The 72,089-nt window shown below is 43.6% G+C and overlaps 1 protein-coding gene across 1 annotated transcript; it reads right to left on the bottom strand.

Moving 5' to 3' along the window:
- Positions 1–48,882: 48,882 nt before the first annotated feature.
- Positions 48,883–54,110, bottom strand: LOC101430331 (zinc finger and SCAN domain-containing protein 5B). Its single transcript, XM_012530352.4, has 3 exons — positions 53,727–54,110; positions 51,066–51,272; positions 48,883–49,314 (listed from the first exon to the last, which is right to left on the bottom strand). Exons 1-3 carry the CDS (start codon positions 54,108–54,110, stop codon positions 48,889–48,891), a joined length of 1,017 nt encoding a protein of 338 aa, XP_012385806.2. The 3' UTR covers positions 48,883–48,888.
- Positions 54,111–72,089: the final 17,979 nt, after the last annotated feature.

The raw sequence follows: 72,089 nt of genomic DNA, 5'->3' as shown, positions 1-72,089 counted from the left end.
AAAGCATTTGACAAAATACAGCACCCTTTCTTGATAAAAACACTCCAAATGATTGGAATACAAGGAAATTTTTTGAACATGATAAAGAGTATATATGAAAAACCTAAAGCCAATATTGTTTACAATGGAGAAATCCTAGACTCCTTCCCTCTAAACTCAGGAACAAGACAAGGATGCCCACTGTCGCCGCTCCTATTTAACATTGTCTTAGAAGTACTTGCTCGAGCACTGAGGCAAGAACCAGAAATAAAAGGCATTCAAATTGGAAAGGAAGAAGTCAAAATTTCATTATTTGCAGATGACATGATCCTATACATAGAAAACCCTGAGAGATCTACAACGAAGATTCTAGAACTCATAAATGAGTTTAGTAAAGTCGCAGGTTATAAGATCAATGCGCAAAAATCAGTAGCATTTCTGTACACCAATAATGAGCAAGATCAGGAGGAAATCAAGAAACAAATACCATTCACAATAGTAAATAAAAAAATCAAATACTTAGGAATAAATTTAACTAAAGAGGTAAAGAACTTATACACTGAGAACTATACAAGATTGTTCAAGGAAATCAAAGAAGACCTAAATAAATGGAAGACTATTCCTTGTTCATGGATAGGAAGACTGAACATTATTAAGATGTCTATCCTACCAAAATTGATCTACACATTCAATGCAATCCCAATAAAAATCAATGCAGCCTTCTTTAAGGAACTAGAAAAACTAACTATGAAATTTATTTGGAAAGGAAAGAGACCCCGAATAGCCAAAGACATACTGAAAAAGAAAAACGAAATTGGAGGAATCACACTACCTGACTTCAAAACATACTATAAAGCTACGGTGGTGAAAACAGGATGGTATTGGCATAAAGAGAGACATATAGACCAATGGAATCGAATTGAAAGCTCTGATATAGAACCTCACATATACAACCACATAATATTCGATAAAGCCACCAAACCCTCTCAACTGGGAGAGAGTGGCCTATTCAACAAATGGTGTCTGGAGAACTGGATAGCCATATGTAGAAGAATGAAAGAGGATTACCATCTCACACCTTATACAAAGATCAACTCAAGATGGATCAAAGACCTAAATATAAGAGCCAAGACCATAAAAACCTTAGAAAGCAGTGTAGGGAAACATCTACAGGACCTTGTAATAGGTAATGGATTTATGAATATCTCACCAAAAGCACGAGCAGCAAAAGAACTAATAGATAAATGGGACTTCCTCAAAATTAAAGCCTTCTGCACCTCAAAGGAGTTTGTCAAGAAAGTAAAAAGGGAGCCCACACAGTGGGAGAAAATATTTGGCAATCATATATCTGATAAGAAACTTATAACTTGCATATATAAAGAACTCCTACATCTTGAAAATAAAAAGATAAACAATCCATTTAAAAAATGGGAAAAAGACTTAAACAGACACTTCTCCGAAGAAGAAATACAAATGGCAAGAAAGCACATGAAAAAATGCTCCAAATCTCTAGCTATCAGGGAAATGCAAATCAAAACCACAATGAGATACCATCTTACACCCATAAGATTGGCAGCTATGAAAAAAACAGAAGAATACAAGTGCTGGAGAGGATGTGAAGGAAGGGGAACACTCATCCACTGCTGGTGGGAATGCAGAAGGATCCAACCATTCTGGAGAACAGTATGGCGGTTTCTCAAAAAACTAGCCATAGATTTGCCATATGACCCAGCAATACCACTGCTGGGTATATACCCAGCAGAACTGAAAACAAGAACACAAACCAATATATGTACACCAATGTTCATAGCAGCATTGTTCACTATTGCCAAAAGTTGGAATCAACCCAAATGCCCATCAACAGACGAGTGGATCAATAAAATGTGGTATATACACACAATGGAATACTACTCGGCTGTAAGAACAAACACACTACAAACACATGTGATAACATGGATGAATCTTGAGAACCTTATGTTGAGTGAAGCAACCCAGACATTGAAGGACAAATACTACATGACCTCAATGATATGAAATAAACAAGCTGCCCTAGATAGCAAGAGACTGAACGATAGGCTTGCAGGAAATCGGAGGGTGGAGGAAGGATATGAGCCGATGTCTGCAGGGGTGGAATTTAAGACGAGATGGTGGTAAGTATGAACACAAAGAAGAGATAAAAGGGGGGCAAGGGGTTGCCTTTGCTTGGGGCTTTGCGGGTTTGAGGGTGGCTGGGGAGGGACGGGTGGGTAACGTTGCCCAAAAGTGGGGGGAGGGAGGGGTAGCATACGAACCAGGAGAGGGTCAGGTGTTGGTGGAGAGTAAAATGCCGAGAAAATAATATCAAAATATAATAAAGAGGGTTACCTGTTTAGAATGCTCGGAGGGGAGGGTCTGATGCAGGACGGGCTCCTGGGGAATGTCTAAATGCTCATTCTGCCAGAGTGGGTGACACCATGGGGTAGAAACCCAAGTAGTGAGAGTGGGGGTGGACCCACATCCTGGGGAGGACTAATGCCATCCAATAGAGGGAACTGTATCCCTCGAGAGAAAGGGTGGCTCCCAGGGCATTGGGGCAGTTGAGCAAGTTAGGCCCTGAACACTATTCCATCTGTCTCTGGAAGTGGCTCCTCAGGAAACGGAGGTTGGCTATCACTGAGGGCACCAAGGTGGAAGGGAAAATGGACGTTAAATGTGTGGAACCAAAGTAAATGGGGGGTAAGAGAGGAGTTTCCTGAGAGTACACAAGGATGGATATAAAACTTGTAATATTACACCATAACATATAGGAGATGACAGACTGATAATGTAAACCATAATGTAAAACATAGGATAACTAAAAATGTAAAGAACTGTGTATCCTAAAGTATGCACCATAATGTAAACACAGATGTCACCTTGTTAGAAAGCTAATGTCTCAGACTCTGTACATCACTTTAAGTAAATATGATATGAATAGGGCGTAAGAGTATCACTGTGGAAGGGAAAAGGTTTTCTGGTGGATGTGTGGGAGTGCTGTATATTATATATATACATTGCTGTGGTCTAGGACTCCTGTGAAGAAAAGCTGAATAATTAGGGGGGGGGGGGGAAAGAAAAAAAAAGAAAAAAATAGGATGTGGAATTTTTTCAAGTCAACATTCTTTATCTAAGTTCCTTATCTAACTTTATCCAAGTTCTTTATCCTTTAAACTCATCGCTATATGCCATTCCCTAGTAAGGGACCATGACATTATATTGGGCTTCAAATTTCGGGGAGTTCTGGATCACAGAGTGTTTCAACAATGGCAATGGAGGGATACTGGTATGGGATACCAATGACAGGTGATATATGACTGACAGGGAGCTGTACAGAACATATGTCCAGGGTGCATGGTAATGTTTGGATATACTCATAGTGGCAACAATTAAAAACCACAGTAGGGGGGGTACTGGGTTCCTGGCCAGTGGTGCTCTGTCGTGGTCCCTAGGGGAGCAGCGACAGTCTCCCAGGTACAGTGGTGGGGACCGGGAGGGAGTGAGGGTTCAACAGTGAGCCCCTGATACTAATGACTATGCTTGTGAGCTGATAAACCCAAAATAATAACAAGGCCTAGAGCAACTTTGTGCCTGGGAATTTCCTTCTGTCAGCCTTCATGTTACTCAAATGTGGCCAGTCTCGAAGCCAAACTCAGCATGTAAATGCAATGCCTTCCCCCCAGCGTGGGACATGACACCCGGGGATGAGCCTCCCTGGCAACGAGGGACCACTATCAACTACCAACTGATGATGCAACTGGAAAATGACCTTATACGGAAGGTTCAATGCGGATCAGCAGAATATCCATGTCTACATAAAATACCATGACTTTAAAATGCTGTTTGACCTAAAGTAAGGGGGAAATGGAAAGGAGAAATGAGTTTATATGGCTACGAGTTTCTAAAAAAGAGTCTGGAGGCTGGCAGAAGGTTTGCCCTCATGCACAACTGAGCAGAGTCAGAGAGACAGATAAAGCAGATACAACCCCCAGATATTGGTTCCTTTGAGGGCTAAAGAGACCCATGGGAGTTATGGTCATGGCCGATGGGGTTAACTACCAGGGCAGATGGCCCCTCTTTGGAAATGGTGTGTATGTGTGATGAATCTGGACTCAGATGGGATCTCCCTTCATAAGACTTTCATGCTAATGTGCTGGAGGTGCAGTTAATGTTGGGGTTTAAGATATATTTAGGGGATTTGAATCTCTGGACTGACAATGTGATAGCCAGATCCTGAGCCTCAACAGACTCCAGCACCTACAATCTGATTTATTGGACTTACCACACTCAGCTAAGATGGAGGTGAAGAAGGACAACCACCACACCATGGAGCCTAGAGTGATTACAACCGAAAATGGGAGGATTGCATCCAGCATCCAGGTGGAATCTGAGCCTCCTCTTGACATAAAGGTGCAATGGACACAACCAATCCAGTGTCCACATAGAAGAGGTGGCATTGGATTGGGAAAAGTGGACATAATGGACAAAGGGTATGGGGAAAGGCAGGAAGAGATGAGAGGTGGAGGCGTCTTCGGGACATGGAGCTGCCCTGGATGGTGCTTCACCGGACATTGTAAATCCTCACAGGGCCTACATGATGGAATAGAGGAGAGTATGGGCCATGATGTGAACCAATGTATATGAGGTGCAGAGGTGCCCAAAGATGTACTTACCAAATCCAATGGATGTGTCATGATGATGGGAACGAGTGTTGTTGGGGGGGGGAAGAGGGGGGGTGGGGGGGTGGGGTTGAATGGGACCTCACATATATATTTTTAATGTAATATTATTACAAAGTCAATAAAAAATAAAAAAATTAAAAAAAAAAAAAAAAAACAAAATAAGAAATGAGAAAGGCGATATCACCACTGACCCAACAGAAATAAAGACTATCATAAGAGGATATTTTGAAAAACTATATTCCAACAAAAATGACAATCTAGAGGAAATGGACAAATTCCTAGAAACACATAAGCAGCCCATATTGATGAAAGAAGAAATTGATGATCTTAACAAACCAATCACAAGCAGAGAGATAGAATCAGTTATCAAAAATCTCCCAACTAAGAAGAGCCCAGGGCCAGATGGCTTCACAGGTGAATTCTACAAAACATTCCGGAAAGAACTGACACCAATCCTGCTGAAACTATTCCAAAACATCGAAACGGAAAGAACATTACCCAACTCCTTCTATGATGCCAACATTACCCTAGTACCAAAGCCAAACAAAGACATCACAAGAAAGGAAAATTACAGACCAATTTCTCTGATGAACCTAGACGCAAAAATACTTAACAAAATACTTGCTAATCGTATTCAACAATACATTAAACGTATTATACACCACGACCAAGTGGGATTCATCCCAGGTATGCAAGGATGGTTCAACATAAGAAAATCAATCAACGTAATACACCATATAAACAGATTGAAGGAAAAAAATCACATGATTATATCTATTGATGCAGAAAAAGCATTTGAAAAAATACAGCACCCTTTCTTGATAAAAACACTCCAAATGATTGGAATACAAGGAAATTTTTTGAACATGATAAAGAGTATATATGAAAAACCTAAAGCCAATATTGTTTACAATGGAGAAATCCTAGACTCCTTCCCTCTAAACTCAGGAACAAGACAAGGATGCCCACTGTCTCCACTCCTATTTAACATTGTCTTAGAAGTACTTGCACGAGCACTGAGGCAAGAACCAGAAATAAAAGGCATTCAAATTGGAAAGGAAGAAATCAAAATTTCATTATTTTCAGATGACATGATCCTATACATAGAAAAGCCTGAGAGATCTACAACGAAGATTCTAGAACACATAAATGAGTTTAGTAAAGTCGCAGGTTATAAGATCAATGCACAAAAATCAGTAGCATTTCTGTACACCAATAATGAGCAAGATCAGGAGGAAATCAAGAAACAAATACCATTCACAATAGTAAATAAAAAAATCAAATACTTAGGAATAAATTTAACTAAAGAGGTAAAGAACTTATACAACGAGAATTATACAAGATTGTTCAAGGAAATCAAAGAAGACCTAAATAAATGGAAGACTATTCCTTGTTCATGGATAGGAAGACTGAACATTATTAAGATGTCTATCCTACCAGAACTGATCTACACATTCAATGCAATCCCAATAAAAATCAACGCAGCCTTCTTTAAGGAACTAGAAAAACTAACTATGAAATTTATTTGGAAAGGAAAGAGACCCCGAATAGCCAAAGACATACTGAAAAAGAAAAACGAAATTGGAGGAATCACACTACCTGACTTCAAAACATACTATAAAGCTACGGTGGTGAAAACAGCATGGTATTGGCATAAGGAAAGACACATAGACCAATGGAATCGAATTGAAAGCTCTGATATAGAACCTCACATATATAGCCACATAATATTTGATAAAGCCACCAAACCCTCTCAATTGGGAGACAGTGGCCTATTCAACAAATGGTGTCTGGAGAACTGGATAGCCATATGTAGAAAAATGAAAGAGGATTACCATCTCACATCTCACACCTTATACAAAGATCAACTCAAGATGGATCAAAGACCTAAATATAAGAGCCAAGACCATAAAAACCTTAGAAAGCAGTGTAGGGAAACATCTACAGGACCTTGTAATAGGAAATGGATTTATGAATATCTCACCAAAAGCACGAGCAGCAAAAGAACTAATAGATAAATGGGACTTCCTCAAAATTAAAGCCTTCTGCACCTCAAAGGAGTTTCTCAAGAAAGTAAAAAGGGAGCCCACACAGTGGGAGAAAATATTTGGCAATCATATATCTGATAAGAAACTTATAACTTGCATATATAAAGAACTCCTATATCTTGAAAATAAAAAGATAAACAACCCATTTAAAAAATGGGAAAAAGACTTAAACAGACACTTCTCCGAAGAAGAAATACAAATGGCAAGAAAGCACATGAAAAAATGTTCCAAATCTCTAGCTATCAGGGAAATGCAAATCAAAACTACAATGAGATACCATCTTACACCCATAAGATTGGCAGCTATGAAAAAAACAGAAGAATACAAGTGCTGGAGAGGATGTGAAGGAAGGGGAACACTCATCCACTGCTGGTGGGAATGCAGAAGGATCCAACCATTCTGGAGGACAGTATGGCGGTTTCTCAAAAAACTAGCCATAGATTTGCCATATGACTCAGCAATACCACTGCTGGGTATATACCCAGCAGAACTGAAAACAAGGACACAAACCGATATATGTACACCAATGTTCATAGCAGCATTGTTCACTATTGCCAAAAGTTGGAATCAACCCAAATGCCCATCAACAGATGAGTGGATCAATAAAATGTGGTATATACACACAATGGAATACTACTTGGTTGTAAGAACAAACACACTACAAACACATGTGATAACATGGATGAATCTTGAGAACCTTATGTTGAGTGAAGCAACCCAGACATTGAAGGACAAATACTACATGACCTCAATGATATGAAATAAACAAGCTGCCCTAGATAGCAAGAGACTGAACGATAGGCTTACAGGAAATCGGAGGGTGGAGGAAGGATATGAGCCGATGTCTGCAGGGGTGGAACTTAAGACGAGATGGTGGTAAGTATGAACACAAAGAAGAGATAAAATGGGGGCAAGGGGTTGCCTTTGGTTGGGGCTTTACGGGTTTGAGGGTGGCTGGGGAGGGACGGTTGGGTAATGTTGCCCAAAAGTGGGGGGAGGGAGGGGTAGCATACGAACACAGGAGAGGGTTAGGAGGTGGTGGAGAGTAAAATGCCGAGAAAATAATATCAAAATATAATAAAGAGGGTTACCTGTTTAGAATGCTCGGAGGGGAGGGTCTGATGCAGGACGGGCTCCTGGGGAATGTCTAAATGCTCATTCTGCCAGAGTGGGTGACACCATGGGGTAGAATTCCAAGTAGTGAGAGTGGGGGTGGACCCACATCCTGGGGAGGACTAATGCCACCAAATAGAGGGAACTCTATCCCTCGAGAGAAAGGGTGGCTCCCAGGGCATTGGGGCAGATGAGCAAGTTAGGCCCTAAACACTATTCCATCTATCTCTGGAAGTGGCTCCTCAGGAAACGGAGGTTGGCTGTCACTGTGGGCACCATAATGTAAGCACAGATATTACCATGTTAGAAAGCTAATATCTCAGACTCTGTACATCACCTTAAGTAAATATGATGTGAATAGGGTGTAAGAGTATCGCTGTGGAAGGAAAAAGGTGTTGTGGTGGATGTATGGGAGTGCTGTATATTATATATATGCATTGCTGTGGTCTAGGACTCCTATGAAGAAATGCTGAATAATTAGGGGGGGGGGGAAAAAAAAAGGATAGGATGTGGAATTTTTTCAAGTCAACATTCTTTATCTAAGTTCTTTATCTAACTTTATCCAAGTTCTTTATCTATCCTTTAAACCCATCGCTATATGCCATTCCCTAGTAAGGGACCATGACATTATATTGGGCTTCAAATTTCGGGGAGTTCTGGATCACAGAGTGTTTCAACAATGGCAATGGAGGGATACTGGTATGGGATACCAATGACAGGTGATATATGGCTGACAGGGAGCTGTACAGAACATATGTCCAGGGTGCATGGTAATGATTGGATATACTCATAGTGGCAACAATTAAAAACACAGCAGGGGGGGTACTGGGTTCCTGGCCAGTGGTGCTCTGTCGTGGTCCCTAGGGGAGCAGCGATAGTCTCCCAGGTACAGCGGCGGGGACCGGGAGGGAGTGAGGGTTCAACAGTGAGCCCCTGATGCTAATGACTATGCTTGTGAGCTGATAAACCTAAAATAAGAACAAGGCCTAGAGCAACATTGTGCCTGGGAATTTCCTCCTGTCAGTCTTCATGTTACTCAAATGTGGCCAGTCTCGAAGCCAAACTCAGCATGTAAATGCAATGCCTTCCCTCCAGCGTGGGACATGACACCCGGGGATGAGCCTCCCTGGCAACAAGGGACCACTATCAAATACCAACTGATGATGCAACTGGAAAAGGACCTTATATGGAAGGTTCAATGCGGATCAGCAGAATATCCATGTCTACATAAAATAACATGACTTTAAAATGCTGTTTGACCTAAAGTAAGGGGGAAATGGAAAGGAGAAATGAGTTTATATGGCTACGAGTTTCTAAAAAAGAGTCTGGAGGCTGGCAGAAGGATTGCCCTCATGCACAACTGAGCAGAGTCAGAGAGACAGATAAAGCAGATACAACCCCCAGATATTGGTTCCTATGAAGGCTAAAGAGACCCATGAGAGTTATGGTCATGGCCGATGGGGTTTACTACCAGGGCAGATGGCCCCTCTCTGGAAATGGTGTTTATGTGTGATGAATCTGGACTCAGATGGGATCTCCCTTCATAAGTCTTTCATACTAATCTGCTGGAGGTGCAGTTAACGTTGGGGTTTAAGATATAGTTAGGGGATTTGAATCTCTGGACTGATAATGTGATAGCCAGGTCCTGAGCCTCAACAGACTCCAGCACCTACAATCTGATTTATTGGACTTACCACACTCAGCTAAGATGGAGTTGAAGAAGGACAATCACCACACCATGGAGCCTAGAGTGATTACAACTGAAAATGGGAGGATGGCAGCCAGCATCCATGTGGAATCTGAGCCTCCTCTTGACATAGAGGTGCAATGGACACAACCAATCCAATGTCCACATAGAAGAGGTGGCATTGGATTGGGAAAAGTGGACATGGTGGACGATGGGTATGGGGAAGGGCAGGAAGAGATGAGAGGTGGGGGCGTATTTGGGACGTGGAGCTGCCCTGGATGGCGCCTCGGGGGTGATCACCGGACATCGTGGATCCTCACAGGGCCCACTGGATGGAATGGAGGAGAGTATGGCCCATGATGTGGACCATTGTCTATGAGGTGCAGAGGTGCCCAAAGATGTACTTACCAAATCCAATGGATGTGTCATGATGATGGGAACGAGTGTTGTTGGGGGGGGAGAGGGGGGGTGGGGGGTGGGGTTGAATGGGACCTCACATATATATTTTTAATGTAATATTATTACAAAGTCAATAAAAAATAAAATAAAATAAATAAAAAAATAAAAAAATAAAGAGGAAATAAAAATGGCTAAAAAAAAAAAAAAAAAAAAGAAAAGAAATTTATTTGGATAGGAAAGAGGCCCCAAAGAGCCAAAGACATATTGAAAAAGAAAAATGAAATTGGAGGAATTACAATACCTGACTGCAAAACATACTACAAAGCTACAGTAGTGAATTGTACATGGTACTGGCACATGGAGAGATACACAGACCAATGGAACTGAATTGAGAGTTCTAATATAGATCCTCATATATATAGTCATATAATATTCAATAAAGCCACCAAATGCTCTCAACTGGGAGAGAATGGCCTTTTCAACAAATGGTGCCTGGAGAACTGGATATCCATATGTAAAAGAATGAAAGAGGATTGCCATCTCACACCTTATACAAAAATCAACTCAATATGGATCAAAGACCTAAATAAAAGAGCCAAGACCATAAAGACTTTGGAAAGCAGTATAGGGAAGCATATACAAGACCTTGTAATAGAAAATGGCTTCATCAACTTCACACCAAAACCACGAGCGGCAAAGGAACAAATAGATATATAAACTTCCTCAAAATTAAAGCCTTCTGCTCCTCAAAGGAGTTTGTCAAGAAAGTGAAAAGAGAGCATACACAATGGGAGAACATATTTGGTAACCATATATCGGATAGGAGACTTATAACCTGCATATATAAAGAACTCCAATATCTTGAAAATAAAAAGATAACCCATTTAAAAAATGGGAAAAATATTTCAACAGACACTTCTCCAAAGAAGAAATACAAATGGCTTAAAAACTCATGAAAAAAATGCTCCAAATCTCTAGTTATCAGGGAAATGCAAATCAAAACTACAATGAGATATCATCTTACTCCCACAAGATTGGCAGCTATGAAAAAAACAAGACTACAAATGCTGGAGAGAATGTGGAGGAATGGGAACACTCATCCACTGCTGGTGGGAATGCAAAAGAATACAGCCATTCTGGAGGACAGTTTGGCAGTTTCTCAAAAACCTAGCCATAGATTTGCCATATGACCCAGCAATTCCACTGCTGGGTATTTAGCAAGTAGAACTGAAAACAAGGACACAAACTGATATATGCACACCAATGTTGATAGCAGCATTTTTCACTATTGCCAAAAGTTGTAATCAACCCAATGCCCATCAACAGATGAATGGATAAATAAAATGTGGTATATACATACAATGGAATACTACTCGGCTTTAAGAACAAATACACAACAAACACACGTGATAACGTGGATGAATCTTGAGAACCTTATGTTGAGTGAAGCAACCCAGGGATTGAAGGACAAATACTACATGACCTCAATGATATGAAATAAGTAAAACCAAGCTGCCTCAGAGTGGTAGAGACTGGATGATAGGCTTACAGGAAATTGGGGGATAGAGGAAGGATGTAAGCTGACACCTACATCGGTGAAATCTATGATAAGCTGGAGGTAAGTATTTGTACAAGGAAGGGATAAAATGGTGGCATAGGCTAACCTTTGGGTGGGGCTTTGTGGGCTTGAGGGGGGCTAGGGATGGGAGGATGGATAATATTGCCCAAGAAATTGGGGGGAGGGTGGGGCAACATACAAACATAGGAGATTCTCAGGTATTTGGTTGAGAGTATAATGCTGAGAATACTTTCAAAAATATAATGAGGAAGGTTACCTGTTTAAGATGCTTAAAGGGGATAATCTGATGCAGGACAGGCTCCTAGGGAATATGTGAATGCCCATTTTGCCAAAGTGGATTATATCATTGGGTAGAGACCCATATAATGAGAGTAAAGATATACCCACATCCTGGAGAGGACTAATGCCCTCAAATAGAGGGAATTGTATCTCTCAAGAGAAATGGTGTCTCCCAGTGCATTAGGGCAGTTGAGCATGTCAAGCTCTCAACATTGTTGCAAGTATCTCTGAACATGGCCATTTAAACAATGAAGATTGACTGTCACTGTGGGCCCTAAGGGGAGGGGGAAAGTGGTATTGAATAGATGGAACCAATGTAACTGTGTGGGCAATAGAAGTGTTCCACAAGAGTACGCAAGGATGGATATAAGACATGTTAAATTACACCAAAAATATATAGGGGCTGATAGGCTAAAATGTAAATCATAATGTAAAACATAAGATTACTAAAAATTTAGAAAATCGTATAGTCTAAAATATAAACCTCAATGTAAACACAAATGTTACCTTGTTTGAAATCTATTGTCTCAATATCTGTACATCAGTTTCAGTAAATATAGTATGAACATGTACAAAGATCATTGCTGTGGAAAGGAAAAGGTTTTAGGTTGTATATGTGGGAGTACTATATATTGTATATATGAACTACTGTGATCTAAAAGTCTTGTGAAGATAAGCTTAATAATTAGAAAAAAGAAAAGAAAAAGATAAGACGTAGACACTGAGGAAAAGATGCCTTACGAATTTGCATACAGGGCAACACTTATTGCAGTGATGGAAGGCAAAACATCAAAAACAAAGCTTTTGCATTTTTAAATTTTTTGATACCCCAATTGATTTTTACCTTAATTTTTCCAAATTAATATGTATTCTATAACCTTTAAACTCATCTCTACATTCCATTTTTCTATTAATGGAACCTGGCAATATATTGGGCCTCACTTTTCAGGAAGTTTTGGATCACAGAGAGGTTCAACAATGGCAGGGGAGGAATACTGGTGTGGAATGTTATTGACAGGGGACACATGGTTAGCAGGGAGTTCTACAGGGCATGTATCCAGGGTACATAAAAATGTTTGGATATTTTCATAGTGGATACAATTAAAAACAACAACTGAGGGAGTGCCAAGTTCCTAGCCAGGGGAGCTCTATCACAGTCCCTAAAGGAAGAGCCCCCAAGTGCAATGGCAAAGACCAGAAAAGAAGGAAGGTCCAACAATGAGCCCTTGAAACTAATGAATATGTTTTTGAGCCTGTGCACCTGAAAGAAGAACAAGGCCTACAGCTGCAGGGTGCCTAAGAGTTCCCTCCTGAGAGCCTCCGTGTTGCTCAAATGTGGCCAGTCTCAAAGCCAAACTCAGCATGTAAATGCATTGCCTTCCATGCAGCGTCGGACATGACTCCCCAGGATGAGACTCCCTGGCACTGAGTGATTACTACCAAGTACCAGCTGATGATGATGTAACTAGAAAATGACCTTGAATAAAAGGGTCAACTCGGACCAGCAGAGTATCTCAATCTACATATAATACCAGGAGTTAAAAATGCTTTTTGACCTGAATCAAGGGAGAAATGGAAAGGACAAATGAGTTTATATGGCTAAGAGTCTCCAAAAAGAGCCAGGAGGTTATCAGAGGGGTTGTCCTTATGCACACCTCAGCAGAATCCCAGAAACAGATAAAGTAGATACAACCCCAGGTATTGGTTCTTCTGAGGGCTACAGAGACCCACAGTTTCTATGGTCATGGTAGTTGAAGTTCAGTGCCATGTCAGTTGGCCCTACTTTGGAGTCTGTGTTTCTGTGTGATGGAGCTGGACTCAGATGTGATCTTTGTTCACAAGCCTCTCCTGTTACTTTTACCAGAACTGTAGTAGGTGCTGGGATTTAATATTTACCCAGGGGACCTGAATCTCTGGACTGACCATGTGATAGCCAGGCCCTGAGCCTCAACAGGCTTTCAGCTCCTACACTCTGGTTTATTGGACTTACCCCACTCAGCTAACATGGAGTTGAAGAGGGTCAACCACCACACCATGGAGCCAAGAGTGCCTACAACTGAAAGCAGGAGGATTGCATCCAGCATCCATGTGGAATCTAAGCCCCCTTTTGTTACAGATGTGGAGTGGACACAACCATTCCAAGGTCCACAGGATGGAGGAATAAAGTATGGATTAGAGTGGACTTACTGATAATATACTCATGAACTATTGTGATTAATAATAGAAGAAAATGTGGCATTGATGTGGAGAAAGTGGCCATGGTGGCTGCTGGGGGTAGGAAATGGGAGGAAGAGATGAGATGTGGAGACATTTTAAGGACTTGAAGTTGTCCTGGGTGATGCTGTAGGGACAGTTACCGGACATCATATGTCCTCCCATGGCCCACTGGATGGAACATGGGAGAGTGTGGGCTATGGTATGGACCATTGACCATGAGGTGCAGCAGTGCTCAGAGATGTATTCACCAAGTGCAATGAATGTCTCATGATGATGAAAGAGATTGTTGTTATGGGGGGGAAGAGAGTGGGGGGAGGAGGGTGGGGGTATATGGGGACCTCATTTTTTTTAATGTAATATTAAAAAAATAAAGACAAAAAAAAAACAGGGTTATAAAATTTACACCATGGAAATTGGCAATCGCTACAGATCAGGCCCCTTCCCCACACATCACCCTCTGTAACTTCAAGCATTTCGCAGCACACAACTCCATAGACTCTTCAGTGGAGTATCAGCTGCATTGGCTCTCACCCCCAGACCAATAAAGCAAAATGCCGTGGCCTGGGCCAACCGTCCCCAGAATTTTTAGCAGAGTTTCACCCCAGGGAGGTGATATGAATCTAATTTCAAGACTACAGACCCAGGACCATCACTGTACTTACACTCTTCTTCTGTCCTATCTGGAGGTGAGAACACAGCACCCAGGTCCCTGTGGATATGCAGAGTAGAGGGACCAACACCCCTGAGTCAGCTTCCCCTGCCAGGCGGGGAGCAGGTGGAGGAGATCCTGGAGACCAGGCAGCCCAGCTCGCTCAGGCTCAGTCAAAGACGCAGAATGAACTGTGGGCTGGTGTTTCTAACAAGTATTTAGGGGCATCTCCTTCATGCTGGGTCATGACAAGGTATCAAGGATACATTGGAAAGGAAATTGGCAAGGTCCTCTCGCCCAGGGAGCTTCCTGTCTGGTCTGAGGAGGAGGGCAACAAAGACGTCACAAATCAGGGGTCCAGTGGGATGAGTGTTTCTAGGTGTACCTGCAGGGTACAGGGAAACCTATAGGGGGTGATGGTTGCTGACCTTGTGTGGGTATGGGAGAAGGCATCCGGGAGGGAGTGGCACTGTGTCTGAGACCTGAAAGACAGGTGCAGTTAGCCAGGGGGAAATTTTGGAAAGGGAGGGTTAAAATATCCCAGGAAGAGAGGATAGGGTGGGCACAGGCTTGAGTGCAGGAATATGGGGCTTGGGAAGGACAGAAAGAGGCACAAAAGTAGCAGAGGAGGATGTGGCTTGAGATACAGCCCCAGAGCCAGACACAGGGCAGGACCAAGGAGCCATGCCAAAGGCCCTGGACTCCATCCTAAGAACATCACGAAAGACTTAGGCCTGTCCCATCTCCCAGCTCTGACATCCACTGGTTTTGTGGCCCTTGGCAAGTTCCTCCACCTCCTTGTGCCTCTGCTTCATCACCATGAAAGTACGACCCTAAAAGGGTGACCAGTCACCCCAGGAGTGGCACTTTCTGCGCTAAACTGTGAATGTTTTGGACAAACCAGGACAATTTGGGCCCTCACTTAAAATAGCAGCTACCCCCATTAGTAGTTATGAGGTTAAAGAAGTACTGCAAGTGAGGACCCGGAAACCCATCTGCACACTTATGGTGCCCATTGAATCTCCTTGTTTGTTCCACCTTGCATCTGACTCTCAGCTTCTCTCTGGGCCTCAGTGGCCCCATCTCTACTGGGTCCCATGCTCTCCCACCAGCCTGTGACCTTTCCTCATCCACCCTCAACTCGAAGATGCTGCTATACCTAACATCTGCTGTGTTAGAATGAACTTCCCAAGAGGTACGGGGATCAAACCCAGGACCTCATGTGTGGGAAGCAGGTTCTCAACCACTGAGCTACACCTGCTCCCCTAGACTGATCTTGTGCTTCATGGCAGGCACTTCACATGCAAAATGAGGATATTTTGCTTCTTGTAGATCAAGAAGCTTCCAGGAGAGAGGGCTGATATTCAGGGGATACAGGGCTTTCTGGGAGAGCTGAACTATTCCAGTTGTTAGAAGGAGAATTTGGAGCTCTCTGGCAGGATGGGAGGGAGGGAAAGAGAGCAGAGGAGGAGGAGGGGCTAGAGAGGCAGTGGGTGGAGAAACCCACTCCTCAAGGCTGTGGCCGCCCCCCCCCCACCCTCTGATCTTCACCAAAGCTCATTAATTGGAGGTACCAGGAGACTTCTTGTGGGAAACAGCAAAGAGGAGATGTTCCGCCTTGAGGTTGATGTGAAAGCAGAGAGAGTGCACAGCTGATCAGCAGCCAAGGTGGAGAGGACTGTGAAACTGTAAATTTAGAAGGAGCAAAACCAGGGGGAGGGTGTTGAATTTTGAAGGCCATTCAGTGGGGCTAGGAGGGACTGAACCAGCTTCAGCCAACTCCTGCGAGCAGGCACCTGCCTGATGTGTGCTGCTAACCCTGCTTTACTGGGAAGAAAACAGACCTGTCCTGGGACACAGACACTCGCAGACAATGGAGGTCAGATGGAACTCCAAGTATATCTGTTTCTGAAAGAAACAGTCTTCCTCGCTCTGCCAGGCAGCTCTGGAGGTGGAGTATGAAGCTTTGGTGATGGCTGAGATTTCAGATGGGCACAGGCTCAGCTTTAACTCCTAGAGTCACCAGGTGCCAAGGTTATTCCCTCTCCAATTCTCTTTCAAGCTAATAGAAAGCCTCCTGATGATGTCAATGTCCTGACAGTTGCTAATTTTCTTTTTTCCTAAGAGCAGTCATCAAAGACCCTCAGCAGAAAACAGTATCTAATTATAATTTCATGACATTTCCATTTCATTGTGTTTTTCACAGTTGCCTTATCTTTATGACAAGTGAAAAAGAGGCTTTCTGCTTACTCAAGTAATGTAAAGTTTCCTTTCCAAGTTAATCTATTTGAAAGAAAACTGATTTAAGTTGAAGAAACATATAAATAATGGTCATGATCATGTGTGGATTTGAGGAAAACCCTATTGGGGTTTGTGTCCATGTGTTCAAAAAAATGGGGTCTGGTTTTTTTTTTGTTTGTTTGTTTTCTCGTGATCACTTGCCAAAAATGGTAAAGACTGAAAATACTTTGTGTTGGTGAAGGTGAGGGAAATTAAGCCCTTGATAGCAGTTTAAGTTTGTTAAGCCTCTGTCAAAATTTAAAATGGACACAGCCTTTGACTCAGCCATTTTACTTTTAAGAATATATCTTATAGATATGTCTATTTGCAAAAACAAAAAAACAATGCTTTTACAAGGATGTTCATTGTAGCACTGTTTGTAATGGAAAAAACAAAAGGAAAATATATCAACAGGAGACTCACTAAATTACAGTATAGTAGGAATGTAATGTTATGCAGGTATTTAAAAGAAAGAGGTAAAGTTACTTGTGCTGAAAATCAAAATTGAGGATGTAATCCACATGCATGAATATTTCTTGAAAGAATACATAAGTGACTCTTTATAGTGGTTCCTGCTGAACAATAGAACAGGGGATGAGCTGATGAAGAAGATTTTGCCTTCCGTTTTATGCTTCCTCAAAATTTTGCCCTGAGTCTATACAACTTTTAGAATTTAAAACTCTATAGCTTAGGTAAACTTCCAGCTGTAATAATATACAGTAATAAAGATTTCCATTCTATTAAAACTCAAAGAAACAAACTTGGTATTGGATAACATCTGAAAAGTTCATCCAACTCTAAATAAAAGCAAAAATGACTCAAGAATAATTACCTTGGGAGAAGGGAAAAGAAACCCCAGACCAAAGGTACAATTGCTACACTTACTTTCTGGTGCCAGCCTGCTCAGCATTCCTTCAGGAGAGACACACCAAGCCATGCACAAATGCAACAAAAGAAATAGTCTTCATTAGTGGACTTCCTCAGGTCAACAGGCTCAACACGGTCCCTTCTTCAGAAAGCACATCCACACGCCCCAAGCAGGCTGTGGGCTTTCCTCAAAGCTCTCAGCCCCCTTCCCATGCTCCATCTTAGCAGGTGGTATTAGTCTTGACTTAGTTAATTTAATTTGTTTACTTTTCTTCCCCCCCCCCCCCCCAGACTCTAATGAGTGAGAAGATCTGCTCCACTTTTGGGTTTCCTTCACCTGCAAGAGTCCAGCCACATGTTAGATGCTCAGGAATCCTTGCTCAGAGTTGCCCACTCAAGTCCACCAAGTCCCAAGGCCACTGTGGTGCACTGTGATACTTACCTACGATCCCTGGTGGCAGCCCATCCAGAAGGAGAGTTGGCCTCATGGCCAACGTCATGGACGTGGTGCAGCACGGTGGGCCGGGCCAAGGAGATGAAAACATAATTAGAAAATCAAAAACAAGGTCGATGATGGGGCTGGGTGCAGGTTGGGAAGTAGAGTCCACAACGGGTGTGGAGAGCAGCTGGGGATTAAGATCGAGGTCCCTGACAGATTACTGAGGACCTTTCTGCAATTGACACAGGGGAGAGCTTAAATGCGATAGGAAACAGGCTGGGAGGGGAGCTGTGGTCCATCCTTTAGGCTCACCTGTAAAGATGTGCAGAAAAATAGAGAAAAGGAAGAAAAGGGGAAAAAATTAAAAAGGAAGAAAAACCCAGCAACAGCAACAAAAAGAAAGATGCGCAGAGGCTGTGCTTCTTTTTACTTCACACCTTCCCCCTGAGCTTAGTGTACTAACCCCATATTGGCAGTGAGGATATTAAGCTCCAAGAAATTATGTAATTTGCCAAGACTTATGTACCTGGTGGGTGAAAGAGCTAGAACTCAAGTTCATATCTCTGCAATGTCCTCTACAAACCTTCACTTTCTTATCCACAAAATGGGATCAGGGTGAGGCTTGCAACATTCTGAGAAACACTGCAAAGTTTGTCACTAGAAACTGCTGCACTTAGGCAGCTCACAAAACCACTCCCGATATCAGCAAAAGTCACAAGGTAGCAAATGCTCATCATTGCAGGAAACTCTAACACCTGCTACCCAAACCACACATTTTCACTAACTCACTCTCTTCGGCTAGTGACTGAACCTCCCTGTGCCTTTTAAAATTGAGGTATTATCTCCCATGTAGTAATGAAGTGAAACAATGTATACTGAGGTTAGCCTAGCTTCTAGCCCAAGGTAGACATTTGGTAAATGCTAGTAATCATAATATGGTGTAAATAGTGGTAGTAGTATGATGACAACAAAAATTGCTTTCTTCATAGGTGTGGACCTGGGGGGTGGAGAAGGGGGAGCCTACCAGGAGAGAGAGGTAAGGAAGAAGAGCTGTTGGACCCTGGCTTTACCAGGTAGAGTTAAAAAGTGTTTCACATCTGTCACTGCCTTTGACCCTGCCAAGCAAGCAGAAAGAGGTGAAATGACTTTTCCGAGTTTGTCCAACTAGCAAGGGGCAGGATGGACTCTGAAGACAGACATGTGCCCTTTACTACAGATCATCACCTCATCTCCTGATTCAGCCTCCTGCCTCTTCTTGCAAACTAAATTCTAAAGCAAAGGTCTCATTCCACTGAACTTGCTCCACATGGCCATCTATAGGGATTTTGGAACAGACAGTGCCAAAGGTGACTTTTCCTGCCTGGCTTCAAAAAGCAGAGAGGGATGTTAATGTGCCTGTCAACTACTGGATCTCAAGTAGGTCTGAAGTTAGCCATCTGATGTCATGGCTTTCCTCTATCCTTCAAAGGATCTTCTTGGCCCACCAAGAAGTGATGATTTTTAGACAATGGCTTCTGGGGTGGGGGGAGGTTTTTTGTTTCCATCAAGAGAGATTTTCTCATCCTCAATTTTTCTAGTTCCTAGACTAGAAGCTGGGTAGGCAGGGACAGTAGGAGGAGAAAGGTCGGTTGAAGACAGCAGAAGTTACCCCTGTAGGACAATCAGGACCAAACAGGAGAGCAGGAACAAGGACCTTACCTTTCAGTACTGTTGGCGTGCAGGCAGCAGGAAGGTGGGGATTGGTGGCGCCCGGCGGGGATCATTTTCCCATCAAGGTTCAGAAAAAACAGGAAACAAATGGAGTCATCTCTGTACCCCTTTGCATCCCATAGGCCTGGGATAGGCTAGGACCTGGATGAGAAGCTGTGACCCAGTCTAAGGGACCCTCTGGAGACACATTTTTTCCTGTAAGACTGAAACCCTAGGGGTGCCAGTTGTTTGGGGAAACCAAACCTCCCCCCTCCATCCAAGTTTGGGAATATTAGCAGAAGGAGGGTTTCCATAACAACTGATGGTCAACTCCAGTTCCCATATGGAGACCAGGACAGCTAACTTTTGGAAAAGATGACAGTTTATCCACTCTGCACCCTACTTTCCTCACCTAAAATCCACCCTCAAATCTACCAGCTCCAACCCAGGTGTGCATTCTGGAGCAGAGGTTCCTAACTCGTGTTGGGTCTCTGGTCTCGCTGAAAATCTGACCAAAGCACAGGACTCTGCATTCTCAGAAGAGCACACAAGGTCTCACTTTCTCTCTCCCCCACACCCCATTTTCCACGTGATCACAGTATTCATCGAATTCCTGAAGTCTATTTAGGAGTCTTCAAGTTTTAGTTAAAGAGTGAGTGTTTGAATTGAGTCTCTCTGACTCTCTCCCAGGTTAAACGTGGGGGTCAGGAGATTCGCTCTCCCTTTTGTCCCCTACCTCCTCTGGGTTGAAGTTCTCCCCATTTGTGAGTGAGAAGGAGATGCAACTTACATTTTACTGGAAGGGGCAGTCAGTGAGTCCACGAGGAAAACAAAATAAGGAAGAGAAGATTAGAATGAGCAGTATCCATCTCAGTTCATTTCCACATGTGTCTCTTTATTCCTTCATAGAGCATCTACCTGCCTACTGTGATACGGGGAGGGATTTCGTGAAAGAAAGGTTTTATGTGGTTTGTCACAAAGATCAAACCACTTGATTACAGTTATTGGCAAGGGTGTTGGGAACCCTTTAGCCTGGCAGTATTAGAAACAAATCCTACACATGCATATCTCCCATATGTGTGATATTATTGCATAAGATTGTTTTTTCTTTGAAGTATAGTTTAAAAGAGCAAAATCTTGGAAACAACCTGAATGCCCATCAATAAGTAACTAGTTAAATAAATTATGGATGTCCAGAGAGAGATAAAGGAAAAAAAATAAAAACAAGAAAAAATTATGGATGTCCACACAAGAAATATTATGCAGCCATTTTTTAAAAAATTATTAAGGACATTCTGTGTACTGACATGGAATTATCTTCAAAATGTACTATTAGGTGAAAATACCAAGGTGCATGAAGAACAGGATATACAACATGCTATCTTTGTACAAAAATGGAAAAAAGGAAGACTATGAATATATAAATACACATTTGCTTCTACCTGCATAAACTATTTCTGGAAAGGCTTATAAGAAACAGGTAATACTAGATGCCTTTGAGAAAGAGAGCTGGGTTAACAGATTGGGAAGGAAATTTTTTACTGGAAAATCTTGAGAATTTTTTGAATTCTGAACTTTGGAAATGGTATTTTAAATGAAAGCTAAATATTTAAATTAAAAGAATGTAGTATTTTAAATTGAATATTTAAATTTCATTTAAATATTTTTAAATTTTAATATAGTGTTTTAAGTGGTTAAACATCGTTAGTAAAACAACCATTTAAATTAAACCAAATAACATAATATTTTAAATTAAAGCAAAAAGTATAAATAATTTAAACTTATTTAAATTATTAAATAATTTATTTAACCTTCTATTTAGGCTTAGAATGTTCTGATTTGAATATAGGAAGAGGTTAGCACAGGTTAGCTTTCCAGGCATAAAGATTCCAAAGTCTTACTGAGGGCCTCATGACTTTCCAGGTCTGGAGTGGGGGCTAAACATTTACAAAGCTCCTCAGGTGATTCTGATGATGGTCTAGCGTGAGGATCTGGGCCTTGGCAACTCTAGACCCCACATGGTATGGTTCCTGTTTTGAGAATTGAATGGCAGAACGTATTTTTCAGTTCCCAAGACACGGTAGATACTTCATTAATATTGGCTCCTGTCTCTCTTTTCCATCTGAAATAATAACGTTAAACTATATTTGCAAGTGCTTTACATTTCACAAAGCCCTTCTGCTTTCTTTAGGCCTCTGCACACCAAAAGGTTTTTCCTGGGCTCTGGGAAGAAGCATCTGAATAAAATACAATCCCTGCCCTCTAGTCTCTTCCAGTACAGTAGAGCTGGGAAAGAGACACCCTTTCCCATCTCATGTGACCTGGAATAACGTTCCAGTGTTTGGATCCCTGAGGATCCCAGAGATCCTCTCAGGGGTCTGCGTACTCCTCCTTTGTCCAATTCCCTGTAAGATCAGGTTTCATTCTGCCCATCAACCAAACAGCAATCACAGCAGATTGATGCAGAAGCAGAAAGGAGAACCCAGCCATCTGCCGTTAAACCAAACATTTATGAAATTTGCAAAAATATAAAACAATACTTTTTTTAGTATGGAAAATGTAGTCATTCATTACAATATTATGTTTATGTTAATATGTAACATGTTTCTTGCTGTCATTTTTAAACAAATTAATATTTTATAACAGCCTTATTGAGATGTAATTTGCATGCCATATACTTCATTGATTTAAAGTGTACAATTCAATGGTTTTTAATATATTTGCAGAGTTACACAGCCATCACCAAAATCAATTTTAGAACATTTTCATCACCTCCAGAAGAAACCCCATACCCCTTAACCATCATCCCCCAAATCTCCCACCCACCCACCAGCCCTGGGCAACCTCTAGTCTATATTCCATGGATCTGCCAACTTTTGACATTTCATCCAAATGGAATCATATAATTTGTGGTCTTTTGTGACTGGCTTCTTTCACTCTGCATCATGTTTTCAAGGTTCACATTATTGTAGTGTAAATCAGTATTTCATTATTTTTCATTTCTAAATAATATATCATTGTATGGACATGCTCCATTTTATTTATCCACTCATCAGTTGATAGGCATTTGGGTTGTTTTCACATTTTGGCTAGTGTGAATGATGGTGCTGTGAACATTCCTATAAAAGTTTTTGTGAGGACATAAGTTTTTGCTTCTTTTGGGTATCTCATTATGACTTTGATTTGCATTTCCCTGATGGTTAATGACATTGAGCATCTTTTCATGTGCTTATTGGCCATTTGTATAAGTAAATATCCTTAAGTTTAATTTTTTAAAAATTCTAGGAAGATAAATATCAATAGAGATAACCCACATTAGAAAAAATAAAAATAAACAGAGAGTGGGTATAGCTCAGTGGCTGAGCACCTGTTTCCCATGTACAAGGTCCCAGGCTCAATCTCAGTAACTCCTTAAAGAAAAAAAAACACACACACAACTCTTTGAGATCCTCAATTTTAAGAGTGGTAAGAGTCCCTGAAAACATAAAGTTTGAGAACCGCAAGCCAGAGCGTGTGGGTCAGGGCGTCACTCTAGTGAAGATCTTCCCACTGTTCTTTCTTCCTCACAAGAGCCCTGCCCCTCTCCCAACAAAGGAGGGAAGTCCTTTTGGTTGTGAGTGTGAGCATACAACAAGGATGGTGGTGGGTTACTTGTCCTAGGCATGCCTTGTCCCCAGGCCACAGCCTGTGTGCCAGATCTGGCCCCCACCCTTCCCCAGAACTCCCAGATCCAAAGGGATCCAAGAGGAGCTAATTGTAGGAATTCAAATTTGGGGTGTCTGCAGCTCTTACTTTTTTCTTCAAGTGCAACTGGAGACATCAGCTGTCCAGGTCCCAACAGGAGCAGGGGGCAAGGAGAGAATCAGGGTTAGACTCAAGTCACCACAATTGCCAAGGAGACCAGAGCCAAACACCACCAAAGACCAGCTGCTCCACCCACTGATAAAGCCACTCAGGTCCATCCATCCGTCCATCTGTCCATCCATCCATCCATCCATCCATCCATCCTTCCAGTCAACATTCGCTTGGTCCACAAACTGGACACTGGCCTGTGCTTCATGTCGGAGGCACAGTCACTTCAAACATACCCCAAAAAGAATATGCAGTCATCACTCTCTTAACAAAAAATAATCTCTCAATAAAACAAAGATCTATGCATTCACAGTGATATAAATAATTGAATAAAGAAATTGGGAGAAAGATCAGGTCTTCCTTACAGAAAAGTTCCAATTAATACACGTAGAAGGAATAAAGGAAATGGGAAATCACCACTGGGCCAGCACTACCACAATACTTTCTGCAGTCAAGATCCACAGATAGATGCAGAAATTAGTGGTCAATTTTTTTAAAAAAGAAGCAGGGTATTTGCATAGTCTCAAAGTATCTCCTCTAGGATGTTTATTAATGACAGAGGGAAATATTAACTTTACAGTGGAGAGACCTGGCGAATATCACCTTAACTGAGTGATCAAGACAGTCATGGTGACAAATAAGACATATCGGTATTATGTAATCCCTGATACGATGGGCTGAGAAAGGCATGACACCAGTTCTGTGGGATTCTTGGCAAAATGCACGACCTCACACTCATCGTGAGAGAACATCAGACCAACCCAAATTGAGAAACCTGCAAAATAATTGACCAGTGCTCTTTATGCCAAATTCTTGAAGGTAAGGAAAGAATGGGCCTATAACAGATTGGAGAAGACAAAGACAGCTCAGTGAGATGTGGGGTCCCGGCTTGGAGTCTGGAATGCAAAATAACAGGGTAAACATGGGAAACTGAAATAAGTCTGTAGCTTAGCTCATTGTTTCATGCTGGTGTTACTGTGTTGGTTTTGATAGATAGTTATCTGGATATGTAAAAGGTTGATGTTCGAGGAAACTTAAGGCTATTTGGGAACTCTAAGTTTGCAACTTTCCTGTAAGTCTAAAAGTATTTTTTTTAAAGGTTTTAAAAAATCAATTGGGGAGCAGATGTGGCTCCGTGGTTGAGCGCCTGCTTCCTGTATACAAGGTCCTGGGTTCAGTCCCTGGTACCTCCTAAAAAAAAAAAAGGAAAATCAATTGCTCTACTAAGTTTTCCCATTTCAGTTAAGGTGACAGTTGCAATCAGCCAGGTGCTCAGATTTAAAACAAATGGGATTTTTTCTTCCTTTCTGTCTTTCCCCAACCACCCATCCATCTCTCAGTCCTGTCGACTCCTGCCCTAATGTCTCACACCATCCCATGTATCCCTTTCTCCCACTGCCACCCCCCTCCTCGATGGCTGTAAGTGTTTGCTCTCTGCCTCTTACCTAGTCATTCTTCACTGGAGGCAAGACTGAGTGTTCGACCACACACCCACACAACTCTAAAATGTCACGCCCTTGCTGAGAACCTTTAACTATTTCCTAGTTTCCTTTTACGCTATGATAACATCCAGAATTCTTAATGGCACCAACAAGGGGTGATCTCTTCCAGCTCCTGCTCTTCTCTGTTCTTACTCCTACAATCCCCACCTCCCATCCCCAGCACCCATCCACCACGGTCTGGACATGCTGGCTCCTCTCCTTGCAGAGACTCAGTGACTTTCAGCCCCAGGACCTTTGCACAAATGGTCTACTCTGCCTGGAACAGTTCCCCATCCTGACTCTTTACCTGGCTAACTCCTGCTCACCTCTGAAGGCTCTCCTCAAATGTCACTTATCCAGAAGGCCCTTCTCTGAACCCCCAAGCTAGGATGTGTGTGCTTGTTGTACATGAGAATTCCATGAAGAAGGGACAATGCCTGTCTTTTCCAACCCTGGATTCCCAGCATGAAGCACATGGGACAAACCGGGGACTCAGTAGGCCTTGTGGATTGCCTGTGGACTTAACAGGATACTCGTTCACGTGTTCTTTCCAGTATTCTTCCATGGTAAACATCCAAAACCCACCAGAACCCACTAATTATAACTATACTCTCTCTCTTGGCCACGACAGAGATGAAGCCTCACTGACAACACGGCAAATCCTTCAGCACTGGGATTCTTGCAATCCCCACAGTGCTGATGGGACAGTGAGGCTAACAGAGGCATTGTCAACCCCCAAATCAGAAAGTCTGTGACAAAACGAGGGTGGAGGCACCAGTCTGTCTCCAAGGGCAGAGGCCTCGGTCCCCAGGACTTATCCACCTTCACCCCCAAGGCAAAGGGAACTGGGAACCTCTGAACCTGGACCCAGGGGGTCTCCTTAGACTGCAGGAGGTCCCATCTGAAGCCAACCCACAGGTTCCTCCCCAAGAAAAGCAGGGAGAGCAGGGGATGGAGGTCTGTCTTCTCAGGGAATGCAGGCCTCTGCCAGGCCCAGGAAAAGCAGAATTAGTAGGGACATCTTCAGGAAAGGCTCTGGCTCCAGCATAGCAGGGCCGGGCTGGGGCAGGATGCTCTCCGTCAAGGACAAGCAGGACTCTGGTCTCCCACCATGCCCTACAGCCTCCCTGGGCTGGCAGGAGACCAGGCTGCACCCACGCCACCTGCCAATGGAGTGCTGCTTCCTTCCCACTGGCTCCTGCTTGTCGACTTTAAAGGAATATTCCAGAACAGTTCCACAACAAGCATGGTGCTTGTCATCCTAGATGAAGATTCACAGAGCTATGGCCCACCACCCAAACCCAACCTACCTCCTCTTTCTGAAGCGCTCGTGAGTTGAGTGGTCTCTGCATTTTAAAATGCTTGGGCAGGGTCGATGGGGGTGTAGAATCAAGAGAAGGATATGTTTTGATGAATGAAAATTATATGAAATTCAGATTCCAGGATCCACAAATTAAGTTTCCTGGTCAGAACACAGCCGTATCCTCTCATTTCTGTATGATCTGTAGTACCCTCACCCCACAGTGACAGAGTTGAGTGTTTGTACCAGAGGACACATGGCCCCAGACCAAAAACATTTTCTGTCTGGTCCATTGAAGAATTAATTTGCTGACCTTGTCCTAGACAATTAGGAAATTTCAGAAAAATGACAAAACAAACAAACAAACAATGAAAACACTCATACTTCTGTTCAGAGAAAACTATTGTTTTCACATTTTTTAGTGCATTCTCTTCCAAATATATTTATACTTGCCTCTGACACTTACTACCCATGTGCCTGAGCTAGTTAATCACTTTGTACCTCAGTTTCTTCATTTATAGGCTTGAGATAATGGTATGTCCAATCTCAAAGGGTTCTTAGAAGAACTAAATGTGTTCATATGTGTAAAGCACATAGAACAGTGCACATATTCTTCTCTCACTCTCCTCTCTAGAGAGATAGATAGATATAGAGATAAGTAGATATAGACACTGAGCTATAGATAGGTAGATAATAAATAGATGATACAATCTCAGGAAGTGATCATTTAGATCATTTAGATCACATCTGGAAAAGCTCAGAGAAGAGTAAACTCACCATCCCAACCAGCCAGGGGTAAGTGAAGCTATGATTGTGGACTATTTCCTTCTAGTCTCTCCTATATTTATAAATCCTATTATAAAATGTTTACAAAAAAGGGAGCATAGCAGAGATATTGTTTTATAATGTATAATTTTGCATATTGCAATTTATCTTAAATATTATTTCATGTCAGCAAATGTACTTCTACATTAGCATTTCTTTGTGGAAGACACAGTTCCAAGGGGTTCATCTTCAATTAGCTTTTTTCCTCACCTCGACCCCATCAGTCAACTGACGATGAAGAACTTGAGGCTCGCGGTGTCGCGGCAGCTTGTTCAAGCTTCCTTGGCTGTTAAGAGTTAGAGCTGGATTTACGGTGGCTCCTGAGCCTCTTCTAACCACCTGCTATATTCTACTTGGAGGCACCTGGCACTGCGTGCCTTAAGTCTGGCACCTTTCCTTGTGCCCACCATTTCCTGAGGGACTCCCTCATGGCTGACGCTGTTGGAGACTTTGTGTGCATCTTCTAATGGCACCTACTCAGAAAGCACAGCCCTCCCATTGCGCTGATGAAAGGGGGCAGGGACTCAGAGAAAAGACCTGGCAAAGGACAAGGGTCTGGAATTTTGATCCTGGAGCCCAGGAAGCAAACACATGGAGAAGCAGATACATGAGGAAGGAGAGAAGGTTCCATTAGACAGAGCAGGTCCCCTGAGAGTCTACAGCTGGCCTTGTGGAGAAAGCAGAGCAGCTGGGCCTGGAGAGAAGCAAGCCCCAGGAAGAGAGAACCCAGGAAGCCTGGACCCTGGCAGACGTCGGCAGCCATCTTGCCCCAAAACATGGCAACAGTCCTTGGTGAGGGAAGGAACTTACGCTTTATGGCCTGGTACCTGTAAGCTTCTACCCCAAATAAATACCCTTTATAAAAGCCAACAGATTTCTGATATTTGGCATCAGCACCCCTTTGGCTGACTAATACACTGACCGAGCACACCTCGGATGTCAGTTACAGACCAGGGATTCCAGCCAGCTCTGGTGGACACAACACTGCAGGGTTCTCCTCCAAATATCAACCCAAGAAAAGCAGACATCTTTGTGGGGAGACCACCCATCCCATTAGGGACCGAGCCGTGCCCCCCACAGATAAGCTCAGGTCCTACGCACGGCCCGTGTGTGGATGAGAACCCACTTGAAAACAGGGTCTTGAGGGTGTTTTCAGTTAAGGTGAGGCCAAGGTCAGTCTGGAGGGCCTTAATCCAGTGGGGCTGGAGTCCACATGGAGGAAGCGTGGCACGGCAGACCGAGGGAGACGGGCGGAGGCAGAGGGAGTTACAGATGCCAGCAAGCACGTGTGGGTCACTGCAGCGGGCAGGGAAAGCGTGGCCTCTGAACTTCCAGAACCACAAGATAAGACGTTTCTGCTGCTGTAGCAGCCCTGGCAGACTCAGACATGCTTTCACAGGACAACAATGAGTGCTGGATGGCCTGTTGTGAGAAAAGGTCACGCCTAGCGTCAGGAGGTGAAATAAGCCAGGCACAAAAATACTGCATCACCATGCTCATATGAAATACCAGGAAGAATCAGATTCTTAAAGCAGATGGTAGATTCCAGGCTACCAGGGCCAGGAGGTATGGGTAGAGGGAGCTGTTACTTAGGGGGTGCCGTTTTCAAAGCCAGCAAGGCCAGGTCCATCTTTCTCAAGCCACATCTCTGAATGGCCTTCTGCTCTGAAGGGCCCCCCAAATAACCCTGCTGGCCAGTGAAGCTGAGCGCCTTTCCGTGGGCTTATTGGCCGTTTGTGCATCTTGCTAGGAAAAATGGGTTCAAGTCCTTAGCCCATTTAATGTTACATTAAAAAAATAGGAGGTCCCCATACACCCCCACCCCCCTCACCCCACCCCCCCATAACGACAACCTCCTCCATCGTCATGGGACATTCATTGCACTTGGTGAATACGCCTCTGAGCACCGCTGCACCCCACTTTTAAATTATTTGTGTTTTGTTGTCGTTGAGCTGTAGCAGTTCTTTATATGTTTTGGATAGTAAACGTTATCAAATATATGGTTAGCAATTGTTTTTCTCAGGGGTTGAGGGGGATTATGGGGAATGAACTGCTTAATGGTATAGAGTTTCCTTTAGGATGAAAATGTTCTGGAATTAGATAGTAGTGAGGCTTGCACAGCTTTGTGGATATACTAAGTGCTCCTGAATCATATACCTTAAAATGGTGAACTTTATCTCAACTTAAAAAAATGTGTAAGTGTGCAAAAATACATAAAAAGTACTAAAATAATAAGATAGAATAATTTTCTTTTTTAACTTTATTTTGTACATTTAATAATTGAAAATATAAAACAACTAAAAAATAAAAAGAAAACACAGTTGAATAAACACATAGAATACTTTCCTTAAAAAAAATTTTTTTTTAAAGACGTCAAATAGAAAGTACCAGCACAGGGACTGCATGTATTAATCACAAAGGCGACAGGCTTTTATGAAATGGCCCCGAGGCATTGGGCTTACCCAGAAAGATCTGGTGCTCATCTTAAAAGGCAGTGAGCTTAAACGTAAAACTGACCAAATTTATTTATTTTTTCACTTATAATAATGTTTATTTATTTTTTAATGATACAGTCTCTTCCATTGCTAGAGTCACAATAGTTCTATAGTAGAATACCAGTAATTCCACTCTAATCCATATTTTATTCCTCCATCCTGTGGACCCAGGGATGGTGATGTCCCTCTACCTCTAAATTGAGAGGGGGCCTAGATCCCACATGGCTGAGGGATGCAATTCTCCTGCTTGCAGCTGTAGGCCCTCTCGGCTCCCTGGGGGGTGGTTGACCATCTTCACCTCCCTGCTAGTTGACCTGGGTAAGTCTAAAAAAGCGGGGAGAAGGAGTTGCAACTCTGCTGAGGCTCAGGGCCCAGCTGGCACATGGCCAGTCCAGAGAGTCAAGGCTCCTGAGCGTACACCAACCCCAAGCCACCTCAGCAACGTCCTAGCCTTCTAGGGAAACCGGTGAAAACAGCTCAGTGTCCCGGGCTGCTCCTGGGGCCGTCCAGAGCTGACTGTGGTGGGAGGCCTGAGCGCCCCCACCCTGCCACGGGCCACTACCCCACGTGGCAGCACCACAGAGACCCCAGGCCCCTGCGACCGACTCATCCACATCAGCCCTCTCTGACCTGGGCGTTGTGGCTCCTTCTCCCATCATCCAGCGACTCACAGGCTACCGGCCGAGCCCTGGTGCTGCTCGCCATGTCCTGGGCTCCAGCTGCCTGTCCTGGGTGGATGGTCCACAGGCGTCCCCTCCCCACCGAGAGGTCGAGGGAGGAGGGTTAGAGTCCCAGGGACTCCAGGGATGTGGTGGGAGTGGCAGGCTGTGCGGTCTGAGGGTGCAGGACCCTGCCGCTCCAGCCCCCCTCCTGGCTCTGGGTCCTTCCTGAGCCTCAGTTTCCTGCTGAGTTCCATGGAGATATTACAATAAAACCTAATGCTTTTTAAAAGGATCGCTTGATTTTTAATTACTTAAAAAGCGTGTTCATAGCACACTCCAAGAGGCCACATAGGCAGGGCTGGCTGCTCTGTCAGAGTACGCTGGAAAATCAGAAGAAACTGTGAAGAGCTAATTGTTTAAAAATTTAGTTCTCTGAAATTTCTGTAAAGCCAATAATCACCGATACTCCCGCTTTGTTTCAGAAGAGTACTAGTGCATTCAGAAATGTAATGAGTGTCCACACCAAACCATGCTTTTCTGAGATGAACTTAAAAGCTATACAACAGAAACAAAAATACATATTTTTCTAGAAGAACATGCTTGGCATTTAAATAACATTAGAGGAGATGCTTTCAAATGTAAATGATGTTCAGGTTTTTACTCTATTATGAGACAGAAAGGTTGGGTTTTAGTGGATCTGATCTGACTTCCGGGCTAGGAAGAATCATGACTTAGTTATGGAGCTTCAGTCCCAACAAAGCCGGGGGAAAAGGGCAGTGCGTGCTCTTTTCTTAGAAGTGGAGTGCAGTCAGTACTAAAAATGATTGAGTGAGGTCAGATAGTTGCAATTAGTTGGTTAATTTGGTACTCAAGTTGCTTCATATAGACTTTTCCTCCTTTGCCATATTTCTCTCAAAAATCAATAAGTATATAGTTTGAGTGAAATGTGAACTGAACTCTGTTTCTTTGATTTCACTAAAATATATCAAACATGGTTAAGTCTTAAATTCTGTTCCTCCAGAAAATTTACATTTTCATTATGAGCCTAACCATTTTACTTAAATGTAGAAAAGCTGAAAGTTAAGTTTAAAAATATATATTTAGATAGTTAAGAAGTTCTTATATATTTATCTCTTCCAGAAACCCATGATGCCTTTCCTTGCCCATGATGCCTTTCCTTGGAATTAAGTATGAGAAAAGTTAGAATTCGGCTCATTTTCATGATGTACCAATATAACACTGCTTAGGTCTATTTCCATCAACCATTCTGAAATCAAATTTCCATTTAGAACTCCCACTAAAAGAAAATAATTTTCTCTATGGAAAAGTAATTGAGAAGGGCTAAATTTAGGCTAACTAAATATTCAAGGAAAGATGCATCACAAAACAGAGAGGTGAAAAAAGCAAATATATTGTAATGAAACCCTCTCTTTATAAACATCTATGACCTTTCCTCTATATTTGGAAATGTTACAAAGGTTTAAAAATTCTCATCAAATATTTATAAGTCTTTTAAACTCAAGCTTATTTTAGCCAGAAAACTTTTGCTATTAGAATTATATTAGCCTAATGTGAGAGGTAGTGACATTTTCTTCTCTTAATACCAAGCTAACAATTCCACATCTGGCTCAGGAGTTACAAGTTAAAAAACGATACAGAAGCACCATGGTACAGTCATCATATTTCCTTTTTTGGTATTTCAAGTCATCCGTAACTTCACTTGCCATTGGCAGGTGACAGTCCCCAGTGTGTTGACATTTAAAGGCAGCGGTCCTGGTGTTTTCCATCATGTAGCACTGGTGGACCTCTGTCCCCTTTCAAAACTGAAGCCATAGCTAATACTTTTTATAGCATTTACTGAGTGCCAGGTGATCTTCTAAGTGCCTTTACATACAGTATCTCATCCAGCCCTTAGAGATAAACATTATCCGCACCACTTTATAGGTGAAGAAACTGAGACCCAGTTTCTTGCATGATGTCATGTAGCTAGCAATCGGCAAGATCAGGATTTGAGATCAAATACTGACACTGCAGCCCATGCCCTAAACCAGTAGAACCTTCTGGGAGATAGGAATGTTCTAGACCTGTGCTGCGCAATATGGCGCCCAGGGGCCACGTGCAGATACGGAGCACTTGAAATGAGGAATGGAAGTTATCCTTTTATTTGATGTTAGCCCATCCTAACTTAAGCTGAAGTAGCCCCACATGGCTGTGGCTGCCATATTGGACAGGGCTGCTCTAAGCTGCACACCAGGCCATCTCCATCACAGGTTGCCGCAAAGCTGAAGAGAGAACCTCCTATGCACAGCGTCCTCCAAGTGGTCCGGGTGCTGGGTGCCCTTCCTCCAGTGCTAAGGAGTTTATGTTCTCATGTGGAGAGATGAAGAGCAATATTATCAAAAAGTCGTGACTTTAGGTACTGGTGCATGCTGAGTGGGACACTGCTTTGTGGAGTAATCAGGAGAAGAACTCAGGGAACAAGTGACTGTTTGATTTAGATCTGAACAGTGAACTCTGGGGCAAGAGTCACTAAGACAGAGAACAACTCATGCAAAGGCCCTGAGGCAGAAAAGAGTAGGAAGACTGCAAAGGGCAGAAAGAAGATGGGGCATGCAGTGGAACTGAGTGAGCTCAGGGGAAGATGTGGGGGGCAAAGGTCTTCTCGTTTTGGCTCCTGAACCTTTTCAAATTTGAGATGGCAGCCCCTCTCTCTTACTTAACTTGTTCACGGAGCACATTGTGAAGTCAGCCAGCTCCCTGGATTTTATCTGGCAAGCTCAGTGTCTCTCACTCTCTGGTAATTCTCTTAACTGTCCAATACAAATTTTTAACACTGTACTTAAAACTCCTAGTAGCTCAAAGTCAGTCGTGAGCCTCATTGTATATTTTACAGAATGTCTTTCTATATCTCCTCAAAATTTATTTCTTCAAAGTGCTGATAACTGAACTGATAACCTGTCAATTGGATCCACAGTGATGATAAATGTTCTGTCCAAAATGAATTAACTAAAATAATTCCAGCGTGCTGCCAACAGAGATCACACAGAAAGGAAAAGCGGCACTTTCAATGCTATCTTCTGCAAGAATGGATGGGTCTTCAAAGCATGAGAGTTCAAACGGGGGTCTTTAAATAGGTAGATTATTGATGACTAATGTATTCAATGCAAGACCTATAGGTAAAGATATTCAGCGATTAAGCGGCCTACACACCTTACAGTTTTTTTCTGCAAATAGAAGAGGAAACCTATTTTAAAAGTCTCTTATATATATGAAAGTCTTTTTTTCTAAGATATTTTTTCTTTCTCTCCCCTTCCCCCTGCCCCCGTTGTCTGCTCCATGTGTCCATTCGCTGTGTGTTCCTCTGTGTCTACCTGATCCTTGTCAGCAGCACTGGGAATCTGTGACTCTTCTTGTTGTTGCGTCATCTTGCTGCATCAGCTCTCCATGTTGCCGTGCCACTCCTGGGCAGGCTGCACTCTTTTCAGGCAGGGCGGCTCTCCTTGAGGGGTTTGAACCATGGGCCTCCTATGTGGTAGGTGGACACTCTATCAGTTGAGCCAAATCTGCTTCCCATGAAAGTCTTTTAAAGGTCATTTTTAGCCACTCAAAAAATGAATTTTCAGCCACCAAAATATTGAGTATGCATCCATGCTCATACCTTCTTGGATTTCACCACTTCTCACAAACAGAAGGAGCAGAGAGGCCGGAAAGAGTAAATTTGAGGTGGGAGGTGAGGCCAGGTGTGTGATTCATTCCAGGGACTAATTCAAAAGGAGAATGTTGGCTGCATTCTTGGGCTTGAATCTTACAGGGAAATCCCAAGAGGGACAAGGTAAGTAGAGGCAGAGAGTGATATTGGATATGCAGGGGGTGCAGATTCAATGCTGCTCCCATTACCTATTGCTGCTAAACGTGGTGGCTTAAAACAACCTCATTTCACTCTCTTTCATGGTTTCTCTGGGTCAGGAATTTAGGGGAGGGCTCAGGTGGGTGGTTCTTCCTTGGGGTCTCACAGCAGGTGACGCATCTGGGGGCTGCCTGTCCTGTCCTCAGGGCCTCTCCCTGTGATGGGGAGTTGGGCTTCCTCCCAGCATGGCGGCCTCAGGGCACTTGTCAGCTCAGGGCAGTCCGGCCTCCACCTCAAGTGAGGGAAGGTTGGATTGCCCTTGCTGACCTGCCCTCAGAAGCCATGCAAGGTCACAGCTGCCACATTTCCTCAGAGACAGGTGAGCCGCAACTCTGTGACTTGGAAGGGAAAGGAAATGGACTCCACCTTTTGACGGTGAGATGGCAAGTGTGGAGTCTGTGTGATAAGAGTGCCTCGCGACCATCTTTGGAAAACACGGCAGGTGTCTGTGTGTCTGTCACTCCCATTCGACCGGGGAGGTGTCGAGAGCAGGGTTCAGGGGGCCCCTCTGTGCCCCCAAGCCCACACAGGGCTGGCACCTCTAGGCCACAGAAAGGTGGGCTGATGACCCTGAAACTGCTCCCGCAGCCCCTGGGGCAGCACCAAGGGCTGTGCAGCAAGCTTTCTGAAACCTTCCTGTGGCCTCCATGTCACTCGGGCCTGCATCCAGGAAGGTGAGGGGGGATGGGGGAGACAGGAGAGGAGGCGGCCAGCTCGCCAGGCAGCTGAGAACAGGGGCGCCTAGTTCCAGCACGTGCACGGCCTGTGTAGCCCTGGGGGCCCTGCAGGCCACAGCCCAGGGAGCAAGTGCTCGTGTCCTCCATGACGTCCTCTCCAAGAACACCGAGACCAGCCCTCGGGGGCACCCCCCGCCCCCTTTGCTCTCTTCCCAGCCTTGATCAGTCACCCGGTCCCAGGGATTCGACCTTCTGAACGTCACCTGAGCCTCTTCTTTCATCTCCACCCCCACGTCCCTGTCCTAAGAGGCCCCCCACAGTTCCACCTCCCCCTCTGTGTCCTCCCAGCCTCCACGAGCACCCCTGGGCCTCCCCCTGGAGCCCAGCTCTGCTCTCTGCACTGTCTTCAGCCCCTCCGTGCTAACCGACCCCTCTAGAGACGAGGGTGAGTCGGGAGGGCAAGCCCAGGGCCCTGACCTGGTACCCCACCTCCGGGACACCCCGTGAACACTTCCTCTTCACCCCCTTCTTCTCTCGGGCCTCCCTCTCGGTGATGTCCACCACCCTCCTAAAACCACCCGTTTGCTTTCCTTCACCTCCATCTGCAGCTATGATCCACCACGGCCCCTGCCCTTCCCGCTCTGAATCCTTCTCCACTCTTCTCTCCTCTCCATTGCCTGCGCCTCCCCGCTGCGGGCTGCAGACAGCAAGTGACCCATGTCTGTCTCCAAACTCGCCTCCAGGCCCTTTGGTTTGTTTTAAACGAAAATCTAATCATGTCTGTGTTTAAGTCTCTTCATGCCCCCCATCATTTCACATTTTAAAACATACATTTTTAAGTGGTTTTTAACAAACGTGTTTGAAAATATATTTATATTTATAAATCTACAAACTATAAACATTGATATTTATAGATGGATATAATCATTTTGATTTAGATTTAAATGGTATTTCTTGGTTTATTTGTTCACATTTACATAAGAAAACTATCAAAAGGACACACACTAAGTCCTAAGGCTGCTTGTCTTTACGCGGTGGGGTTACGGAGGACTTATATAGTCTCCATTATCCTTTATCTGGGTTTTCCAAATTTATCAAATAAACACATTATTTCTATGATGAGAAACCAGGGGTAATTAGTGTTTTTCAATAAGCTTTGAAGCACGAGGCCCCCGAGGCAGGCAACTGATAAACACTGTTTTCCAGATTCTCAGAGTAAACTTTCAGGTGACAATTTGGCATCTCAAGGGGCAGAAGCTGAGCTGTGCACTCTGGGGCTCATTAAAAATCTAAGGAGGAAAGTGGACTTGGCCCAGTGGTTAGGGCGTCCATCTACCACATGGGATGTCCGCAGTTCAAACCCTGGGCCTCCTTGACCCGTGTGCAGCTGATGCACGCAAGGAGTGCCCTGCCACGCAGGGATGTCCCCCGCGTAGGGGAGCCCCACACGCAAGGAGTGCGCCCCGTAAGGAGAGCCACCCAGCGCGAAAGAAAGTGCAGCCTGCCCAGGAATGGCGCCGCATACACAGAGAGCTGACACAACAAGATGACACAATGAAAAGAAACACAGATTCCCGTGCCGCTGACAACAACAGAAGCGGACAAAAAAGAAGACGCAGCAAATAGACACAGAGAATAGACAACCGGGACGGGGGAATGAGGGGGAAGGGGAGAAAAATAAATAAATAAATCTTTAAAAAAAAACTCTAAGGCCCCTCTCAGGGCCTCTGAAGCAGAGGACAAGCCGTGCTCTCGGTCTCTCCTGGCAGGCTGTGAGGAGGGACATTACCAGGCCCTCGGGGCAGGCGGGCAAAACAGCAGCTTCTCTGTGGGGAGAGAACACGCCAAAGCGGGAAACAGCCTTGGGCCATGGCGAGAGAGAAGGGCGGGAGTGAATGACTGGGAACACTTTAGGGGGACTGAGACTTTGAAAGGGGCTGTAAGAGCAGAGCAGCCCTGGGCCCCCGAGGCTGCTCGTTTTCTCCGTGGTGGTTTCTTCTGTGTCCACCTCCGGCTCCCACTCCCCTGTCCCCTATTCCTTTCTTAGGGACACCAGTCATAGGAACGAAGCCCCCGACTCACTATGGCTCGTGCTCCGACCCCGCTGACAAGGGCCTGGACTTGACCATGCCGTGTTGTGACTCCAGTGCCCGACACTGCCCCGAGCTGTGAGGACACTGCTCCACAGGGGGCCCTGGGCCCTTTAGGTCATGGCTTGGCCCGCTCGGGCCGGTGTCCAGCAGACCAGAGGTTCTGGTGCAGGAAGGAGCCGGGTGCTCGCTGTCAGCACCCACAGTGCTGAGGGGCCTTCACATCACCCCTGCTTTGAATCAGGCCTGGGGCCCAGCCTCACAGCTGTTTGCAGGAGGCCCAGAGAGGTTCTGAGCATGCCCAGGGCCACACAGCCGGTGAGAGGTGAGCTGGCCAGGCCCACCCAGGTGCCGCAGCTCTGGAGCCCCGCTGCTCTAGAGGCCCCGGAGAGCTCTGGATCTGTCCTGACGGCACATCCGGGGCAGGCTCATCTAGACCCATCGTCTGGAATCCCCTTGCTCTCACGTTTGTCCTGGTCTTGGCCCCAGGTACGTTGTTTCTCATGATGATACCCTGGGCGCTGACCCCACGTCTTGCCACCCCTTCCCCTATGGACCTTGGACCACGACCTCCCTCCTGAGCACTGACCCGCGTCCTCCCTGCCTGCTCACAGCTCATGGCTCCTGGTCCCGACTCTCCAGAACCCTCGGTAAGTCACTCGTCTACTTCCCACCTTCCCTGCCATCTAAAGCCAGGAAGCCAGGAAGGTTTCTCTGGAGAATGGGGGCCCCCTGATGACCCTGATCAGTGTCTGTTCCCACCACTCAGCCCTGGAAGGGATCATGGTACCAAATACGAAGCCCCAGTGCCCAGCCTTGCCGCTGACACCTGATCTCCTCCGGTTTCCTGTCCCTCCTGACCTAAGCTGAGATGTTGCTTTTTTTTCCTTCTTTTTTCTTTTTTTCTCCTCTAGGTATTGGGGGGATGTGTGTTTTAAATTATTTTATTTTTCTTTATATTTTCTAATTGCTCCATATGAGTGTTGCTTAAACAATCTTTAAAAAACCTTCCCTCTGACAATCTGACGTTTTCACTGCATAACTAGGACCTTCCGCTATTTCTGGGTCTGGTAGAAGAGGGGGAGGCAAGAGAAAGGAGGCAGAGAGAAGCCAGTGAGAAGGAAAATAAAGTCAGCGTGCCCCTCCATTCAGAGGACGAGGGGTCCTGAGAGGAAGGGGCCGTCGACCCCCGGCGGGGCTGCGGCTGAGGCAGGAGAGGCCTGGGAAGTGGCCTCGGCCAGCTGGAGTCCCCTCGACTGTTCAGAGCCGTCTTGGTTTGCTGAAGGCTGCCAGTGCGAACTTCCTGAAGGGGAGCCTGTTGTGACGGGGACTTATTCGGGTGAAAGCTTCCAGCTCTGAGGCTGTGGACGTCAAGGCGCCATCAGAGCCGCGGCCGCCTGGCTGCAGCCCCGCGGGGAGGCCCAGGGCTGCTCTCCTCGGCCTCCTCCAGGCCCCCTTCTCCCCAGCTCAGCCGCGGGCCCCAGGCACGGGCTCCTCTCTCCCTCTCTCTTCCCGCTGCTCCAGCTTTGGCTGTTCCGTGGATTCCAGCCCCTGCCCTCTCGCAGCCTCTGGGGTGTCTGTGTCTCTGCAGCTGTGGACACTGGAGTCCTCACACGGCAGGTGAAGCGGCAGCTCTTCCCTGTCTCCAGTGAGGGACCACGACCCACCTGGGTGCTGCAAGCTAATCAAAAGGAATGAGTTAATCAAAAGGCCCCTTAACTGAATCTAATCAAAAGGCCCCTTAACTGAATCTAATCAAAAGGCCCCTCCCTTTTAACTGAATCCAATCCAAAGGCTCCCTGAAGCCGGCAAGGCAATGGCTTCACTTTCAGAACAGGATTTCCTGGGGTCCACAAAAGGCTCAAACCAGGGCAGAGCCGTTTTAGGGGACAAGGGAGAAGAAAGCCTGAATAGAAACGTTGAGAAGAAAACTCCACACAGCATACGTGTGTTCTCTGCTCTCCTGTGCCCATTACATGTTTAAAAACACTCACCTTGGGCCACTCGCAGACATTTTAAAATGCTATTTCTTCATGCCTAATCATGTAATCCTAGGTATTTAGACAGAGAATTAATCTACCCCAAAGCAACTCTGGCTAATGTAATCATTTAAATCCTGGTTCTTAAAAAATTTTTGGAGTGTCAATGTAACCTAGTGGTTAAAAACACCTGTCCTCTTATATATGCTATATCACCCATATTTGATTTCCATGAGGGTTCACCATGTATACAGTCCCAAGTTCAATACTTTACCTTTCCTTCTAGTAATATACATGTCCTTAGACTTTTTTCAACCACTGTCATACCCATATAATAGCTCTGCTATTTACAAACACTATGATGTGCTTTCACCAGTTCTATTCATTTCCAAAGCTTTACAGCCTTATGTGTATATTGCATATCTAAGACTGCTTTTACAAAATATAAATACAAGTAAGCTAGAGAGACAGAAACAGAATAGCAACTTTGTACAATAGGAAAAGCATAAAGAGATGTAATGAGGGGCTTTTGGGGGTCTGTTTTTTGTTTATTATTATTGGAATAATGCAAATGCTCTAATAATGACTGAAGTGATGAATGCACCGCTATGTGATTATACTAAATACCATTGACTGTACACTTTGGATGGATTTATGTTTTATTATTACGTATCAATAAAATTGATTTTAAAAAAATAATAATAAAATAAAATAAGCCCATGCCCCCAGCCACAGAGCACTCTTGCTCCTTATCTCCTCTGTTACTTTTATTTTTTTAAAGATTTATTTATTTATTTATTTATTTCCCCTCCCCCCCACCACTGTTGTCTGTTCTCTGTGTCTTTTTGCTGCGTCTTCTTTGTCCACTTCTGTTGTTGTCAGCAGCATGGGAATCTCTGTTTCTTTTTGTTGCATCATCTTGTGTCAGCTCTCCGTGTGTGCCGCGCCATTCCTGGGCCGGCTGCACTTTCTTTCGCGCTGGGTAGCTCTCCTTACAAGGCACACTCCTGGGCAGGCTGCACTTTCTTTCATGCTGGGTGGCTCTCCTTACAGGGTGCACTCCTTGTGCGTGGGGCTCCCCTACGCAGAGGACACCCCTGCGTGGCAGGGCACTCCTTGCGCACATCAGCACTGTGCACAGACCAGCTCCACACGGGTCAAGGAGGCCCGGGGTTTGAACCGCGGACCTCCCATGTGGTAGGCGGGTGCCCTAACCAGTGGGCCAAGTCTGCCACCCTCCTCTGTTACTTTTAAAGACGACAAAAAGAACAGATCCTGGGCCATTGCTACCGATTGCCATGCAAGTGGATTTCTGCATGCAAAACTCCAGAATTAGAATTATGCAACAGGCAGTGCTGGACTGGGGCCTCGCAAGGTGCGGAGCAGAGCAGTCCTGGTGGTGCTGGGCAGCGGCTCCTAGGGAAAGGAGCTGCGCTTGAGCCTCTCCGCTCCAAACCCGCCCTTTGGGGAAGGAGCTTCAGACATTTGCCCCCCTCCCCCGGGCCCGCTTTGCCACCACCGCAGCCCGCAGGCCTCCTTCCAAGTGGGCGCACCACCGCGCGTGACCAGTGGGGGGCGCTGGGGGCGCTTCTGCTTCCGACTTGGCCAGCGCCCTTGGTGTCCCCTTGGCTGTCTGGGAAGAAGCAGAGGCTTCACCCTCTCCCAAGAGGACTGCACCCTCCCTGGGCGAAATAAAGACTCGGAATCATGTTATTTGATGTTGAGAGCTGACTTTAAAAAAAAAAAAACTGCAGGTGCCTTGTTAGTTTTTAAATTATAGCCTGACCCCAGCTCATGGCAGATTTTGAAACAGGTCAGTAGTAGACACAATAAAAACTGAAAATCTGCTACCCCTAAAAACACTTGTCTCTGGAAGAAGCATTATTAACGGGTTTCACCTGCTTTATAACATTTATTGAGCTCTAAACTTAAGGACTTTAGGTGAGGTAAGTCATTAATCCTCCCAAGAACAGAGAAGGAGGGTGCTAACTTATGCCTATCCTGCAGATGCAGAAACACTGAGGCACTGAATCTGGTATAATAACGTTTTAAAATTATTTTTAAAAATATTTTTAGAGCAGTTGCAGATTTATGGAAAAATCACGCAGCAATTAGATTTCCCAGGTGTGTGTCTGTCGCCCCAACGCACTCACGCAGTTTGGTAATAACTTTTTGAGGAAATTGTTTGCCAAAATAGCTGTGTCTGGGTGATAAAACTAAGATCTGAGAGCTCACACTGCTAATTGACTTGACCCAGGACAACGACTATCTTTTGAGCCCCCTCCCCGCTCTTCCCTGTCAGCCCAGGCTCTCGGTAAGGTGGTAGGGGCTGGGTGCTGGAGCGCCCTGCGCGGGGCCAGGAGGAAGTTCAAACAATGCAGGAACGCCTCCCTAAGTTCCACAAAAACGCCAAGCCAGCCACTGTTTGATGTCCACAAGCCATTTATGGGTCAGCTTGGGAAGCCTGCCCTGCTGTCCCCAGAATGCTTCATTGTGTGGGGGATAAATCCCTGGGAATAAAACCCTGTTAGTGAGTGTGGGTAAACCCTGTTGGTGAGTGTGGGGTAAACCCTGTTAGTGAGTGTGGGTAAACCCTGTTGGTGAGTGTGGGTAAACCCTGTTAGTGAGTGTGGGTAAACCCTGTTAGTGAGTGTGGGGTAAACCCTGTTGGTGAGTGTGGGTAAACCCTGTTAGTGAGTGTGGGTAAACCCTGTTAGTAAGTGTGGGTAAACCCTGTTAGTGAGTGTGAGGTAAACCCTGTTAGTGAGTGTGGGTAAACCCTGTTAGTGAGTGTGGGGTAAACCCTGTTGGTGAGTGTGGGTAAGCCCTGTTAGTGAGTGTGGGTAAGCCCTGTTGGTGAGTGTGGGTAAGCCCTGTTAGTGAGTGTGGGTAAACCCTGTTAGTGAGTGTGATATAAACCCTGTTAGTGAGTGTGGGTAAACCCTGTTAGTGAGTGTGGGGTAAACCCTGTTGGTGAGTGTGGATAAACCCTGTTAGTGAGTGTGGGATAAATTCTGTTAGTGAGTGTGGGTAAACCCTGTTAGTGAGTGTGGGTAAACCCTGTTAGTAAGTGTGGGTAAACCCTGTTAGTGAGTGTGAGGTAAACCCTGTTAGTGAGTGTGGGTAAACCCTGTTAGTGAGTGTGGGGTAAACCCTGTTGGTGAGTGTGGGTAAACCCTGTTAGTGAGTGTGGGTAAACCCTGTTAGTGAGTGTGGATAAACCCTGTTAGTGAGTGTGGGATAAATTCTGTTAGTGAGTGTGGGTAAACCCTGTTAGTGAGTGTGGGTAAACCCTGTTAGTAAGTGTGGGTAAACCCTGTTAGTGAGTGTGAGGTAAACCCTGTTAGTGAGTGTGGGTAAACCCTGTTAGTGAGTGTGGGGTAAACCCTGTTGGTGAGTGTGGGTAAACCCTGTTAGTGAGTGTGGGTAAACCCTGTTGGTGAGTGTGAGTAAGCCCTGTTAGTGAGTGTGGGGTAAACCCTGTTGGTGAGTGTGGGTAAACCCTGTTAGTGAGTGTGGGTAAACCCTGTTGGTGAGTGTGGGTAAGCCCTGTTAGTGAGTGTGGGTAAGCCCTGTTGGTGAGTGTGGGTAAGCCCTGTTAGTGAGTGTGGGTAAACCCTGTTAGTGACTGTGGGTAAACCCTGTTAGTGAGTGTGGGATAAACCCTGTTGGTGAGTGTGTGATATAAACCCTGTTAGTGAGTGTGAGGTAAACCCTATTAGTGAGTGTGGGTAAACCCTGTTGGTGACTGTGGGTAAACCCTGTTGGTGAGTGTGTGATATAAACCCTGTTAGTGAGTGTGGGGTAAACCCTGTTGGTGACTGTGGGTAAACCCTGTTGGTGAGTGTGTGATATAAACCCTGTTAGTGAGTGTGAGGTAAACCCTATTAGTGAGTGTGGGGTAAACCCTGTTGGTGACTGTGGATAACCCTGTTGGTGAGTGTGGATAAACCCTGTTGGTGAGTGTGGGTAAACCCTGTGAGTGAGTGTGGGTAAACCCTGTTAGTGAGTGTGAGGTAAACCCTGTTAGTGAGTGTGGGTAAACCCTGTTAGTGAGTGTGGGGTAAACCCTGTTGGTGAGTGTGGGTAAACCCTGTTAGTGAGTGTGGGTAAACCCTGTTGGTGAGTGTGGGTAAGCCCTGTTAGTGAGTGTGGGTAAGCCCTGTTGGTGAGTGTGGGTAAGCCCTGTTAGTGAGTGTGGGTAAACCCTGTTAGTGAGTGTGATATAAACCCTGTTAGTGAGTGTGGGTAAACCCTGTTAGTGAGTGTGGGGTAAACCCTGTTGGTGAGTGTGGGTAAACCCTGTTAGTGAGTGTGGGTAAACCCTGTTGGTGAGTGTGGGTAAACCCTGTTAGTGAGTGTGGGGTAAACCCTGTTGGTGAGTGTGGGTAAACCCTGTTAGTGAGTGTGGGTAAACCCTGTTGGTGAGTGTGGGTAAACCCTGTTAGTGAGTGTGGGTAAACCCTGTTAGTGAGTGTGGGGTAAACCCTGTTAGTGAGTGTGGGTAAACCCTGTTGGTGAGTGTGGGTAAACCCTGTTAGTGAGTGTGGGTAAACCCTGTTAGTGAGTGTGGGGTAAACCCTGTTGGTGAGTGTGGGTAAACCCTGTTAGTGAGTGTGGGTAAACCCTGTTGGTGAGTGTGGGTAAGCCCTGTTAGTGAGTGTGGGTAAGCCCTGTTGGTGAGTGTGGGTAAGCCCTGTTAGTGAGTGTGGGTAAACCCTGTTAGTGAGTGTGATATAAACCCTGTTAGTGAGTGTGGGTAAACCCTGTTAGTGAGTGTGGGGTAAACCCTGTTGGTGAGTGTGGATAAACCCTGTTAGTGAGTGTGGGATAAATTCTGTTAGTGAGTGTGGGTAAACCCTGTTAGTGAGTGTGGGTAAACCCTGTTAGTAAGTGTGGGTAAACCCTGTTAGTGAGTGTGAGGTAAACCCTGTTAGTGAGTGTGGGTAAACCCTGTTAGTGAGTGTGGGGTAAACCCTGTTGGTGAGTGTGGGTAAACCCTGTTAGTGAGTGTGGGTAAACCCTGTTAGTGAGTGTGGATAAACCCTGTTAGTGAGTGTGGGATAAATTCTGTTAGTGAGTGTGGGTAAACCCTGTTAGTGAGTGTGGGTAAACCCTGTTAGTAAGTGTGGGTAAACCCTGTTAGTGAGTGTGAGGTAAACCCTGTTAGTGAGTGTGGGTAAACCCTGTTAGTGAGTGTGGGGTAAACCCTGTTGGTGAGTGTGGGTAAACCCTGTTAGTGAGTGTGGGTAAACCCTGTTGGTGAGTGTGGGTAAGCCCTGTTGGTGAGTGTGGGTAAGCCCTGTTAGTGAGTGTGGGTAAACCCTGTTAGTGAGTGTGATATAAACCCTGTTAGTGAGTGTGGGTAAACCCTGTTAGTGAGTGTGGGGTAAACCCTGTTGGTGAGTGTGGGTAAACCCTGTTAGTGAGTGTGGGTAAACCCTGTTGGTGAGTGTGGGTAAACCCTGTTAGTGAGTGTGGGGTAAACCCTGTTGGTGAGTGTGGGTAAACCCTGTTAGTGAGTGTGGGTAAACCCTGTTGGTGAGTGTGGGTAAACCCTGTTAGTGAGTGTGGGTAAACCCTGTTAGTGAGTGTGGGGTAAACCCTGTTGGTGAGTGTGGGTAAACCCTGTTAGTGAGTGTGGGTAAACCCTGTTGGTGAGTGTGGGTAAGCCCTGTTAGTGAGTGTGGGTAAGCCCTGTTAGTGAGTGTGGGTAAACCCTGTTAGTGAGTGTGGGGTAAACCCTGTTGGTGAGTGTGGGTAAACCCTGTTAGTGAGTGTGGGGTAAACCCTGTTGGTGAGTGTGGGTAAACCCTGTTAGTGAGTGTGGGTAAACCCTGTTGGTGAGTGTGGGTAAGCCCTGTTGGTGAGTGTGGGTAAGCCCTGTTGGTGAGTGTGGGTAAACCCTGTTAGTGAGTGTGGGTAAACCCTGTTAGTGAGTGTGGGGTAAACCCTGTTGGTGAGTGTGGGTAAACCCTGTTAGTGAGTGTGGGTAAACCCTGTTGGTGAGTGTGGGTAAGCCCTGTTAGTGAGTGTGGGTAAGCCCTGTTGGTGAGTGTGGGTAAGCCCTGTTAGTGAGTGTGGGTAAACCCTGTTAGTGAGTGTGGGTAAACCCTGTTAGTGAGTGTGGGATAAACCCTGTTGGTGAGTGTGTGATATAAACCCTGTTAGTGAGTGTGAGGTAAACCCTATTAGTGAGTGTGGGTAAACCCTGTTGGTGACTGTGGGTAAACCCTGTTGGTGAGTGTGTGATATAAACCCTGTTAGTGAGTGTGGGGTAAACCCTGTTGGTGACTGTGGGTAAACCCTGTTGGTGAGTGTGTGATATAAACCCTGTTAGTGAGTGTGAGGTAAACCCTATTAGTGAGTGTGGGGTAAACCCTGTTGGTGACTGTGGGTAAACCCTGTTGGTGAGTGTGGATAAACCCTGTTGGTGAGTGTGGGTAAACCCTGTGAGTGAGTGTGGGTAAACCCTGTTGGTGAGTGTGGGTAAACCCTGTGAGTGTGGATAAACCCTGTTAGTGAGTGTGGGGTAAACCCTGTTAGTGAGTGTGGGTAAGCCCTGTTGGTGAGTGTGGGGTAAACCCTGTTAGTGAGTGTGGGTAAACCCTGTTGGTGAGTGTGGGTAAACCCTGTGAGTGTGGATAAACCCTGTTAGTGAGTGTGGGGTAAACCCTGTTAGTGAGTGTGGGTAAACCCTGTTGGTGAGTGTGGGTAAACCCTGTTAGTGAGTGTGGGTAAACCCTGTTGGTGAGTGTGGGTAAGCCCTGTTAGTGAGTGTGGATAAACCCTGTTAGTGAGTGTGTAATATAAATCCTGTTAGTGTGGGTAAACCCTGTTGGTGAGTGTGGGTAAACCCTGTTAGTGAGTGTGGGTAAGCCCTGTTGGTGAGTGTGGGTAAGCCCTGTTAGTGAGTGTGGGTAAGCCCTGTTAGTGAGTGTGTAATATAAATCCTGTTAGTGTGGGTAAACCCTGTTGGTGAGTGTGGGTAAACCCTGTTGGTGAGTGTGGGTAAACCCTGTTAGTGAGTGTGGATAAACCCTGTTAGTGAGTGTGGGTAAACCCTGTTGGTGAGTGTGGGTAAGCCCTGTTGGTGAGTGTGGGTAAACCCTGTTGGTGAGTGTGGATAAACCCTGTTAGTGAGTGTGGGTAAGCCCTGTTGGTGAGTGTGGGTAAACCCTGTCAGTGAGAGTGTGGCTTTCCCAGTCTCCATTTGGGTGGGGGGCACGCTGCTTCTCCGAGATGCTCACCCCTGTGTCCCCTCCTCATCCCTGTGTATTCTTTAGAGTTCTCTTTTTCTCTATAGTTAGTCGATTGTGCTTTTTGATTCTTCATTTCAGAAGTGGTAAACTTTTTCCACAAAGATCAGATATTAAATATTGTAGATTTTGATGGCCATTTAATGATTTCTGTTGGACAGTCATCTTTGCCATTTTTTTTCTTTACAACCGTGCCCCATGCTGTCCTTTGTCAACCTCTGCTTGATTCAACTTTGCCTGTGCAAATTCCTGTGTTTTCTGCTTCCTCAAAGGATGGTCCTGATAATGCTTCTCAGTTGTGGGAAACTGGCTTACCTGTTCCTTATTGTAAATGTTTCACCTGTTCTATTGTAGATATTGCAGTTGTTAGATGTTGCAGTTCTAATAGCAAACAGCTGCTTGGTAGTTCCCAATAAATGCGATGTGGAAACTAGGGTCGAGGCTCTCAGTTCCAGAAGCTGCGAGTCTTCTGGTCCCATCTCGGTCTCCTCTCTTGTGTCTTTCTCTCTGTCCCTTTATTTTGTAAAGTTCTGCCTTGTCTTTCCTTGGAGCCAATCTATGGTGAGCTGACTGCAGCATTTCTCCATCTCCTTTCTTCTTTGAAACATGGCAATCATTTGAGCCAAGCCTCCTTCCCAGGGTTGAGTAAGTGAGAAGATAGGAAGGGCCAGTACTGCTGAGCTAGTGCCCCTCTTCAGCAGAAGTGAGTGGCCCAGAAGAAGCCCCCACCCAGCAGGCAGTGAAGGGCGTGGAGACCCTGAAGAGCAGAGAGTACCTGGGGGACCATCAGAAGTGGCAGTCACTGTGCCAGGTCAGGTGGGGTAGAGGGGGCAGGCCATGCTAAACACTTGGTGTTTTCACTCAGAGGAATGGGCATCCATCAAAAAAAGCTTAAGGGAAGTGGAAGTGGCTCAAGCAATTGGGTGCCCGCCTACCACATGGGAGGTCATGGGTTCGGTTCCCAGTGTCTCCTAGAGAAGACAAGACTGTGAGCTGGCATGATGGGGTGGCGTGGAGAGCTAATGCAACAAGATGATATAAGAAGAGATACAAAGAGGAAACACAATGAGAAAGACAACAAAGCAGGGAGCAGATGTGATTCAAGCGATTGATCACCTTTCTTCCACATGGGAGGTCCCAGGTTGGGTTCCCAGTGCCTCCTAAGGTTGAGTAGATACAGAGACACAGAAAGCAGAGAGCGAGCACAAACAATGAGGGGGGATAAATAAATAAATCTTTAAAGAAACAAAACTTTAAGGTATATGTAACAGCAGGCTTAGATTTACCGATTTTAAAGAGCAATATGAGGTGGTAGACTTGACCCAGTAATTAGGGCATCCGTCTACCACATGGGAGGTCCACGGTTCAAACCCCGGGCCTCCTTTACCCGTGTGCAGCTGGCCCATGCTCAGTGCTGATGCGCGCAAGCAGTGCCCTGCCATGCAGGGGTGTCCCCCGCGTAGGGGAGCCCCACGCGCAAGGAGTGCACCCCGTAAGGAGAGCCGCCCAGCGCAAAAGGAAGTGCAACCTGCCCAGGAATGGTGCTGCTCACAGGGAGAGCTGACACAGCAAGATGACGCAACAAAAAGAAACAGATTCCCGTACTGCTGATAACAGAAGTGGTCAAAAGAAGAAGATGCAGCAAATAGACACAGAGAACAGACAACGGTGTGGCGGTGGGGAGAGGAGAGAAATAAATGAATAAATAAATCTTAAAAAAAACAGTTCTCAAACTTTGCTGCACATTAGGGTTATATGGGGAGTGTTTGAAATCCTGATTCCCAGGCCTCGACTCAAACCAATTAAGTCAGAATCTCTGGAGTGGGAACTCTTGGAAGTGAGGAGGGTTAACTGTAAAAAGGTGGCCTTTGTGGTGATGGAGCAGGTCTGTATCCACTGCACGGGTGGTTACAAGAATCTACACACATAATAAAATTGCACAGACCCACACACACACACATGATTGCATGAAAAACTGGTGAACTCTGGTTACATACGATGTTACCTTTGGGGGAATCAGGGTGAAGGGCACAGGGGACCTCCCTGCAGTATCTTTGCCAACTTCCTGTGAATCTACAATTATTTCAAACTCTAACATAATAATTACGTTTTATGATGAAATAAGGTGTAATGAGAGGATAAATAGCCTTAGTTAATTATGAAAGACTGAAAATTAATGAAGCTTACATTCATTGGAAGAAGAGCAGTATAAACCCAAACCTAGATGGAAGAAAATAATAGGAAATAATGAAACAGAACAAAATCCACTCAAGAGGTTTAGATAACAAATAATTATTCAAAGATCTCGGTAATTAATGCTGTGGAGGAGGAGCCCTGTAAGTACTTTGTTTGACACACATTATTTCCTCTTGATTACGTAGATGACAAACCACCACTAACTTTCTTTTTGGCACAGAAAACCGGGATGTGGTTATGGAATCATGAAGAAGTCGCTTTTGAATGTATTTTTAGGTGACGTTTGAAAGTTCCCAGCTGACGGAAGATTTCCCTACACACGGGACACTTGTAAGGTTTGATCCCGGTGTGGATGCGTTGGTGAACATTGAGATTCCCCTTGTGGCTGAAGCATTTCCCACAGTCCTTACAGTGGAATGGTTTCTCCTTTGTGTGGATCCTCCTGTGACCCTGCAGGGTGGACTCATGGGTAAACTCCTTGTGACAGAGTTCACATCTGTACGGCTTCTCTCCTGTGTGGATTCGCTGGTGAACTCTGAGGTCTGAGGGCTGTATGAAGCCTTTCCCACAGGAATTGCACTTAAAGGGTCTTTCTCCTGTGTGTGCTCTCTGGTGGATGTCAAACTGAGACTTGTACTGGAATCTTTTCTCGCACACCTCACACTGATACTGGATTGGTCCAGTTGGTTCTTTACTTTGGCCATTAAGATGGCTGGTTGGTCCTGTAGTGCTTGGTGAATTAACTGATATTAAACCAATTTGTTTTAGGAATTCATTTTGGTCTGTACATGTAATTTCTTCTTGAGGCTGTCCTTGAGAAGTGGAGGTATTGTCTGGTTTTCTTCTCTTGAAAGATCTCAGAATCTTAGGAGAATATTCTTTGTGCCCACTCTGCATAGAAACTTCTGTCTCCAACACGGGGGTGGGAGATACATCGGCATTCACATTTTTAATATAAATTCCTTCTTTGGAATTTTTCTCATCCTTTGCCCCCACGGAATCTGCTGAAAGAAGGAATTCAATACATAACATTTAATAATAATATTTTCTCATTTAAGCCAAACTCATTTAAGCCAAATGATACCAAACTCATTTAAGCCAAAACATTGACGTGTGCCGAGATTTTCCCATCCACCTCACAGGCCTAAAAGACTCGATTGTAGGACACTCTGGAAAGGTAGAGATGGAGAACACTCAGCATTTGAGAGTCAGCTATCCCAGAGATAATGTAATGCTGGATGATATTCTGCTAAATAAAATGCCTTGCTAATGATTGCTATATATGTATATAAATTGATACAATGACTTAATTAAAGCTAGCATAAGAAAGCAATACACAGTCATATATTTATTTTATTAAACATCTGTTAATAATTGAGAAAATATGAAATATGCAAAGGATCATCTATAAACAGGGGCCCAACTGCCATATGATAATCCTTTATGATATACATACACATATTAATAAGCTCAACACACCACGGAACGCACCAACTTACCTGGCCCATGTCTGACCAGAGTCCCAACTGGCTGCAATATAAATGCATATATCTATATATAGCTTAGTAAGTGTATACTGACAATTAGCATGAGAAATAAGAATAACAACCAGTCAAAAGAGGAAATCAATATTGAACAGAGTCAGAAAATGACAGAAAAATAAACCTTTGTCTCCACACTCACCAGGACGCTTCGGCAAAGGAGGTTCTTGGGTTTTAAGCATTGTTGCTGCATCGCTGTCTTCCATCAGGTTCTCTTCCAACTTCTGCTCAGGTTCCTCCAGCTCACCCTTCCCAGGAATGGTGTCTGGCAGGAGAATGCCATGTCCCTGAAAATGGACAACCAAATGTAATTACTGACATGTCTAGATTGGGGCATGGGAAGTCCTGTCCCATCTTTTCCCCATGCTAACCATCTCCATGTGATACAACTTTTCAAATAACAGTTTTGTGAATGTGTCCAGACTGCTCACATCTGATAAACATAATCACCTGATTTCCAAATCTGTCATTAATCTGTACCCACCACATCTCTACATCAGGTTCACATCTTTCCATTTTTACCTTTTTAATTGTCTAACTCTATTTCTCACAACCATCACTTCTTCTGGCCCCTGACACTGAAAGGAAAATGGCTCTAGGTCAGGGTTTCTCAACTTCAGTACTACTGTCATTTGGGGATCATCTTCTGTTGCAGAAGGCTGTTTTGTGCATTGTAGGACATTTAACAGTATTAATGTCAATAGAGTTCCCCAATTTGAGGCAAACAAAACTGTCTCCAGGCATTACTAAATGTGTCCGCACCCCAGTTGAGAACCACTGCTCTAGTCCCGTCCTATGCTAAAGTTCTCATTACTCGAGCAGATTCACTCATTCACTGCCTCCCCAACCTCCCTAGAGATCAGGACATCACACACTCACCTGCCCTCTTGACATTTCACTGTTCTCTGGCAGTTCCCGCAGCTCTCCACAAACCTCCTGGCTGTTCTCCAGCTGTGTCCCACTCACAGGGGAGTGGGAATTCCCAGATAAGGCCCTCACATCATCCGCATCACTGGACTCAGATTCGGCCATTTGAACATCTGAATTTCGCAGAAGAAATTCCTGACCTTGCAATGAGACTATGGACTGTGAAAACAAACACAATCAGACACCCCATAAGAAGCTGGATGTAGTTTTCTCATACACCCTGTATACTCGCTACCAAACACTCAAACTTGACTCTAATTACTTATTTAAAGTTTGTCTTTCTTGGTACAGAATTAGCTCCGTGGAAACAGCAGTTCTTTTCAAATTGGTTTCCTCTCTAATCTCCCGTACCTGTATAGAGCTTGGAATATTTGACATGCTACTTAAATCTGTAATTATTTGAATGGTTTGGTCTCCAAACCCAAGAGAAAAATGTAGGCATATTCTGGGTAAGTCTAAACAGGTTTGCTGATGGCGTCTCATGTTGGGCTGGGACTTCAGGAGCTTCCTGTCAGGAGCTCTTTTCTCTACATTTGTCATTGGATTTGGCTGTACCAACCACTTGCCTTCTTCCAGTGAGGACATTTGAGCCACTTCCGACTCACTCTACTGCCTCTTTCCCCACATCCAAACAGGCATGATATTTTACCAGTATTTTCCCTTGATGTTGGCCTCACATGTGCTGATGGTCTCTAGATTCTCTTTGTCCACCCATCTCCTAGAACAGTTTCCCACCGCCACACTATTGAAGTTCAGGGCTGCATGACTTTGTGGTGGGCTCTCCTGTGCATGGCAGGGCGTGCAGCAGCATCCCTGGCCCCCACCCGGCACATGGCAGGAGCAGCCCCCTCCCCAGACCAGACAACCTACTGTCCCCAGACATGACCCAGCGACCCTGGCAGGCTGGAGGGAGGACAAAACCACCCTGCTACCAGCTAGAGAGCTGCTATCCTAGATCAAATTTAAGTTGGTCACCTTTGAATTATCAGGGAAATGTTTCTGACTTGAGTCTGGCCACTCTATCTAATCTGCCTGAATGCCTCTTGATTTTTTCCCGTCTCCTCAGCGGATGAGCACTCCTCCAAATTTGTAATTTTACTGTATACTTTTTTCTACTCAGCTCTAAAGGTGTGAGATGTGGCTCAATCAAAATCCAACACCTTGCTAAAGTGATGCTTCAAATGTTTTGCTCTTCCGCCTCACTCAGCTGAGTTTTAGCAATTTCTTTTGATTTCAGATTAATTATGATTTTTAGTTCCCCAAAGCAATTTCCACTTTTGCTGAAAGGCTGGCAACAAGACATAAATTTCCTTTATATCCATTCTGTCATTTGTAAACAAATTTACCTGCATCTCCCATCATTTCCTCTCTTCCTGCTGTTTCCAAATATGAGGTTTTTTATGCCAGTTTTGGACCAAAGGCAGGCTTTAATCTCAAATGCTCATTCTCTTCAACCTTCAGAAGATAGTAATCCTGTCTACTGGATCTTTAACCATTGCACTTTGATTGGTTGTGCTGAGTTAATGCCACACCTTGAAAATTCTCAATAAATAGCTCTTGACCCATCTACTGGTGAAATGCATTATAGCTGATGACCCAAGAGCTACTTTGCCTAATACATGGCCTTAGAACAGGGTCTGCATTCTTGGCACTCTTAATGTTTGGGGCTGGATAATTCTTTATTGTGGGGGACTGTGCCAGGCATTGGGGAATGTTTAGCAGTATCCTTGGCTCCTTCCCACCAGAGGCCAGAAGCACCCCTCCTCCTGTCATTACAACCAAAAATGCCTCCAGAAATTGTAGTTGGTGCTGGGGTTTAAGATATATTTAGGGGATTTGAATCTCTGGACTGATAATAAGACACCCAGGCCCAGAGCCTCAACAGACTTCAACTCCTACACTTTGATTTATTGGACTGACCCCACTCAGCTAACATGGAGTTGAAGAAGGTCAACCACCACACCATGGAGCCTAGAGTGTCTACAACTGAAAGCAGGAGGAGTGCATCCAGTATCCATGTGGAATATAAGTCCCCACTTGACATAGATGTGCAATGGACACAACCAATCCAATGTCCACAGAGAAAATGTGGAATGGGTGTGGGAAGGGTAGCCATGGTGGCTGCTGGGTTTGGGGAATGGGAGGAAGAGATGAGATGTGGAGGCGTTTTCAGGACGTGGAGTTGTCCTGGGTGGTGCTTCACAGACAATTACAGGACATTGTAGACCCCCCCAGGGCCCACTGGATGGAACGGGGGAGAGTGTGGGCTATGATGTGGACCATTGACTACGGGGTGCAGTGATGTTCAGAGATGTACTTACTGGGTGCAATGGATGTCTCACAATGATGGGAGAGAGTGTTGCTGTGGGGGGAGTGGGGGGTGGAGGCGGTGGGGTTGATTGGGACCTCGTGTTTTTTGAATGTAATTCGTAAAAATAAATAATTTTAATTTTAAAAAAATGCCTCCAGACATTATCCCAGGGGGGTGTGGGAAAATCTCCCCAGTTGAGAACCACTGACCTAGAATAAACCCATATTCTTTCTAGTCCAAATCTACCTTGCAGCCTCCATCACAGCTATTTTTCCTACACAAATCATAAGACTCCTACTTACCCACATCTTGGGTGTCCTGTTATTTCTCAGCATATTCTCCAAGTCTTTGCAACTCTTTACACCACTCTCCTTGACTAAGACCTGGAGTTCCAGGGGCATGCAGATCATGAACTGTTCCATCACCAGCTTATCCAGAATCTGCTCCTTGGTGTGGAGGTCTGGCCTCAGCCAGAAATGGCAGAGCTCAGAGAGTCTCCTGAGACACGTGATGGGGTCCAGCTCCTCCGGGCAGGCAAATCCTCTAAAGCTGACGTGCCAAGTCTCAGAGTCACAGTCTTGCTCTTCAAGACCAGTTCCTTGGGATGATACAAACTGTGGTGGCTCTGACCCAGGGCTGTCATGGGATTTTCTTTTAGATGATGAAACTGTCAGGTCTGTAGCCATATTGAGTGGAAAACTTTCCAGTACAATTAAATACTTACAATCTCTTCCAAATGCTGATATCTAATTGAGACCTATCTAAAGAGGTCTGCCTGGAAATAAAGGATGGACCAGATCAGTTTAACTTGTTACACCTCCTCCTGCCCACCCCTCTAATCCCTTAGCCCACAGAGATACCTCACCCATTGATGTATTTGGTACAGTGGAAATTAATCCACACTGTTACTCTCCCAACGCCCACCTTTTACTACACATACTGGTTTAAGTGTCTGAATGGCCCCTAGACCCTGAGCTATGAATGTGCAGAAGTAGGGTCAGCTTTCCCTTCTGTAAATTGGGGGTAATATTGCTCTCTATGGTAAATTAAACCTGATGATGTATGTGAAGCTCCTAAAATCTGTTTTAAGAAGAATGTCAGTTCTTATATCCATCCATCCAGTTAAGACACATAGCAAAGCCATACTGGTCATAATTATGCAGAAAAGCAAAGAAAAATATTTTCCACCTGAAAACACCACATGACATAGCAATGTTGGGAAATATTAAGATTTCTTCCCTCCCCCCATCCCCAGGATATTCATGTGTTCCACAAAAGGGAGGGCACAGAAAATCTTGAAAGAACTAAAAGAATTAAACTCCTGAATGGATACTTGAAATCTCATCCCAGAAAACTGCACTTAAAATCAAATAATCTTTCAAATTTTCAGGAAACAGGAAATTAGGAGAAAGGTTTTAGGAGGTCCAAAACTTAGCTTTGAAAAGCAAGAGCTGATGAAAATCTCCAAACATCTATTTTATTCCACATACAGTGGATGAGAAAAACACAACCCTGCTTTCCTTTTAGCCATAGGGAAGGGGTGAACCCAAAGGTCTGGAGAGAGGAGAAAGATTTGAGAAGGGAGGTCCTCGGCAAGTCAGTGGGGATAGAGAGAACTGCCACCCTAGAAGAGGTGGGGGTTCAGAGATTCCTGTGTCTAGGTGGGAAAACTCTTGCAAAGCATAGAGATATGAGAAAAGGCATCTGGGAACTCAAAGTGGGTTCATGTCCCTGGAAATCTGGAAGAACACAGTGATTAGGTAAGTGATTTTTAATCCGTTTGTGTTCCTTTCACATTAAGCGAACAGGAGAACTAGAGGAAAAGGTAAAAGCAGCGCACGTTTCAGCACTCGATTCCAGGGAGATCCACCACACCAGTGAAGGCTGCAGGCCCCAGGCAGAGAGACAGGCTGAGAGTCTGACCCGCCCCAAAGGCTGATGATCTGTAATTAAAAGTTTGATTTTTTGCCCTATGGGCTATAAAAAGCCAGGGATGCTTTTTAGAAGCATCCAAAAAGGATCAAAAGGATCTTCTTTGGAAGATCCTCAGGGAAACCGAATGCCATACAGAATAACTCAAAGAGAACACATTAGCCTAAAATGTGTAATGGACAAATTGTTCATAGTTCAGATCATTAGGGGAATCTTGTTTCTCTTCAAGGTTGTTAAAATTTCATGTTTTAGCTCTAATTAGCTGGAAATTCTTGAGCAAATAACTGAGCTCTGCCAAGCCTCAACATCCTTCTCTATAAAATGGAGCCAATAAAACTTACTTCTTAAATTGTTTGAGGATAAAATAAGAGGAGGCTGATAATATGCCTCGCACTTTGTTATTGGTTAATACGTTTCAGTGATTTTTGTTTAAAGCAGTAGTTCACAACCAACGGACAATTGTGTCCCCCAGGGAAACCTGGTTTAAAGTAAAAACCACATCATGAGTGCTAACGTTACGTCCATTTTACACGTGGGATCCTTGGAGGACGAGGGTGGTCCGTTGCTTCCACGGGTCTCAGAGCTAACGCTGGTGAATTGAAGCCCAAATCCACCCTAGTTACCAAGCCCCCTTAGACGCCTCCACCCTTGACTCACCTCCGTCCAGCCTTGCTTTCAATGTCCCAGCACCTGGGACCTGCTCTCAGGTCTGCTCTGAGCAGCAATGCCTCTCTTTATATAGCGCTGGAGAAACTGCCAGCCCCAGGTCCTGTGACCTCATCAGCCCATGATTAGATCAAATGGAACCTGTTTTGGAAGATCAGTGTTGATTGAATTTCCCACTGAAACTCCACAAAGAGAAAATTAAATCATTAAAAATGACTACTTTGGACACAGTATTGGTTTTCCCTGTCTGATGCTTTATTTAGCATAAGTCTGAAATGTTTGAAGGACACAGATTTTCAAGTTTAAAAGTTTAGGGCACTGACGCTCTTACAAAAACAATAGAAACCAATAAAGAATATAGAAACACTCTGCAACCCACTCCAGAGGTTTTACAAAACACTGAGGTTCCTTACGAGTTCTGAAAAATCTTAATGATGGGTCTGAACTTTATTGTATGGATCCTTGAATCAATATTGAATTTAAAGTTAACTGTTTGGTAAGATTAGATGATAATTTTAGAAGGTCAGAATCAATCAAATTATACCCAAGTCCATTTGAATAGTGACATATGTGTTTTAAAATTCAGGGTCAGTTTTTTTTGTCTACCATGTAAGATGAATTGAAGAGCTGCTGGTTTTGGACTGATTCTGGTTTAAATTCATGCTTTCACATTAGTTAAATCAGGAATCTTAAGCAAGCCACTTGGCCCTATAAACCTCAAATGCCTTGTGAGTAGAATGGGGAAATCATTACCTAACTTTTGTGCTGTTTTGAAGATTAAATAAGACTATACCTTATTTAATAACATTAAAGTGCTGCACACAAGATTGTTTCTTAAAAAGTTGGGGTAATTATTTTCTGATGATTTTCTCTAAAACTCAGATTATTGCAAAGTGGCAGAGTTAACGGTGAGGCACAGAATTAACTGGAATCTCCCTAAAATCCACCATCCACCACCCAACCCCCAGAAACCCTTCCCTCTTGAAATTCATGTCTTTCTTGTTTCCAGCCTTCATTACTTTGGTGTTAGATCTGCTCTAAATTTTCACCAGCTCTAAAAATGTCTAACTTACATAAGTCTAAGAAGCTCTGAGCTCCACCCTTCTTTTAGGCACATACCTCATTGCTAATTCTTTCTTTTTTTTTTTTATGGTGGCACTGGGGCACTCAAACCTCTGAGCTACACTTGCTCCCCTGATTTCCACTCTCTGTCTCAACATGGCCCATTCACACACTCTGTGCCTAAAGGTTAAATTTGGAAGGCACCCAATTGTTTGACCTTAGCATTATTTTAATTATATGACTGGAGCCCCACCCAGATAAAATGCCTTCTTTAAATGCCTTGGTAGCAAGCATATCCCTGGAGTTATTGATCTGTTTAAGTTTCTTTCCCACCCAGGACCCCTATGGGGATTTTTCTCTGGTTAAATGGGGCAAGCAAATACGGTCTGCTCTTTAGTTAATAGTACTGTACCATCACCAGCCTCCCGATTTTGATCATTTTACTAGGGTTATGGAAAATGTAATCCCTGGGGGAGGCTGAAGGAGACACAGAACTCTCTGCACTAGTTTGCAATGTCTATGTGAGTACATTATTTCAAAATTAAAAGTTTAAAAGAAAATTAGACAGTACATCCACTTTTTCCTGAGAAGAGAATTTATTCTAAAAGAGTGAGACCCACAAAAAAACAAGAAATGTGCTTTGGTATTGTGGCATTTTCCAAAAATGGTTCTTGACATTCAAAAGGGAGGGCTTGAGGAAAGAAGTCATGCTGAACCATAAATAAGCCTGCTGCCTGGAAATCTCACCTAGGTTTAGTCCACAGCAAGGGATCCCTTTTGTAATTGTCCCATGGTGTTAGGATAGACACAGTTTTCTTCATGACCCATACCTGGCACCCAGGAAACACTGTGCCCTCAAGAGCAGCAGATCTGGAGATAATTTGATGGAGCAGCCAGCCGTGGGATTGATATGCAGACACGTCCTGCCTTCGAGCCTGATGTCTTAAATCTAAAGGATGAATTTCTAGTAACAGGAAAGTGGACTTGGCCCAGTGGTTAGGGCGTCCGTCTACCACATGGGAGGTCCACGGTTCAAACCCCGGGCCTCCTTGACCCGTGTGGAGCTGGCTCATGCACAGTGCTGATGCGTGCAAGGAGTGCCCTGCCACGCAGGGGTGTCTCCCGTGTAGGGGAGCCCCATGTGCAAGGAGTGCACCCCATAAGGCGAGCCACCCAGCGTGAAAGAAAGTGCAGCCTGCCCAGGAATGGTGCCGCACACATGGAGAGCTGACACATGATGATGCAACAAAAAGAAACACAGATTCCTGTGCCGCTGACAACAACAGAAGCAGACAAAGAAGAACATGCAGTGAATAGACACAGAGAACAGACAACTGGGGTGGGGGAAGGGGAGAGAAATAAATAAATAAATAAATAAATCTTTTTTAAAAAGTTTTCTAGTAACAGATCCCTTCACTTATGATGCACAAACTTACCTTGCCAGAGATCAAGGACAAACACTTTTATTAGCATACTGTCTATGAGAAGATTTTCAATACAAAGATAGCCAGCTAGAATTATCTGGGATCAAAGAGTAATTCTGAGAGGTATATTTTGCTGTAAGAACTTCGTACAGACATAGCATCCTGGAGCCGTCCAGTAGGCAGCAACAGCTTTTACCTTTTATCGTTCAGGCTTTCAAGGCTGCTATGCTTCTGAGCTCCCTGGATAATGGACAGCTAGGGATAAAGGAGTTATGTTGAAGACACTTGAGAAGAATAAAACTTGATACTTAAGAAAAACAGGTCCTAGTGTAAGGGTAAGGCCACATAGGGAAAATAGGAATAGAACTACATTGGGAGGTGGGAATTGCAGGCGCCTTCAGATAGATAAATGACTTAAGGCAGCCTCCAAGCAGAGTGCCAAAACATAACTTAGGACGACCTGTAAGGAGAGTGCCAATAAATAATATGGGACTGCTTACAAGAAGAAGGCTTTCAAAAAGAAAAAAACATAGATACGCTATCTTCAGCTAACCGCAGTGTTCCACTTCTGTGCCTGCTTGCTTGCTCGCTTATTAGTAGACGCCCCCCTTCCTAAAAAGCTATAAAACCACCCCTTCTCTGAGACTTGGGGCTGCTCTCTCCTCTGCAGAGGATGAGACAGTCGCTGCGCAGCTAATAAAGCTCTCAATTGGAACTATATTCAAAGTCTGAGTCCAGTCAATATCACTGGTCTATAACATTTGGAGGCCCCAGCAAGATTGATCGATGAGATACCCCACTCCAGCAGGGTTGATCTCTTCAGACTCAGGAAGACAGGTACGTTCTGAGGATGGACCGGCAGTCTAGGGGGAGGCCTCGGAGGAATGTTCTTCCACCCTGGATGCCGCCCAGCCCTGGAAATGTCTCCACCTAAATTCTATCTGGAGAGTGTAAGGAGTTCCTGGGCCCAGGATCAGCAAACGGGACGTCCCTCAATAAGTCTGTTTTCTGGAAAACCTCTGCAGAGTCTGTGGACTGTGGGGAAGTGGATCTGCTGGATGCAGCAAATAGATCTCACCCACCGGTCAGAGTGAGACGTTGCTCTTGACTTCGGTTCAGGTTGTCTGGTTTGTCTTTTCATCTGTCTTAATTGTTTGTCTTTTTGTATTTCTGTTCTGTGTAATTTGTGAAAAATTATGAGTCAATTGTAAACTGTATGTTTCTGCTAATGTGTTATAATTGTTTTGTGTTTGCCTGTTCAATGTCTGTGTATATTTTGATACCTCCAGATGGTGATATAAATTAATAATTTTTTTAAAAAAAGAGCTCTATTCAAATGGCCAAATATGAAATAAGTGCTTATATTAATACATAAGTTTGAATATTAATGGGATTTCTCCAATAACAAAAATTGTAAGTCTTAACAAAATTACTGTGTCTTTTCATTAAAAATAGTTCTTGTCTAAATTGAAGTGAATATTTTTCTTCACAGGATAAAATGAAGGATGTTAAACTTAAATGAATATTAAAGAAAGTTAAAAGTTTGTGGGAATGCTGACTGAAATTTAATGAATTTTTTCTGGAAGGATGTGTTTGTTCCTAAAATAGAATGGCTGATTTTCATGAACTCATGGAACTCAAGTGCATGTGGCAAGTTGTGAAAGGTATTGTGGTAACTTTAAGTAAAAATGTATTCTGTGAAGCTAAAATTTGTCTTAAAATTATAAATAATTATAAAAGATTTAATGAAGCATTGTTTAAATTAAGGTATTTAAATGGCTAATTCCAAAAAGTCTTTATTTTAAAAACCTGAATTGATAATACTACTAATAAAAGGTAATTTTATAACAGGAAAACTTGTTGGTAGCCAGCCTCTCCTGCCAACTTGCTTCTAAAAGACTGTTTCTGGTATTGCATGCTACTAAGTATTTAAAGTAAAAAAAGTTCATTATTTTAACAAGCTTGTTTAGTGTAAATGGCAATTATATGTTGTGAAGAGTTTGCCTGGTAACTTGGTATGTGGGATATATGGAATGTGTTTTTATTGTTAAGGAAACAGGAGATGATTTTGTCCTAAGATAAAAATGATTGATTGTTAGAAAAGAGTAGAGTGTGGGACAAAACCTGAATAAATACTGAAAGTGTAGAAGGTTTGTGGAAGAGAAATTTTTATGATTAAAATTGAGTAAGATTTAATGAGTCTGTCTATAAAGTTTTAAAAGGTTTAGTATCAAGTAGTATACTGATAAAAAGTTAAAAATTTTGTTCTTTCTCAAGGTCTCTTAAGTCATTAGTTTGTTTTGGTAAAAATTTCCTGAATAATCAGTATACAAAGAAAGTCTGTTTTATCAAATTAGCTTCTTCTGCTTTAATCTCATCAATTCCTCAGTGTTTAAAGAAGAAAGGGTCTTTATCTCTTTTAAAAGAAAATAATGTTCGAACCTGCTTTCTAAAAATCAAACCCTGAAAAATAGCTTCAAACTAACTGCAAGAGATTTGTTCCTTTACCTTAAAAAATAATTAAAGTAATAGTTAAGTTCATTTAATATGTTATAAGTCAAATGAAAGGTGTTTAAAAGTGTTATAAAATTAACAGGTTTTTAAAAATTAATAAAAACTGTAACTAAGAGTTAAAATCATTTATAAATGCATTTATGTTATAAAACAGCGGAAAGATAATAACTGAAATTATAGCTGCATGAATTTAGCCTGAAACTATTAAGTGTAAATTCTAAACTAACTTTTCCTTTGTTTATGGTTACTTCAAGCCTAACCTCACCCCTTGCCTTTGCCTATGGTTATTTCATAATAACTTCTGCTCCTACAGTCCAGAGAGGAGCTGGGATCTCCTGTCCTTGTATTTGTAATCTTTTCTCTCATGAATTCGAGTGTAAACTTAATAAATTGCTGCCTGATGAAATAAGGTTAAACGACCACTGGAGTTTTATTATCTCCAAAAACTGGGGGAAAAAAGGGGGAAGGGGGAGAAAAAGTCTCCTGCCTTGATGGTCAGTGTTCCTAAGAGTGGCAATTCATGAGAGAAACCAGTCTGTCTCCCTGAGGCTTCAAATAGCCTCAGTAAATACACATAGAATTAATCTTATTGCTTATCCAAAATTCTGCTGAGTTCAAAGTAAAGTGTAAAGTTCTGAAACAAAAAAAAAAGTGCTAAAGCATTAAAACATTTTAGTTACAAGCCATTAGTAAAAAAACAAAATTCTTGTGCAAAACTGCACAGTCATAGTGCAAATTAAAAAGTTTCAGGAATCTTTGAAATGTTTTGCAGTCGCGTTTTTTTGTAAAAAATGAAAGCTTTAAATAACTAAAATTGTTTTTGTGACAAACTATTCATGTCTGCCTATCTGCTCAAATTGTTGAAGTTAAACAGGCAGTTATATAAATAATATTTCTGAAACTCAAATTAAGCTAAACAGTATATAAAATAATGCAAATTATGAGTAACATCAATGAATTGTGTTTCTGTATCTAACTCTATTTGTGTCCGCCCATTTGCTCGGTGTATGTCTTCATACGTCAAAAAGATAGTATCAAATTAACAAATAAGAATTCTTAAAGGCTCTATTCAAATTATTAAAAAATTAAATATGTAGTTATATATGTGAGTAAATATTCTTGGAGCTCAAATTAAACTGAGCAAGATGACAAGAATCTTATAAAAATCTAATTATAAAAACTATTTAAAAAGCCTCCTCTCTGCAAGAGTTTTAAGGGCAAGACTAAGTGTGACATATTAAACCTATCTATTAAGCTAAAAAATTAAAAATCAGTTTACCCTGTAATTTCCCAGTTTAAACCTTTTAACAACCATAAAATAAAAATAATTAATAGTTCTGTTAACAAATTTCAGTAAGTAAATGTTAGAAATTTGGACCCGGAGGGTATCAGGAATGTAAGAAAGAGAAAAGGGAGGGAGAAAACAAACAAAAAACTAACGAGCTGAAATCAAAGAGTCTGTGAGTAATAACTCCTCAAACAACTTTATTTTCTACATGTAGCATTATACATACTCAAACTATAAAAATAACAAGCAGTGTAACTACACATTAACAAGACTCATAAATTAAAAACTTATCTCAAAGTACAAAGATTCAGTATTCCTTTCAAACTACACAGTGTGTTGACTCGTATTTCTCCCTGCCCTGGACAGCTCTATCCTGTTAACCTGAAAAGATTAATTGCTGCATTCCTATGTTAAAAGCATAGCCATAAAAACAGCATGCCTCAGTTTCCAACAAGTAAAAAAGTCCATAAAAACTATGAAAAAAACTCTCTGAGATTATAATTAAACAAATTAAGTAATTGTATAATGTGTTTTAAAACCTGGTAGTCTGTATGCTTTTAAAAATTATTCATTTTCAAAACAAAAAAAAAAAATGTTAACTTCCTAAAAAAAAAAAGGGAACATTCCTTGCATAAACTATAGTGGTTTCAGTTTTGTTTAGCTTGGGTATAATCTCCCTCAGTTTATGAAGTGCCCATTAAATGAATTAGCATTGTATGTACAGGGTCTTTTGAGCAATAAAAATTATAAGTTTATGTTAATAAAATTAAGCTAAAAAAGATTATGAATGTGCTCTCTTAAATCAATAAAGTAAATTTCTTTGGTTAATAATTACAATTTAATAAGTTTATTAAAATATAAAGTAACTGATCAGTGTGGTTATAGTCATTTATAAAAAGTTTGTAGAACATCTTTCAAGCTGAAAATGTTTAAATAATTATAGTTCTAAAAGTCATTGTTAATTAAAAACTTAGATTGATATTAGTTGCAAAGAATAACTTCATGATAATAAAACCTGTCTGAAAGCCACTGCAAGGTGCATATTTAAATAAATCATAATAAAAAATTATCTTGATTCTATTGAAAATCTTCTGTTTTCATTTTAACAATGAAAAATAGTTTTTCCCTCTATTACTAAAGTAAAATACCTACTGTTATCTTCATAGTAAAATTGTATAGGTAAACAGTCATTTAATATATAATATGTTGCATTAAAGTGTTTAAAAATATATAAAAGCAAAGAATAAACTTTAACATTGTCAAACTCTTTTGTGCATTCAAACCAGGCCTTGAATACATTCCAGGTTGCCTCTCCATGTGAGTTATTGGCTAGGCTGGTCACTGATCCCTCAATTAGAAAGATTTGCTTTATCAGCCTCTGGTTTTGCTGCTGAAGTCAATGAAAACTACGTTGCAGTTTCAAGCTCCTGCAGCAGCCAGTGATAACTTGGTACAACCAAGTGTACAACAGATATTGCCTCCAGACTGGCACTGTTCCATAGTGCCAGAGAGCACTATGCACCAGGCCAGTAAAATACTGGAAACTCTCTCTAGGATCAATGATGCTGTGACTTACTCACTGTGTAAAAAACGTGTTAAGTAGAGCCAGAATACTGTAAGTAAAACTTAAACACAATTGGCATTACAGCCTGCTCTCATGGATGGATAATATGTAAAGTATTACAAACCTAAAACTTAAAACTATTAATTGCAACTCTGAATCCTTTGCATTAAGTAATACATTAATTAATATTAAGTTCTGTACTTTCATCCTATACTAAATATATGCCTAATAATTATAATGTTATCTTTTCTATTTTGGATCAAGGGCAAAAGGTATATTAGACATGTTAGATTCCTAATAAATTCATTTTCTAAACAATTAATAAACATGTCTATAAAATAAAATAGCAGTCTCAGCCAGGCTCAGTCAACTTACTATATTCTACTCTACTCTACTGTGTAGCAAAAATGAAGCTTGCTTGCTAATAATGAGTCACCTATTGAACAAGTCAAAATTACTAGAAATTGTACAATTAAAATCAAAATGTAAAACCCTTTATTCTGTAGTTCTGATCACTCCCACAGCTGAAAACTAAGAAAACTTCCAACTTGGTATACTAATCCTGAATGAAACCAATTGCCCAAAGGATACCTGTCACCAGGAACATCTGACAGAGCATGAGTGCCAATCATTAAACAGCTTGAAATGTGTCTCCAAACAAAGCTAAGTATCTGTTGCGATTTCTCTCTGAAAATAAATAACTTTATATATATATATATATATATATATATATATTTTCCCCCCACCGGCTTTTAAAAAGGGTGCCATCTATAGGCGCCTAACCTTGTCTACCTCTGTAGTCCAATATCCTCTCTCAAAAACAAGTATTCTAAATTTTTAATTAAGTTTGTTTCTTTCAGAGTAAACATCTTATTAACCATATGAAAACTTCATCCAACTTTGTACAGAATGCCAGATCCATCTTCCTCCAGTTAGAATAAAATAAGAGTTTTACACCTTATTAGGCAATGACTACAGCCCATGGCCAGCAGGAAGCAGTTACAGAAAAGAGATCATCTCCCTTCAACACTCCTGTAAGATTAAAGGTGTGAACTTTTTAAAGTAAAACAAAATTAATAGATGGATCTGGAGCCTGACTGAAAATCCACATGAGCACCAGTGGCCCCAAGATGACTGCAGGGGACCCTGCCCCAAGATTCTGCTGTCCAGAATAAAAACTTCTAAACTTCTGCTGATTCCTATAAACACCATGCAACTACAAACTGGACAAATTCAAACAAATCCTGAATATTGATTGCCCCTCCTCCAGGAACTTGGTTTGCCTGTGTCTCGGGTCTAACCCCTTGTGTTCTCCCCGACTCCAACAATCTCTGTGTCCTATGAATATAATCCCCCAGGTTTATAACTATCTGGGGTTTAAAGGCAGGGAGCTCTTCAGCTTGTTAAAAGTACCAGAACCAGGTCACCGAATATATAAAAAAGCCCGTTTATCCTCCTTGTACTGCTTACCAGCGGCCCATACATAATCCTACCAGTTAGTGCCTATCCATGAAGAAATTCAAATATTTGAATTACCATAAAGGAAAGAGAGAAATGTAAGGGTAAGGCCACATTGGGAAAATAGGAATAGAACTACATTGGGAGGTGGGAATTGCAGGCGCCTTCAGATAGATAAATGACTTAAGGCAGCCTCCAAGGAGAGTGCCAAAACATAACTTAGGACGACCTGTAAGGAGAGTGCCAATAAATAATATGGGACTGCTTACAAGAAGAAGCCTTTCAAAAAGAAAAAAACATGGATACGTTATCTTCAGCTAACCGCAGTGTTCCACTTCTGTGCCTGCTTGCTTGCTCGCTTATTAGTAAATGCCCTCCTTCTTACAAAGCTATAAAACCACCCCTTCCCTGGGACTTGGGGTGCTCTCTCCTCTGCAGAGGATGAGACAGTCACTGCGTGGCTAATAAAGCTCTCAATTGGAACTATATTCAAAGTCTGAATCTGGTCAATATCGCTAATCTATAACACTAGTAAAACCCGTGAGGGACCATGGATCAGAATCTTGAAATAACAACATCACCCCCAAGGCATGACCCATGATGACTCTAGCTTTATTGAACCATAGCTTTCACACCTGTGCAGCTTCTCTTTTTGGAACAGCTTTTTCATTTCTCTTTCCAGATCTCAGGCAAGGAGATGTTTCTCTACAGGTAGGTGTCTTCATACTGACCTGCCCACCATGGCTGAACTGGGAGGACAAGATGTGGAGACAAGTCAATGGGGTGTAGGGTGCATTCCCAGAGGTTCCAGTTCTGATATGTGTGTTTGATGGAGGAACAGCATGGATCAGCTGTCCCATCCCATGGAATTGGGTCATTCAGTGGTCATCAGAGACCCATCTTTTACTTCCATCAGCTCCTATCACCCCTGACTTCCCAGCTCATACTTTCGGGAGTATGTGCACACTCCCTGCCATCCACAGACATCCCTCACCTTCAAGACCTCCTTCTTCCCTCACATCTACAGACTCCAGTTCCTTCTTCAATCCTCCTTTCCCCACTCCAATCTCCAGGTCGAAAGCTGATGGAATTTTGGAGACCCCCCCTCAGCAGCACCATATTTAAAGCAGAGACTTTCTTATTCTTGCAGACTCCCCAGTGAGCTGGGGTTTGTCCTCCTTGCTTTCCTTCACTTCTTCCAGAGAGTGTTTTCCCAACTAATTTTAAAGGACCTCCCATCAATACCACATTTACCCTCTTCTTTTCTCCAGAAACTTTGCCTCATTCACAGAAGAATTTGGCATCTAACTCACAGACTTCCTCTGTTTTCCCAGACTCTGAAAATGTCCTTGTGAATTCAACATCCAGGTAAAAGGCCCTTCATCACCCTGCTGCTGAGATCAGTATCTTCCACAACCCAATTAACATTTTTTGTTTTTTGGGTTTTTTTAATTATCTTTATTGAATCAATTAACATTTTCACCTTCTGTCTCCCTTACCTTCTCTCAGTGTCATGTTTTGAATCTTTCATTTCTGGAATTTGCATAACCATCAAAATCTGAAAGTCAAACACCCCAGGCAGAGCACACCCTCTTCCCCTCCTCACTGACTTGCTTCCAGAAACACTTTTCCCCAGGTTCTTTTGTTCAAATGAGGCCCAAATCCATGAAGCCTAGCACTTAATAAACCAGGCACCACCTTCCTTGTGAAAACAAAAGCCTGTGGGAGACTTGGAAAGTCACTCAACAAGAGGTAGGTGGGAAAATGCCCCCCCACCCCATTCCTAATCAAAGAGAAGAACAGGAATTTCTCTGCATGAATAGAAAAATAAAACTCTTCTAAGAATGCATAGTCACAGTCTTTTTTCACATGGGTTTGGAATTTCTTTTTTTTTTTTTTAAGATTTATTTATTTATTTTTCCCCTCCCCTTTCCATCCCTCCTCCACCCAACCTGCTGTTTTTGCTGTCTGTGTCGATTCCCTATGTGATCTTCTGTATCTATTTCTCTTTTCATCTTCTCAGTTTTTCTCCTCTTGGATTCCCCAGGATTCTATCCTGGGGACCTCTGATGTAGAGACAGGTTCCCTTTTAGCTGTACCACCACGGTTCCTGGTCTCTGCTGTGCATCACCTTGACTCTCCTCTTTGTTGCTTTTAGATTTATTTATTTATTTATTTTTATTTCTCTCCCCTCCCCCGCCCCCAGTTGACTGTTCTCTGTGTCCATTTTGCTGCGTGTTCTTTTTTGTCCACTTCTGTTGTCATCAGCAGCACAGGAATCTGTGTTTCTTTTTGTTTCACCATCTTGTTGTGTCAACTCTCCATGTGTGCAGCACCACTCCTGGGCAGGCTGCACTTTCTTTCATGCTGGGCGGCTCTCCTTACAGGGAGCACTCCTGGTGCATGGGGCTCCCCTACACAGGTGACACCCCTGTGTGGCACAGCACTCCTTGCCCCCATCAGCACTGTGCATGGGCCAGCTCCACATGGGTCAAGGAGGCCCGGAGTTTGAACTGTGGACCTCCCATGTGGTAGACGGACGCCCCAACCACTGGGCCAAGTCCAATTCCCATCCCCTTTGTCTCTTTTGTTGCATCATCATCTTGCTGCGTGATTCACTTGCGCAGGCACTGGCTCACCATGAAAGCACTCTCACGAGCATTCAACTCACCACGTGGTCACTCAGCTCACCATGCAGGCACTTGGCTCACCACACGGGCACTGGCTCACCATACAGGCATGCTTTCTCTTCTCCTTTTCACCAGGAGGCCCCAGAGATTGAACCCAGCTCCTCCCCTATGGTAGACAGAAGCCCTGTCACTTGAGCCACATTCACTTCCCTGGAATTTCTTGATCTTTCCACTTGGACATCTAAGAAGCCTTGCAATCTCTGCCCATCCCAAACTGGCCCCATTTCTCCCCAACATAACATCTTTTCCTGGATGACCCCATCAGTTATAGCAAGCCCACCCTCCCAGGTGCTCAGGCAAAAAGATTATTTTGGGTCATCCTTGACTCTTATTTTTTCCCCACATGCCACATTTAGTCTGTCAGTAAACATCTTGCCTATATTTTCTACATATATCCAGAATAAATTTTGAGATATGTATAAACCTGTGAAACCATCACCATAATCAAGAGCATGAATATATCTGTTACTGAGCAAGCTCTTGCTGCCTGATGCACACAGACAACAGTACTATGACATTGGGGTTTTGAGGAAAGAAAGAGCTTTAATTTAAGGTTAACAGGCACGGAGACAGGAGGCCAGGTTCAAATCTGTCTCCTCTCTCAAAGCACTAAGGGAGATTTCTTTTTTAAAGCTGTTAGAGTATTTATTATCACAATATTACACTATGATTCTATGGCCTCTTTTCTCACAGAACTTTTTATTTATTTATTTGTCTTTATTTATTTATTTTTTAATGTTACATTCAAAAAATATGAGGACCCATATACCCCTCCACCCCATCACCCCACTCCTTCCACAACCACCTCCTCCAGCATCATGGGACACTCACTGCACTCAGTGAACACATCTCTGAGCACTGCTGCACCACATGGTCAATGGTCCACATTTAAGTTTACACGCTCCCCCAGTTCACCCAGTAGGCCATGGGAGGGCACACAATGTCCAGTAACTGTCCCTGCAGTACCACCCAGGACAATCCAAGTCCTGAAAATGCCCCCACATCACATCTCTTCTTCCCACTCCCCACCCTCAGCAGCCATCATGGCCACTATCTCCACCTCAGTGCCACATTTACTTCCATCACTAATCACAACAACTCCAGAATAGATCATCATCAAGTCCACTCCAATCCAGTCTCCACTCCTCCATTCTGTGGACCCTGGGATGGCTACATCCACTCCACTTCTGTATCAAAAGGGTGCTTACATTCCACTTGGATGATGGATGCAGTTCTCCTGTTTGCAGTTGTAGGCATTCTTGGCTCCCTGGTGTAGTGGTTGACCTTCTTCACCTCCCTGTTAGCTGGCTGGGGTAAGTCCAATAAACCAGAGGATAGGAGTTGCAAGTTTGTTGAGGCTCAGGTGAGCAAAGATCACATGTGAGTCCAACTCCATCATACTCAGGAACATAAACTCCAAAGTAGGGCCAACTGATATGGCACTGAAGTCCATCTGCCGTGACCATAGAACCTGTGGGTCTCTGTAGCCCTCAGAAGAATCAATACCTTGGGTTGTATCCACTTTAGCTGTCTCTGGGACTCTGCTGAGGTGTACATAAGGGCAACCCCTCTGATGACCTCCCGGCTCTTTTTTAGAGACTCATAGCCATATAAATTCATTTGTCCTTTCTATTTCCCCCTTTTATTCAAGGTCAAAAAGCATTTTTAACTCCTGATATTACATGTAGGCTGAGATATTCTGCTGGTCTGAGTTGACCCCTCCAGCCACATCATCAGCTAATACTTGGTAGTACCAGCGAGGCTCATCCCTGGGAGTCATGTCCCATGCTGGGGGGAAGACAATGCATTTACATGCAGAGTTTGAATTTGAGACTGGCCACATTTGAGCAACATGGAGGCTACTAAGGGAGATTTTATGGGAATGGGAGTTGAGAGGTGGACAGAATAGCCCACTTGGTTAATCATAGAGTTGTCCATATTTAGTAAAGTGGATTTTAGACTGGATCTTCCTAATCGATGGACCTCTCATATGTGGTCTGCTTCCAACATCTCTGTGCTGTCAAAGTCTTGGTTTTGAGGAAGGTGACCTCTGCTCCTGGTGTCTCAAAGTTGTCTAAAGTTTGAGTCAGTGTTTTCTGTGCATGCTCAGGTTATACGAACTGCAGTTATTTTTTTTTCAATGCTTTAAATTTTATTTATTTATTATTATTTTATATATATGTATTTGTTTTTAAAGAAGCTTTAGATTACATAAATGTTGCATCAAAAATATAGGGGATTCCCTTATGCCCCATGCCCTTCCACTCCCACACTTTCCCACATTAACATCCTTCATTAGTGTTGTACATTTGTTACAACTGATGAACCCATATTTATTTTATTTTATTTTATTTATTCATTTTTTAAAAATATTACATTCAAAAAATATGAGGTCCCCATTCACCCCCACTGCCCCCACCCCACCACTCCCCCCACAGTAACACTCTCCCCCATCATCATGGAACTGCAGTTAAATAAGCACAGAAGAAAAGCTTATTGGGGGAAGCGGACTTGGCCCAGTGGTTAGGGCATCCATCTACCACATGGGAGGTCTGCAATTCAAACCCTGGGCCTCTTTGACCCATATGGAGCTGGCCCATGTGCAGTGCTTATGCATGCAAGGAGAGCCATGCCACACAGGGGTGTCACCCGTGTAGGGGAGCCCCAGGCACAAGGAGTATACCCTGTAAGGAGAGCTGCCCAGCACAAAAGAAAGTGCAGCCTGCCCAGGAATGGCGCCGCACACATGGAGAGCTGACACAACAAGATGATGCAACAAAACGAAACACAGATTCCTGTTATTCTCATGCTGCTGACAACAACAGAAGTGGACAAAGAAGAACACACAGCAAATAGACACAGAGAACAGACAACTGGTGGGGGGAGGGTAGAGGAAAAAAAAAAGCTTATTGGAATAGAGGACAACCTGCTTCAAACCAGTTTGGGCCTGCCCGCGGTTTCATATCTGCCACCCACACAAGTGTCCTCATGCCCCTTTGTCATCCCTTTGTCTTCCCAGTTCCATCCCCAGGCAACCACTGATGTTCTGTCACTATAGATTAGTTTGTATTTCATAGATTTTATATAAGTAGACTGTAACAGTATGTCATCATTTTTGTCCAGGACTCCCAGTTTTAGCAGTGAAACCCATGTTGCAGGAAACCCTTCAGTCCCAGGAAATGAGTGTTGGTCAACCTTTAGTGTCCAGCTTTGCCTCACCCATCACAACTGCCAGGCACAACCTAAAATTATACTATGGACAACTTTCTGGGATCTGCTTGCTGATGGATCCTCATTCCATATGGGCTTCCAGATAATGAAAATGAAACAGAGCAAGGAGAAATGCTTTGTACCAAAACACCCACCTCAAAATAAGATGCTTGTATTTTTTTCTTCAGGTGCTAAGACTTCCTTGCCTTCCCTTACACTCATTTTGTTCTTCTGCATTTCCAGTGACAATCTGAAATGATGGGTATTTCAAGCCTTTCTTATGTTTAGTAACTCAGTAGGATATGTGGTGCTATAGGGCACATCACTCCTCGACTGGGCAAGAAAGCATTGGATGCCCTGAATGGACTGGCCCACACAGAGAGGAGAAGTGGGGAGACCATGAGCTGGTTATTCTCAATAAATCATTCACAGTGGCAAATTTATTAAGGTCCAGGCTTTTCAGGTTCCACAGTCTGTAGGGTTCAGGTTCAAGTTGCTGGAGCATAGTTATCAAGAGTTCTACTTTAAAAAGCAAATGATCAGCATTGTGGCCTCTGCTCTGATCCATCTAATGTTGATTGACCATTAATTAGAATGCAAATTGAGTCTGCCACTCTCCTGCTGAAATCCTTCTTTACACTCAGTAAATTCTTAAATCCTTAACAATCCATAAGCCCTAAGTAGTCTGGCCCAGGCCCAACTGACTCCTCTCTGCATGTTACACTAGCTGCCTTGTTTTTATCTCCTTCAGAAACTCCAAACACAAACTCTTCCTGACTCAGGCCTTTTGCATATTCTGCTCCATGTGTCTTGAAGTTTATTCTTTCTCCTCTGCACTGAAGTGCTTGTCTTCATGG

The sequence above is a fragment of the Dasypus novemcinctus genome, chromosome 18 (genome assembly GCF_030445035.2).
Source record: "Dasypus novemcinctus isolate mDasNov1 chromosome 18, mDasNov1.1.hap2, whole genome shotgun sequence".
In the NCBI taxonomy this organism is placed as follows: domain Eukaryota; kingdom Metazoa; phylum Chordata; class Mammalia; order Cingulata; family Dasypodidae; genus Dasypus; species Dasypus novemcinctus.
This window is presented reverse-complemented; position numbering and strand designations above follow the sequence as displayed.

Bases quoted from the DNA above. Each gene is read 5' to 3' on its own strand.
- LOC101430331 (XM_012530352.4), bottom strand. From the start codon at position 54,110: ATGGCTACAGACCTGACAGTTTCATCATCTAAAAGAAAATCCCATGAC. The intron at 51,273-53,726 runs GTAAGTAGGAGT...TTGTTTTCACAG, and splicing joins ACAGGACACCCAAGATGTGG to TCCATAGTCTCATTGCAAGG. The intron at 49,315-51,065 runs GTGAGTGTGTGA...GGACCAATCCAG, and splicing joins GTGAAATGTCAAGAGGGCAG to TATCAGTGTGAGGTGTGCGA.